Below are 72,089 nucleotides of genomic sequence, written 5' to 3'. Positions count from 1 at the left end.
TTGGGCAAAACGCTTTGGATCTTGGTACTTTTTCGAAAAGAATCCGTTCGAAATGTTTCGATATTGTGGCTTTTTGAAGGAAACCGTTTGAGATGGTTCGATCTAAGCACTTCTCCATGGAATCAGTCGAAACGTTTCGATTTGACTACTTTTTGACGAAAGTTGTTTGAAATGATTCGATCTGGATACTTTTTGTTTGAAACGCTTCGATTTGGATGTTTTTCTGAAGAAAATTATTCGAAGTGTTTTAAACTTGATGTTTTCTGAAAAACACCGTTTAAAACGTTTCAATCCAGATCTTTCGAAGGAAAGTTGTTTGAATCCTTTTAAACTTGATATTTTTTTGGGGAAAATCGAATCGAAATGTTTCGAACTACACCAAATCAAACGGATTCTTGCCTGATCCTTCACAAGTTCAAAACGTTTTGGATTTTGAGGCTTTCTTGGAATTGAAACCCTAATCTGATTCGTTTCTTATGCTAATGATGAGTTTACGCTCTGAATTAAAAAGTAAACGGTGTATCTTCATGATTTTTGTGTCCTAGGGTTTCAGTTTTTTCAATTCGTTCGAATCTTTCAAGTTTTTTCAATCGGATTCACCATTTATTTTTAATACGAAGCTTCAATGATGACTATGAGGAGATTTTTCGTATTTTTACCTGAATGTGCTTGGAGATTCGAACAAATGGATCCTTGAGAGCTTTGGACTTTTCTGGTAAGCTTCAAAACCGAAAATAAATCGGTCTTCAATCTTCTTCTTCTTCGAACTGGTTTGAACTGGCTTCAATTTCTCTTCTTCTCTCTCTCAAATCTTCTTGTGATCGTCTTTAGACTTGAATTGCAAGAATACGAAGGAAAATAGTTCGATGATGATGATTTTCGTGGAAAATCTCTGAGAACAATCCCAATTCAAAAGGATTTTATTGAATTGAATACTTCAGTTTTGATTCTCTCGAAATTCATGTTGGTTTTGAATGTTTGATGATGAATTTTGCGAAAATTGGTACGAATTTGTGTTTGTGTGGTGGTTTCTGAGTTTGTTGCGGTGGTTTCTGAGTTTGTTACGGTGGTGACCGAGTTTGTTACGGTGGTGACTTGGGGGAGAGAAAAAATTCTGTTAGACTTTTTGGTGATGTGTCACTGAGTGATTGATTCTTCTTCTAAAAATTTCTGAGTTGGCAATGCTTTATAGGCCAGCTTGTGACTTCTGATCCAATGAGCATTTGACACCTGTGCTGGACTGAAAAATGGCTCGGCCTTGGGCCAGTTTGGGCCTGAGGGCCTTCTTGCAAATTTTAAGACCTTGGGGGACCTTCCTGCAATATAAGAGAACTGGACCAATATGCAATTTAGGGAACTTAGAGGACTGGACTGTAATTTGACTTAAGAGGGACTCAAAACGAAAATTGACTTAAAGGACTTAAAGAAAGAAAAAAAAAGATAAAAACCTAAAAAGAAAATAAGATGGCATAAAAGGACCAAAGTGCAATTTCTAAAAGTTTAGGGACTAAAATGAAAATAACAATAAAAATTGGAATAAAATTGGTAAATTGGAAAAAACGTAAAGTGAGACGATTAAAATTGACAAAACGGACTAAAACGAACCAATGGCCTAAATGAGGTACTTTAAAGTACCTCTCTGCCGAAATTTCGTGTGAAATGACTGAAATGCCCCTGGGGCTGAAAACGACTAAAACGACTCAGATGCAATTAAAAAATGGATTTTTGACAGAAATTGAATCAAAGACTCACACAGGCAAAATTAAAAAGACTCAGGGGCATTTTTTAGGATTTAAACAGTGACTTGACACTTGAAACGACCAAAATGCCCCTAGGGGCAAAACTGACTCAAAATGACCTCAAATGCAACTTTTGGAATGGATTTTGACATAGAATGAAACAGAGGCTTATTCACACTATTTGAAAGGATTTAAACAAAATTTTGAAAGACTGGGAGAAATTTGACATAGGAAATGACTAAAATACCCTTGCATGTAACTTTTGCAAATAACATTGAAACAAAATGCAGAGAAAGACACAATTGATCAGAGATAGTTCAAATGACTTATAATGCAAGAAAAGAGGAATTGAGTTAGTATTTTTAGGTCCAAAATTAGGGTATAACAATGGTGATAATAAACAAGGCAAGAAGTATCATTATCTTCTGTCTTGGAGGTAAATTTTTTCGCAAATGTGAAAGGAAGAAAATCGTGGAAGAGATGTGGACGAAGTTAAAATGGTTGTGCATGACCAAGTCATTGCCACACGGGTTATGTTTGAAATAACAACTCTATTTGTTACGATGGTAGTGTCATAATCTTTAGTAGAGCAAATTGCATATAGGGTTAACAAACAACACTTTCAGATAATGTTAACAAGTCAAAATCGTTCCGATTGTGAATCAAATAGTTGTTCTCTCCTATAAATTTAGGCTACCTTTTTTTGGGTCAAACTATGTTAACAAACAACAATTTGATTTCTCTACTCTCTATCTTTGTTCTTCGTGTGATTGTTTGGATTTGCACTTGCATATAGGGTTTGGATTTATTTTTGGTTGAATCTTTATTTTGCTTGAACATTTAGTTTGGTTTTCATTGTTATTTATTTCATTTTCTTGTTCCTTTCAAAAAAAAATCATTTTCTTGTTGGATTCACAACATTAAGAAATTAGTTATAACAATTAAAGTATTTTTTATTAATATAATTATCAAAATAAATATGCATTGCGACAATGAGTTCATCTTAAAAAATAGGAAAATAAATAAGGGAGTATTTTTAGAACAATGATTGATATTAAATAAAGTTTTTCAGGGAATATTAAATAAAGTTAAATAGCATAACTTTTACTTTTTTTTTTTGAATAGGAGCATAACTTTTACTTATATATGAGTCTATCAAATAATAATTCTTTTTTGCTTATAAACAAGGTTGTAAGGAGTCGTTGGGAACACCCGATAAAATTGAAACGATGCAGAGAAATAAGATTGAAAGGAGAATTTACGTCTAACCATTTTCTTGTTTTTATTTTTATTATAAAAATCTATCTATTCTTTTGTGTCGACCTATTATTGGTTTTTAACTTTTTTTAACAAGAGACTCATACTTAATACTTTAGTGGTCAAATTTTGGGAGGAACAAAATCCAAAATGTATTGAAATTCATGCAACCTTATTTATAAACATGTATGTGAAACTTATTACATCAACATCTTTGTAGTTACATATAGTTTGATAATTGTAAATTTGTAAGAGTAAACAATATTTGTGGCCAATTTTTGTTTTTTTTCTTCTTTCATGTGGGGTTATTGTAGACTAAAAATTGACTGATTTAATTTGAATAGTTTGAGATTTAATTCAATAATTTATTTGTTGAATTTTGGTTTATGCATCATTGAGCTAGAAAGTTCGTGACAATTAATGTGTTTGTCTAACATGTGCAATATTGTACATGATAAAGAAAATATTTTGAACTTTTTAACATGTGTAAATTTGAATATGATAGAAAAACTCATAATTTAAAAGGCCACAAATTTAAAAGATTTGACTTTTAAATTATGTGATTTGAACTAATTAGTTGAACCAAAAATGTTTGTGAACGAACCAAGTCGAGTTCGATGTAAAGAAAAAAAATATTTGAATCAAACTCGATTCAAGTTTCATGTTGAACTAATTTTATCAAATCGAGTCAAGTTGGGGTGAGTCCTACTAACTCATTTTCATCCATATTTGTGTGGGACGATTTCTCTAAAAAAAAAAGGTTAATTAAGTTTTTTGTCCCTATAAATATATATGCAGTTTTGTTTTTAGTCCCTATAATAATAAATCACACTTTTTAGTCCCTACAAAATTTTCCGTTGTGTTTTTAGTCCCTATAAAATTTTCCGTCAGCATTTTTGGTCCCTATAAAAAATTTCCATCAACATTTTTGGTCCCTAAAATGCTTAAGGAAAATGTCACAGGGACTAAAAAGTGTGATTTTATTTTGTAGGGACTAAAAACAAAACTGTGAATATTTATAGGGACTAAAAACTTAATTAACCGAAAAAAAAAGAGCGCTATTTATGCTATTTCATTTTGTTTTCATTATTTAATCATTTCTTTCTAAAGCCTTTTTTGTAATATTTCCATAATATAATATTTTCTTGATTTCCTCTAAACTAATAATTAATGTCACATTGAACTTTAAAAAAAAAAAACAATTACATATAGAAACAATTTTTTTCTAGAAATGTGACAATTAAAAAAAAAAGGATATAGTTCAATTGATAGTGAGATTCCATGAATATTTGTACGTAATTATTTGAAGGTGCAATGTTTGAATCTCACATAAGGTAAAACTCACCATTCACCAAAGAGGGTGAGAAGACCGTTCTTTTAAGTAAGAGTTTGGTTCCTCCACTGAAACTTAGCCATGGAGAAAGTGGCGGAGCCAAAAAAAATTCTAGTTGTGCCACAAAATATTTGTTGTAATAAGCATTAAACACAAATGTAATCAACAAAAAATTAAACTACATATATAGTTTGCAATTACATATAGTTTGCTATATATAATTTCCTGCTACAACGTATAGTTTTCTGCTACTACCTTTTCTTTATTTTCCTGCTAGTACGTATAGTTGCAATTCATACATTCAAAAGGGTGCTTGCTTCATCTAAAACAGATTTCAAACAGTTCGAAATCTTTATTTTCTCTGAATTGGACGGGGGGATGGCTCATCTATGGCCATGCAGTCCTCCGCCATTGCATGGCGATGAGTTGACTAATGGTATGTTTGTTTCCACGTTGAAACAATTGCCAAATGTACGACTGGAAAGAAGCTGAGAATTCTAGAGTTATAAAATCACAGTGATATTGTTTGGGACGTGAGAAAAAAGAGAGAAACGTGAAAGAAAAAAAACACACTAAAATTATTACAGGATAATCTAAACACTTGGATAGGTTTATACGACTTATATGAGATTCAAACCTTATAGCTTAGGCTTTGTTTGGGAGTTTGGAGGGGAAGGGAGGGGACGGCTTTGGGGGGTTGGAAATATATAGAAAAATGGACAAAAAATTCTCATTTTTTGAAAGAACATTTTTTTAGAGAATGATAAACTAATACTTATGATTAATATACTTTTAATTTTAAGAATATTATAACAACATAGATTGAATTTGAAAAATTCATATAAACCCTCCATAACCCCCCAAAACCTCCCCCAATGCAATTTTTGAGTTCCCCCAAATGAGGGGGATTTTTTATTATGAGTAAAAGATTAACCTCCAAAGCCCTCTCCTCCCAATGTCTTCTATTTCTTCCACTTGCTCCTTCCTTTTTTCCAAAACCCTCCCCTCCCCTCCAAACTCCCAAACAAAGCCGTGGGATTGCAAAATTCATAGTATCCATCTAATTAATAGGCAGTGGGATTTAAAAACTCATCAAGAGAGTTAGGAATTCTGAGATTAAATTTGAACCAGCGGAGGAACAAAGCTGTTACATATGAGAATAGTTTGTAATAGTCATATATTTTGTTGGGAGGATCTTAATAGCCAAATCTTGTGCTTTGCTCTCTATTTTTCTTTCCATAAATTTTTTGTGTGCATCCTTTGAGGGTGTATACACCTTAAAACAATGGAAAAAGTGACGTGATAAATATGATAATTTAATGATGTGATAGAAGTAGAGTGGTAGAGATAAATGAGATGTTAAATGATTGTACGAAAATAAAGGATGTCTATTTATCATTGTTGGACTATAACACTTTGAGGAATATGTATGTTTAGTTAATCACACGTTCAGATTGTCATGACTTAAATATCAACTTTTTTTACACTTTTTTGTTTTTTTTACGGTCACAAAAAGATGATTTTGTTGGTGTGAGCCCTAAATACCAATAGTTTTATGTTAAACTTATATTTGTTATAAGATTAATGAAGTTCATAGAATAGATAGTTCAAGTAATGAAATATTAAGTGAGACTTAATGTTGAGATTACATTAAGTCTATACAAGCATAGTAGTCCATAGAATATCAAGTTTTAATATAAATTGGGATAGTAATAACGTGTATAGACTACTATGTATATATTAAGTCAATACATAGGTCTCCAGAAAAAAGTCTATACACAAATGTAAATATTATGAGTGATATTTATATTTGATCGACTCACCATGAGAATATTATATAATATGTTATGAAAGTGTCATGAGATATTCTCATAGAGTGTGTTTGGTTTAGAAGAGAAGTTGTGAAGAGATAAATAGGTGTGAGAGAGAGAGAGAGAGAGAGAGAGTGAGAAGAGAGAAACAAGTAAGAAATAGAGTAGATTTGATGTGTTGTTTGGTAGAAGAGAGAGATGAGAGAAATAGAAAAGAGAGAAGTGTTGATTATTTATAAAAGTACTAACATACCCCTACAATCAAAAAAGTATACATTAACATTATTTAATCTTTTATTCAAATTTATTTTAATTAATTAAATTATTTAATTAAACTTTATAACAATTAAATTAATTAGTTTTTTTTCGTGCTAAATTAAATTAATTAGTTTAATTGAATTAAGTTAAACTAATTATAGTTTTTATGTAATTTAATCAATTATTAAGAAAATTTAAAAACTTTACTTACTCACTGTATTTGTACTCCTTGGCTTGGCATATGTATATTAGGAAAAGAATGCTTTATCACCAATCACAGCCAATAGTCGTGTTTAGTCTGTCGCCATGTGCAAACTTGCAACAATTTCACAAGGGTATTTGTGGAATTACAATAAAAAAGGGGACTTCTACTCTCTTTCTTCGCTTCTTTGGAGCGACTAAAAACAGCAGTGGGTCCCATGTGTTTTTATCTCTCTTCCCTCTTTCTCGTTGCAACCAAACACAAGAAATTCTGAACTTCTCTCCTATTTCTCTGCATGCTCTTTCTCTCTTTTCTATTTCACCTCAACCAAACACAGTGATAGTGATAATGGTGAATATCACTCTTAGACTTGAAACCACTATGATCCCTGGATGTGGACTCAAGTGTTTTATTGTCATTCAAACGTAACATAATAACTATAAAGTTGATTATTGGGCAATTGATGAATTATGTTGAGACTTGACCCTCATGCATAACCGACAATATATCTTTAGGTCTATTAATGAAATATGACGGTTAAATTGCATGGGCTTGCCGAATTGAGTCAATATAAGATATTGGACTTATTCGTTGCTCGATATATTCTAGGATCAAGAAATACAAATATTGGACTATATAAGGGTGACACAATCTATGTCTTGTGTTCAATATAGATATAAGGAAAAATGAGTGAAAAGTTTCGTCAAATTACATGACATTCTCGTCATTTGGGTGACAACGACTTATTGCCAGAAGCTTATCGTTGTTTATCATATAAATATATAACTAAATACTATTACCAACGTGACGGGAACTTATAGGGTCACACATATATGATAGATAAATGAGAGAATATAAATAAATAAGTAAAAATTAAATTAAATTATAAAATGCAATACACTGTAAGGTACAATGTGTTTTAAGTAAAATGTAGTATACCATAGGTTATAGTGCGTACAGGTGAGTCTATGAATAGAACTCATTTTTGCATAATTCAGTTACCACTTTACAAAACCCTAAATTGCAAATCATAGTTCTCTCTGAAGCTATCCGATCACTTGGATAGCACCGAAAACCAAAGGAAATGTGTTCGTCTTGACGAGTAGAGGCACGATTGTGATAAAAATTATTTCTATATTTCAAGATGTAACAACACTTTCACTGACTCATGTTAAATTCATAATGATCAAAGAATGTAACACAAAATTTTAAATTTCACTGCCTATTCTGTATCATGGTTTCCTTCGGAGAAAAATGCATTAGCATTAGTACAATTCGTCCTACTGTTGATGCATATGGTTTCTTGTACCGTGTAAGTTTTTCCGATTATCTTGAGTTAGGCTATCTAAGTAAGCTTCATTGATTACCTTTTAAGATAGGCGTTTATTACATACATATTTCATTAAATTGCTTACCTAAATGCTTCTAAATATCCTTTTCATATAGGAAAATGTTATTTATCTAGAAAAATAGCATCAAGAATTTTTCAAGACACATGTGGCAAGTTTTAATTGCATGATTTATTTGTCCACTTCCTATTTTTCAGCCACACCTCCTTGAATTGTGGCAAATAGTGCATTGTGATTGGTTGCTTTTTATTCTTGAAGAATTCTTGATGTTTTTTTTCTAGAAATATAGCATTGCTCTTTCATATATGCAAATGCATTAAATTTTAGTTCTGGATCCTATACATGGGCCAAAACTATAATGAGGTTTTGTCAAGGAGAAAATCTTGTGTGGACCAAGACCAAAAATTTTGGTTTGGTCACACACAAAGAGAGAAGAGAGAGAAGAGAGAAGAGAGAAGAGAAGAGAGAGAAGGAGAAAATCTTGTGTGTGTGACCAAACCAAAATTCTTGGTCTTGGTCCACACAAGTGTTTCTCTTTGTCAAGTACCTAAGAGTTGTGAATCTTAGGAACTCAAATGTGAACAAATAATTTTATACTTACTAGGGATATACACCCTCCGGTCACTATTATAAGCAAAAAACTACATTTTAGATTCATTCATTAAATGATGTATGTGGTTCATAATAAAGACCATATACATAATTTAATGAATGAATCTAAAATGTAGTTTTTTTGCTTATAATAGTGACCGGAGGATGTATTGATTTGTGAGAGTTAGCCATTCACGATCGGTTGTAAGGTTGTTAAATGCACCTATTCCATTTTTTGTACAAATTACAAGTACCTATTTACGAAGATTTGACAAAATTTGAAAATAAAAAAAGAGAAATAATATATTCAAAGAAATAAAAAAAAAATGATTAAGTGATATATTACTGTCACGTGAGTACATGAGGACTGTAATGTGACAAATTATCTACCACATAATCACTTATAAGTTATAAGAAACTATATGACAACATGGACTAGGTGCTTGCTTTAGTTTAAAAGAACAAGAAACCAAAATAAAACAAAAAGTTTAACAATGAGGTTAGAACTAAAATTCGGAATTTGACCGATATATATGTCATATGCAATTAAATCTACATCAAACAACAGATGTCTCCGATTCATGACTAAATTGAAACTGTGAAGAAGGAAAGAATTAAGGGAAAATGATAATGAAGAACAATTATTGAAGGAGATAATGAAGAACAATTATCACAATTTTTGAAAACAAATTCATGTAATTTTTGGTTTATGCTCATTGAATCCAAATTACATGTCAAATCTAGAGAATTAAAATAGTGGACCCACGCAATTGACTTGTACAGAGGACCACGACACTGTTTGTTCCTTATTTCACATGGAACCTAGCCGAATTTCCATTTTTCCAGCTATTAAATGAAACATTGTTTTATTTTATTTTTTATACTAAGAACAAGAATGAGACTTTTTTAAATGTTTTTCTAGAAGACGTTGTCAAATGTTAATTCCCGGATTGTAAGCCATCGTGTAACAAGTTTCTTTATATTATAAGTTACAAATAAATAACTTAGACTTTTCCTTTTAGGATGTGTTTTGTTTGGAAGAAAGATTGGGAAGAGAGAAGCAGGTAAAAGAGAATGTGAGAATACATATGGAAAATATAGTTTTTTTTAAAGGCATATGAAAAATATAATAGATTTGATGTATAATTCTCTATAAATATATCAACTTTTCGTTTTAGTCCCTCTAAAAAATTTCTTCAACTTTTAGTCCTATAAAATTTTCAATCACCGCTTTTGGTCTCTATTTTTAAGTCAATTAATGAAATTATGCATAAATATGTAGAATAGTGTAAAAATCACTCCAAAATTTTTTTGGTATTTTTTAACAAAACATAAATTAAATATGAATTTTTAACCGCCAAAAATATAAAAATTTATATTTAATCTATGTTTTGTTAAAAAATTCTAAATTTTTTCGGGAGAGATTCTTATAATATTATAAATTTTTCTGTAAAATTTTATTCAAAAATATGAGTTCTACATGTTTTTTCGGGAGAGATTCTTATAATATTATAAATTTTTCTGTAAAATTTTATTCAAAAATATGAATTCTACATGTAAGTTACTTTAAAAGGGAAGCAAAAGTGAAGATGAAAAACTTTTGGAAGACTAAAAGTTGAAGAAAATTTTTAGACGGACTAAAACGAAAAGTTGACATATTTACATGGACAAAAAACATATTTAACACTATTTTTTAATAGATCTTGCTAACAAGTGCGGGCTTACATGGACAAAAAACATATTTAACACTATTTTTTAATATATCTTGCTAACAAGTGCGGGCACGTGTGAAGGATTCAAAAATGTAAATGATTTACAAATTTTATGTAGAAAAAATTACTTTTTAAACTTTCAATTTGTTAAATGCATCATTTTTAAAACAAAATTTCATTTTTAGACTTCTTAACTTTTTAAAAGCATTTGTTAGCATTTCCCTTTTTTAAGATAATATATCTTGTTGTTCAGATGACTTTAAGCCACAAGATCAATTACACCGTGAACATCCCTATCTTCATCTACAAAAAAAGACATAAATTTTTAAGTTTGGTTAATCGAGAGACATTTTTAGTAACTTACCTTTTAAATTGAATCATATACAACTTTATTGAATTCTCATAACTTTTTCACCCTTCATATTTTTTAGGAAACATATATATGAAGTATTTTTTAAGTATCTAATAAAATATTTTTAAAAAATTTAAAATTAAATCTAATACTACTTCGTGGATACATATCTGCAAGTATCCGAAACATATAAGTATCTTATGCGTATCCGACGTGGATATGTGTCCATATAGTTGGAGCATCTTGCCTTCTTGTTTGGTCTGCTCTTTCTCTTATGCATGTCTCTCCTCTATTTCTCTCCATGTTTGTTAGACACATCTAATTTGAAAGAGTCCAGAATTGATTTTGGCTATATTATTCAACTAGTAAGTTGCAACTCAACTCAAGCTGTTAGTTTGGGAAATTTGCAAATTTGAATTTGAAAAGCAGGCGCTGTTACTTTGTAAGTTGGGTTTGGTTTGGTTGGAGAAAAGTTTGTAACAATTCGCGTGATAACAACGACATCACTTGTTGTTTAGGTAAAAGTTCATAGACACAATAACCTACCCATTCATGACACGCACCGTTTTCCACTTTGTCACTTCATGGTTTGATTAAGACACACTCATGTCATGGGACCCGCCGCGAGCTTATTAATTAAATTCATTCATCTACAAATTGCACAATTTACCCTCCAACAACATTACTCTATTCTTAATTTTGAATACTTCTTCTATTCTATTCTAAAATGGAGGTGGTTAAGAAAAACCCAATATCTTTTTATTAATTGTTTAGCAAATACTAGGTAGAAAAAAGAGTGGAATTCTTAACTATAAAGTTTTCTTACATGTCACACAAACTCAAATTCAAATACTATCTGAAATAATTATTGGTTAATTTTAATTTATTTTTTAAGTGAATTCCATATTATTTGCGTCTCATTTTCTTAGAATTAGATAGTTAAAGCAAAGAAAACAAAACTCATTTGATTTGATTTGATGATGTTGATTTGGAGACATTAGAGTGTGCTCCTCTTTACGGTTTTAGGTTCAATTCTTATTAATGACAATTTAGATAGATTAGTTTGTTTTCATTAAAAAAAAAACAAAGAAAATCAAACTTTCTTACAACGTTCCAACAATCTTTTTAAAGGATAATTTTTACATGGTCATAAATACATCTTGGAATTAGAGGGTTAAGGCAAAGAAAATAAAGCTTTCTTGCAATGTTCTAACAATCTTTTAAAGGATAATTTTTATATGGTCACAACTCACACAAATACAAATTCAAATCATTTAAGGACATAGTTCAATGTTCTCAATAATTATAGTAAATTGATTTTTCTTCTCTCTTTGTATCTTTTACCAATTATGTGTGTCTAAACCATTTAAATTTATGATCTTGAGTAGAGAAGTGTTACTCCATTTTAAAAAGGAATTTCAAACGCATTCCTTTTTATAATAAAATTCCAAACTTATTATCTGTACAAGACTTTGTAAATTGGATTAACATGAAACATTGACTTTCCATTTTTGTAGAGAGCTAGGCAAATTCAATCAATAACATCATTACTACTTTACAATCTCTGCATGTGAAGTCTACATTGGAACATGTTTACGCGTTAACCTTTTGATTTAGAAAGCTAAAGTTCTCATTTGATAGCTAATTGTGATTATGATAATGTAATGTGAATTAAGCAACTAGGAAAGAAAACAAAAGACACAGCTAGATAAGCGAATACAACTAGTACAATATATGATTGTGGGGTTTTCTAAAAAGAAAAATAATAAATCATTAAGGCCTTTTTAAATTTAAAATTTTGGTAATGTAGCAAACATGCATCATCACATCACATGAATGATAGCAAACATGAGAATGGACAAAAACACAATGCCCCACGAAGTTGCTTGCTTAAAAACTAGCATCAATTGTTCCTTAAAAGAAAAAAAAAATCTAGCATCACTTTTAAATTGTGGTCCGCAACCGTAATTTTGATTACACCAGAAATATTTTTTTCACATTTTTCTGCAATATAAAGATTTGCAACGTAATCAAACTTCAACCGTAAGTACAATTTAGAATCATGACTAACAAGTTTTGTTTGCGAAAATTCAATATTTGATTTGAGGGCAAACTAATTTGGTGATCAATCATATTGTCTATTAACAGAGGTTCAATCATGTAATTACTTGTTCAATAGACGAGTCGCTAATACTCGGGGATTCGAGCATGTGACTTAGAGAGGAACATGTCTCAAACCTATACCAATAGAGCAGCTCTTGGGGTTTCTTTACTAAAAACTTAAGTACTTAACAACCATTTTGAAGAGCATGTCAGTTTGCATTCTATTTGTTGGTATAACATGCGCAAATTTGCAGCATATTAATCATAGCAACCAGCAATAATTTAAGAGCACAAATAATAGAGGTACATAAAATAACTAAAGAAACCAACTGCTTTATAAAACATTAAAAAATAGTAAAAACTAGCAAATGAGTCATTTAGAAAAATTAATCTAACATAAGGTAAAAAAAAGAAGATAAAAAAAAAAAATCAGAGGCCTAATTGTATAGATCTAATGCACCATAGATGAATTTTCAAGTGGTTTGAATGTTGTAGGAGAAGATGTCAAAGGAAGAACCTGAGATGAACTTGTAGTTGTAGCCTTTGTTACATTAAGTGAATTTTTAACATCAAATTTTGAAACAGAACCATGATTTTCCTCTAGTGCTTTTCTTCTTGATTCCTCCATCAATCTTCTATACAATTTCTCCTCAGCATCTCTTAAAAACTTGAACTTTGGTGGTGGAGAAGATCTAAACCTGTTGAATTCAGATTCTGCTGAGACTTCAAAGAGAGGATTGAACCCTTGATGCTTATAAGATTCAAGAGGGTCTAAAGAACACTTCATAGGAGAATCAATAAAATCACTTAAACTCTTTGTTCTAGACCCTTTTCTGCTTCTACCACACCTTGATCTACCATCTTCAGATTCCAAATCTTCTTTTGTTTCTTCTGTGATTGTGAACAAAAACCTTGGTGGGCCAGGGAGATTATGCAACCTCATCAATTCTACTTCCAAACTCTCTTCACCATTGGATTTCAAAAGCAAATCTTTTCCATCAACACCTAATTCCAAATCATGTTCTTGATTTGTATTTTCTTTCTCTCTAATCACACTTTGACTAGTGTCTCTTGCATGCAAAGAACATGGTGTTTTCTTCCAACACCCCCAATAAAACACCCCTTTTGCATAATTACTATGTTCCATTTCAATATCTATGTGTGTTCTTCTCTTTTTCCACCATAAGAAGTAGAAAATATGTGCAAACGCCATGAGAACAATGAACCCAAACACAAGGCTTAGAGTAATACATAAACTACGAGAATACATTGAACCTTTTTTTTTTTTTGTGAGAAATTTCACATCTTCATACTATCAAATATACTATATACTATCATAAAAATAAAACTAAATCAAATATCAAGCAAAATTGGAACCAAAATTAAAGGCTCAAATTTTTCGGTTGTAATTGAAAGCTATGAAAAAATTTCGGAGTTTTTAAGGAAGTAAAAGAACTAGTATCCGACAACAATATTGTTACCTAGTAATTTCCTAGGAGTTTGCTAAACTTTAAAGTTTAAACCACAAGAGGATGGACCATGCAGCTTCTTAGAATCAAAGGGTATCTATTCCTTCCAAATTTATTGAAACTAACGTTTCAATGATATTAGTACTATTTTTTTAGACCCCCACAAATATAAGCCTAATGTTTGTAAGAAGAAAGTCTTACCTTACAACTAGAAGCTTATGACTTATGAGTTGTGTGAATTGACAATTTATCATCAAAACGCGGAAACACAGAAGCTAGAGCCACAAAACTTATAACCATAATAATAAAGTAGTAAGTATCACTATCTAAGGAACCGAAATTAAATATATTTTGATGAAAAAGGATAGGTTAAAAAGAGAACACTTTTGAGGTGTTGTGTGATAATATTTTTGCAAAATTTGGATGGAATTGGAGAGCACGTCACATGGGTTGGTAAAGGCGTGTGTGTGTGTCACTATTGTCAACGAAGAGCCAGGATATATACTGAGAAAAAAAATCACTTATTCACTTATTTATTTATGTAAATAATTTATAAATATAAATATGATTGATTTTTATTTTGGTATGATTATGAATTGTGTGTATTAGAAATAAATGCTAATTAAGGATTGATTGGTATTGTTTCTAAGAAAAAAGGATTGATTGGTATTTTATTGATTATTCCACGTTGTTTTTATTGGGGTATTGTCTCAATAGGAGAAAAAAAAAATCACATTTTAAAGGATTTGATTAGGATTTTAAAGGATTGGATTCGATTTGTTTTTTTATAAAAAAAAGTCATACTTTTGTTTTTTTGAGGAAAGAGAACTGCCAGAAAATTGTGTTACTCAATTATAATTTTTTTATGAAATCTAAATAAATTTTGTAGTATTTCATAAGACAATCATATTTTATTTAAAATTGGATGTACAAATTGAATGCTAATTAATCAATTTTTTTTACCACTAACGAAAAAGATTGTACTATTATTTGAAAACATTCTTGACCAAAAAACAAAAATCAAATTTGAATGTGTTGAAATTGACTCAAAATTTGATGGATGAAGAATATTGTTGCTAAAAATATAAAAGATTTGTTTTAAATATATTTTGTGTTTCCAGAAGATTGTTGCTGAAAATATATTTATGGACAATAAATATATTTTTGTACCGTATGAAGGAAGATTTGATGCAAATATATTTTTAACAGGAATATTTGATGCAAATTTATTTTATGCTGAAGGAGGAAAAAAAGAAAACGTATCTTCAGCGTGATATCCATATCAGACGAAAACTTTGAGAGAGTAGAAAAACAAGGGTTGCCAACAACAAAACTAGAGTTTGTAGAGTTTTCTCTTGGCAACAAACACTAGGGTTGTGATTGAATCACCATTGATTCACCTTGGAAAAAAACCATTAGGATAGGGTCTCTTGGTCATTTGAATAAATTCGGAACTTTGGTAGAATTAGTGGTTTTAAGTTAAAGAAGAAAAAAATACAGTGGTTTTGTTTCTTCTTAAAATTAAAGAGTCGGGCATAAGGTCTATAATAAAAAATATGGGTGTTACATTATGACAGACACTACTCACACTTCAAAAAACCCAAGTTACACTCCGGAACGATCAATATACCCTTTAATTGAAATAAAAATTTTAAATTAATCCAAAACCCTTTCATCGCATCACTTAATCACTCAAACCCTAGAAACTTAATCCACGTATTCATCATTCAAACCCCATAAACTTAGTTCACGTATTCATCATCTCAAACACTCACACCATCGTTTTTGAAAGCCATCAATTTTTTCACCTATTCATCTCTCAAACTTGTGTACGGCATGAGTTGATCAACTATGTAAACTTAGGATAGAAAAATGTGAAATTGAGAGAAAGATAATAGTTTTTTAAACTATGTAAACTTAGTTTACGTGTGAGTATTAATAAACTACGCACGCGCACCAGGGGTGGACCTGGACTAGGCCCAGTGTGGCAAGTGCCACACCAGTCCAGGCCCAATTTTTTATTTTATTTTTTTATTTTAAATTTTTAGTTAAATGTTATATCATATAAATCAATCTTTGTAAATTAATCAAATGTGTATAGTGTGATTTAGTGGTAAAGGCGCGCCTCTTTAATGTGGGGAACTTGGGTCCAATTCTTGTGTCGCCTATTTTAGCTTTTTAACTATTATTTTAACAAAAAAAATACCATAAAAAATGCTTAATGCAAGTGTTGAAACAAAGTACATGAAGTAAAATCCATCAATATGTACCACTATACCTACAATTTTTTTATGAATAATATTGTGAGAAATAATATATATGCACTAATTACAAGCCCCCTCAAAAAATTACTCCTAGCTCCGCCGTTGATGCAGACCTACAAAAAATTGTGCCACACTGATTTTGTGAGGCCATATCCGCCCCTGACGCGCACTCTACATAAGTTGTACATCCGTAAACTTAATTTACACTAACCTCACATAGTGAGTAATTGTACAAACGTAAACTAAATTTACACTAACCTCCCATAGTGAGTAGTAATTGTACATACTTAATTTACACTAACCTCTCATATACATACGTAAACTCAATTTACACTAACCTAGCATAGTGAGTAATTGTACATACGTAAACTTAATTTACAGTAACCTCTCATATGCATGCGTAAACTGAATTTACACTAACCTCTCATATACATATGTAAACTCAATTTACACTAACCTAGTATAGTGAGTAATTCTACATACGTAAACTGAATTTACATTAACCTCTCATATACATACGTAAACACAATTAACACTAACGGTAGTGAGTAATTTTAGATACGTAAACTGAATTTACACTAACCTTTCATAATGAGTAATTGTACATACGTAAACTGAACTTACACTAACATCATACGTAAAGTGAATTTACACTAACCTCTCATAGTGAATAATAGTGGCTACGTAAAATCAAATTACAATAAACACAGGTAGATCTCATACAAAAACAAGAAAAACACAACTAACAATAAATAAATAGAAACTCTTAGAAAATGAAATTCACTAACCTTTATGAATAGAGTACAGATCAATAAAAAATATGTTGATTCGATCTATGATCTTAGTTGCACATCTATGGTAATTTATGGATGAAAGGGGGTGAGGGTTCAGAATAATCATGAAAAAGGGGTTTTTAAAAATTTACATGGAGAGAGCAATTTTGGTATTATTATAAAATTTTAAGTAAAATTGAGTGTAACTATAATTATGTGGGTCAGACTAGAAAGAATCTTACATTATCCCACCAGGACAATGGTCCTCAGACTAAAAAAAAAAAAATGCTAAATGTCGCGACACATTATTTCGGGAAAAAATGCGAATAAGGTTACAAAGGGAAAAAGCTAGAAAACTTGCATTTCGAAACGTGCCGAGTCTTCGAGTTTGACTCGGTTCAAGGATGAGATGAAGTTTACTTCCTCAGTTCCTCTTAATTTGCATTGCTTCAAAGATCAAACTTGAAAGCTACATCATTTAAATCAATTCTTCAATTTTGACAGAGATGTTTTATCATCTTCAACTTAACTTTGGATTTCATGTTGTTTTGAATTGGAGCTCGACCTCGAGTTGTTTTGTGCTGATGATGAATGTTGATTGTTTTGGTAGGTACAAGCAAAATAGAAGGATAAGGATGATGGATTGAAATCTTTTGTACATGAAGCGGCGCAAAAGTCAGAGAGAAAATATAAGAAAGCTTTTTAGATGGGACTCATTCATGAATTTTGCCAACCGCTCCTTTATTGTGCCATAGGGAAGATCTAATGGTGCAGATTTTTCGGGAAGGATTCGTGAAATTTGATGTCGCGATGTATAGCATCGCTCCTAAAAAATTAGGGCTGAATTTTCTCTTACTCAATAGAAGCCTAAACTTATTCAAGAAGCAAGAGAGATTGTTGCCTTATTTAGACAGGTATGCCACCTTAAATGCATTGATCAAGTAAAGCAAGAAACATATTGTTCCTTTCCTTATCTCACGCCCTCTCCCTCGAAAAATAAAATATCAACAATCAAAATATTTTATATTTTATTCCTTGTGATTATTGCAATTGATGTTGTATGACCTCTTATGTCTTAGAAATTATTTTATTAAAAAAAATGTCTTTTTTTTTTGTTGATAAAATTAAAAAAAAATGTCTTAGAAATTACGCGCTCATATATTAGTTTAATTTTATCATATCATGTTTTTGTTTAAGGATTTATGTCATTTCATTTTTTTTTGGTAATCTTTTTTTTTTGAAAAAAAATGCACATATTTTTTTGGCAATCATTTTTGGTAATCTATTTTTCATTTTATAAATACACGTATTTTTTTGACAAAAAATACACATATTTCTTTTATATTATAATTTCCTTTGAATGTTTCTCTCATGTCAAACTAGTAAATAATCTCTTATTTCCTCTGTATTTTCTTCATTAATTAAACAAAGTGTAAAGAGGATAGAAAACCAACTTGTTCTAGCTTATTTCTTTCAAGGACTAAAAATAACTTTTATTTTTTTATGTAATAAATTTAACCTTGCAAACTATCTTAGGACCAAGACTTCTCTAGGCAGAACTTCTTATGTGACTCCGTCTCTCAAAATCCAAAATTATATCGTTTATACCCATTTTTCAATTTTTCATATTCTTAGAAAAATCCAAAAAATTGCATTAGCTTTATTTCATTTTTAAATTTTTTGTGGTACTTTTTTTTATTTGACAGAGTTTATCATCTTTTTACCTTGTTTTTTGTTCTTTTTAAAAGCAAAATTTGCAATTGATGAAATGAGAGAAATTATGATTGATGTTTATATATAAGCATATTTTAGATCATAGAATCCTAAAATCTAAGAGCATTTTTTGAAGGGAAATATGGCACGTGAGAAGGTTATATGGTGAGAAGAGTAAATCGCTTCACAATGGCATGAATCTTCTAAACTCTTTAGAATTGTTAAAAAATCTCATATCGGATGAGAGAAGAACTGAACAAGTGTTTATAAGCGGCCGCAATCCTCACTAACACAAGTCAGTTTTGTGGGTTATGTTAAGTCCAACCACATTTTTTATATTACACAGAGCCTCCTTCAAAGCTCATTGGGTCACAAGCTATCAGATTTCCACTATCGGACCACCGATCATTTATATTCACTCTAAGATATTTGGTCCTTGGAGTGAAGGGGTGTGTAAAAGACGGCATGTGCATGTGTTTATAAGTAGAAACAATTCTCAACTCACAAACCAGCTTGTCGGGTTGTGTCAGGTTCAACCACAATTTCCAGTAAGAATAGTGATCACAATTTATTAGTTAACGGTCTATTAATCCCTAAATTGTTTTAGATTTGTACAATGTATGATGTCTATATTCTATTTATAATTATTAAGGAGCCAAAAAAATCTATAATTATTAATAAAGGTAATGCTCAAATTTTAGTGTGTCAAAACTTCTTTCATTTATAAGCCATCACAACAAAAAAAAAATCTATATTATTTTTGTCTTAACCTTCTAATTCTTAGAGAATGGAAACTCTGACAATTCAAAGTTTAAGCCTAGAGATCATTAAAGTTGGATAAATATTTTTTTTTTTACATAGTTTGATAAACAGCTGTGCAAATTAGAATTCAAACTTGAAAATATTAGAAAGAGAGTGTTGCACCATATCTTTTTAGAAAGGGAGAAGGGAATTTTAGAAAGAAGATTGGTCTAAGGTGTTGCACCATAAACTTCAAATACACTCATTTATAATATGATGGAGGAGTATTTTTTTTTTAAGAGCAACATCATGTCTCCAAAAAGGGAGCCTCCATAAACTTCAAATACACTCACTTATGATAGGAATTAGGATGGAGGGAGTAATTTTTTTAATAGCAACACCATATCTCCAAAAAGGGAGCCTTACAAACTCTTCACAAATAAAAATCAGTTCACCACGATGCACTACTTGACACAATACATGGAGGTGTGGCAGAAATTAAGGAGGTCAACAATAAATCATGCAATGAAAAAGTGCCTCGTGGTTGATAAATTTCGTTGGGCTTATCATTTGCTGAATTAGCATTTTCCTTTTTTTTTAATTATCAAATTATTTTTTTGAAGAGTAATTATCAAAATATTGATGCAAAAGAGCCCCGTTTTTATTTTTTATCAATATTTTGAATTTGAGATAAAATCAAATTATCAAAATCTTAATTCTACTAAGATTGAAAGATTAAATAGCATTTGGTAATAATATTATTTTGAAAAAATTTAAAATTGAAGACGCATACTCATGAATGTCGTGAAAGACCTCAAATAAACGCAACGGAAGAGAGGAAGTTTTACCTCATACCCCTACATTTATACCTTCACCCCAACATTTCATATGAACTGCCTATTTTTCCCTTATATATAAACTTAGAAACCTATTTTTTTTTCATTTGTCTCAAAAAATTCAAGTGTGAGTGCGTTTTCTTGTGCTTTCTCTGCCGGAAATCATCAAGAGTAAACCAATCTATTGTTGATTCAAATTTATTAACATGCCCAGTTTTTGAAATTTGAGTCTTCTGTCGTGGTTCTCGATTAATATATGTTGTTGGAAAATAGTAATTTTTGGAATTGGATGATTTTCGGTTTGTATTGTGCATTGAAAGTTTTTGATTTTTCTGGAAATCCAAAAAACGTTTTCAACCTCATGGATTATGGTTAACATGAATAATATGCAATTCATTAAAAAAAAGGCCATAATTGTATGAGATTCAATTGAATAAATAATGGTAAAAAATGGTTTGTATGAGATTCAATTTAATCAATTTTAAATTTGCAAAGAGGCACCATGAAAAGAGAGACGATGGCGAGCAATGGTTGAAAGGAAGTAACATGCTATGATTGTAGAAATTGAGAAGAAACGATGTGTTTTCTTCTTCTTCTTATTTTTTTTTATTGAAAAAGCATTCCATAATCATTAAAGTTTTTTTTTTACGTAGATGTAAGTTGAAGGTTTCTAAGAATTGCATAATATCAGGTAAGAATGTAGGGGTGAATCCATGGCTAATTAGGAAATGTTAAAAATTCTCTCAAAAAAAAAAAAGGAAATGTTAAAAATGAGTGAAAAAATAAATGGATTATAAAAAGGGCAAAATTGGAAATATAAGTATTTTGTAGGGGTAAAGGTACAAATGTATGGGTATAAGGTAAAATTTCCCGGAAGAGAAGCTCTGAAGTGAAAAGGAGAAGGAAGAAGATTTTTTTTTTGTTGGTAGGTGGGCCTTTTCAAAAATTCTGGATTGGGCTTCAGATATATAAATTAATTAGTATGGTATGTACATACAGGAGGTGCAAAATGTGAAACTTAAAAAATGAACTACGAGTGGATAACTATCGGAGGATTACCGCTAGCTTCCGCTTGGTTCGTCTCCGAACCACATCTTAATGTGAGAGGTCTTCTCTGATACCACTTGCAACATCCCTCAGTTGCACGCTTTTTGGGAAATTTTCCAAAAGGTCACCTATCTCAAAATTGTTCTTTGTCAAACACACTTAACTGTGGAGTTTTTTTTTTGGAATGGGCAACTAACAAGAAGATGCATCTTGTTGGTATAGGTAGTACAAGACATTTTTTATAAGCTTTGCTTCAACCATGCAATTTCATACATGTACGATCTCATGGTCCCTCTCATTCTGATGTGAATTCGGTTCGCCTAAAAGTTGTCAAGAATCGCTCATTGTCATGCCTTGTGCATCGGCAGCCACTTCCCGTCATCGTCAATCTCAGGCGTTACAAAACACTCTTAAAATACTATTAATAAACAAAAGAAAAATAAGATATATCTCTTGGACGGACTAGGCCAAAGCACAACCAAGGGTTCTCAACATTTATTTCATTAAAAATCTTATCAAAAAAATTTAATGGAATAAAACTTAAGGAAGGAAAAAAAGTGTAGAGCAAACGATAAAAGAATCAAGGAGAACCCTTGTTAAGAAACAATGATAAATGATTACAAAAATCCATGACTAACAAAATCTAAACATAGGACTACCAAGTCTATTTCTAAAAAAAAAAAAAGCAGCAGTGAAGCAATTAGGCATAAAATCTCACCAATGCAAATCATCATGGAAAGCAAGAGAAGCAATCTAATCTATACAAAGATTACCCTCATGATAAATGTGAGATTTTTTTTTGCATATTTGTGGTGATGTCTATGCAAATTAACCATTTGTTTCTAAATTCTAAGCTGATAAGAAACAATATCAAAAAAATTGAAAGCTTGAGAGTGGGTATCCAACCACAGAGAGTGATCAACTTTTTTTGAAAGCAGTTTCAATGGCCGTCATAGATCCAATTAACTCAACATTAAAGGAAGTATTATTACCAATGTTGACAGCAAAACAACCATAAACATTTGCATGGTGATCCCTAGCTAATGATACCCTCGCAAGCAGAAGGACCAGAAAAACCTCTTGTTGCCTTGTCAATGTTGCATTTTGTCCAAGAAATTATAGGAGGATGCCGATGAACCTTGTTTGATGTTGGGAGCCTTTGGAGAATGAATGTTAACCAAAAAAGACTTCAAAATCTGAAATTCTTGCATAGAATGAGAGAAGGTAGCCTTGAACATATTACTTGTCAAATAAACACTAGAAACAATCATAAAATGGCCGAATTCAATGAACAATCTTGTTCTAAAACATGTATTTAATTATTCCTGGAATGTCAAATAACATTGACTACATTATTCAAAAAACTTAAAATAATAACATTGACTACACTAATCACAGCAGCCATAATGGCCATTTTACATTGATTTGGCCAACTATCTTTTATTAAAGTGATTAAAATTTTACAGCTTTCATAAGAATCCTCTTCTTTTTCTTCTATGGCTATTTTTAGTCACTATTATCAAATATATAGCGACCATGTTCAACAATGTCGTTTGAACCTTATACTTATTTAAAACACCTCAACCATTTTCTTAAAAGGTTTAGCAATTTCGCCTATGTTTGTATTATCTTCAACAACCATTTTAATTTCCATTAGTGGCACGTGCAAGATGCTGGGAGAGCCTCACTAAGTTAAATCATCATATTGGAAGAATAAGAGCAACCACGCAAATGAAATTGACCTATATTTTAACTCCAAACCTTACAACTTTCAATTTATAGAATCTATCAGTTAAGTTATATGTTGTTCACTCAACTTTTTCATCCAATGTGAAACTTTAACTCATATTTATCATATTACAACATCTCTCAATCAAGTGTGAAACTCCCTTTGTTAATGGTCTATCACCATGAATCTCTTTTGCTCTCCTAACAAGTCGAATCAGACACTTATACTACTATTGAGTCATGAGGGAGAGTTTCACTAGGTTGGATCATCACATTGGTTAAGAGAAATCCCACAAGTGAGATGGACACCACATCATCACCTAAAACCCTAATATTTTTAAGGTTGTAGTTTTTCTCACTCATATGTTGTTCAACCTCAATTCTTTTCATATGATATGAGTTTTTAACTCACACTCGCGATACATCTATGTATTGCATCTCCAGCAGTGGTAAATTTATCTATCCACAGTGCATTGGAAAGAAGGGAAAAAAAACCTATTTCCTCTCGGGTGAGAACTACGTTACCCTCTCTTGTTTAGGGGGTAATTACCCTCTCATGATATCAACCAATCAAAATGTAATATGCATAGACAACATTAAATGTCAAATAAACGAATCAATTTTTTCTAAAAATAAAAAAGTTAATCTTAATCATAAGGTAACTTTTAATACTTTTAATTTTTATTTAGAGTAAATTACACTCCCCTCCCCTCTTATGTTAAAATATACACCCTCCCTTTAAAAATAAAATCTACACTCCTCTCCCTATAAGATGCTTGAATTACAACCCTCTCCTTTAATAACTAAATATGTACTACACTTTAATCTATTTTAACATAAATAAATATTTTTATGATATATGCTAATTTTGAACCACCATTTAAGAAAAATAAATTCATTTCTTTATAATTTAAATATCAATGGTAATTAAACTTAAATATTTTGCAATTAAGTTTATAATTTATAGTATAAAACTAATTTTTAAATAACCATATTTTACTGTATTTAGTAATTATTGTAATTTTACTTTTTGGTTGTTTCATATTTTATAATAGGGTTTAAAACTATATGTTAATGTAATTGTGAATAAAAAATAGCGAAAAATATGTATTCAAATTTTGATTATGTTAAAATAGACCCGCAATACTTTTTTTTAAGTGTGTTAGATTATTTTTTTTTTTGCTAGATTATTAAAAAAAAATATTGAGGAATTAAAGTGTAGATTTTAACATAAGAAGAGAGAGGAATGTAATTCAAGCTTCTCTTAAGGGAGGGGAATGAAATGTTTTCTAATATGTTTGGAATAAGGGGGGAGGGGAGTGTATATTTTAATTTAACATAAGCGAGGAGGGGAGTGTAATTCAAGAATCTTTGAGGGGAGAAGAGTGTAATTTACTTTTTTATTTAATTATATTAAGGTGTTCAATCTTAATTAATTTACACTATAAGACTTATAACAAATAAAATTTTTACATCAAATTTCTTTCATCTGGATGTCCTTAAATTCATCACTTACATTCATAAAATTTCTTTCATTCCACAACCCCGAACGTGAAACAAAAACATCTCCTTCATTCAAATTTCTTCTTTATTCTTCCCTATTGATCAATTCTTGTTTCTTTTTCGTTTTCTTCCCATTTTGATTGTTCAATTTTGTCGTTCCAAATTGCTGCAGTTTCAAATTATAGTGAGAATTGATGTTGTTTCTAGAACCGCGTCAGGTATCGTGACTTTTTTTTTATTTAAGCAGCCAACCTAATAAAATCTGCTAACACGCATAGACCTGCCTCACTATCAGCCAAAGCCATTAAGTCCAAAAAAAAGAACAAAAGCCTCATGACATAACTATTTCAGCAGCAACCGAAAAAAATGCTAGCAAACTCCCAAAACATCACAGCGGCAACACCTGCTGGCAATCCTTAAAGTATAACAGATGACTTACTCAATTGTTATAATTAACTACCTCACAACCAAGAAAAATCAAATCAAAAAGAAAAATCAACTCACCATACCTGACGTGGTTCTGGAAATAACGGTAATTCTCACGATATTTGGAATCAAACGAACGACGACGATTCTCACGAAAATTGAAAAATGCGGCAGTTTAGAACGACAAAATTGAACAATCAAAATGGGAAGAAGAAAATTTATGAATGTAACCGATAAATTTAAGGACATTCAGATGAACGAAATTTGATGTGAAATTTTAATTGTTCTAAGTCAGTCTTATAGTGTAAATTAATTAAGATTGAACACCTAAATATAATTAAGGCAAGATTACATTAGGGGTCCTTTATCTTATTTTTTTGTAACAATTTGGTCATTTATCTTTATTTTTTCTCGTTTAGGTCCTTTATCTCTCTTAAAAGCACATATACATCTTTTTTCTCATTTTTTATTAAAAAATACATAATTTTATTTTTAAAAATATATTTTTATTAAAAATGCAAAAAAAATTCAGAAATATGATGAAGATGTTCATCATCTTCATCTTCTTCCTTTGAATCTTCATCATCTTCTTTAAATAAAAAAAATTCTACTAAAATATATCTCCAAATATCGTGAATTAATGTTATATTCACCTCAAATCTTCTTTTAAACACAAAAATCAAAACCTTAATTTCACAATGTTGCAATGCGGATGATGGAGGCTTAGTCACTGGCGGAAGGGTTAGGCTTTACAAAAGTTAAGATTGTTCTGGAAACAACAAAATTGATGTGCAAAGCTGCTCTCAATTTCGGTGTTAATTTTAAGCCGGGTTTGAATATTGAGTTAGAAAATAATAATAATATACGGTGTGACAATTTATATAACTAATATTTTTTTTTTTGTGATGAAACTAAATCTATTTTCTATAGGGTTTTGATTTTCGTGTTTAAAAGAAGATTTGAGGTGAACATAACATTAATTCATGATATTTGGAGATATATTTGTGTAGAATTTTTTCTGATTCAATGAAGATGATGAAGATTCAAGATGGACATGATGAACATCTTCATCATATTTGTGGATTTTTTTTTCATTTTTAATAAAAATATATTTTAAAAAATAAAATTATGTATTTTTTTAATAAAAAAATGAGAAAAAGGATGTATATGTGCTTTTATGAGAGATAAAAGATCTAAACGGAAAAAAAATAAAGATAAAGGACCAAAGTGTTACAAATAAATAAGATAAAGGACCTATAATATAATCTTGTCTATAATTAAATAAAAATTAAAAGTATTAAAAGTTACCTAAAATTGATTTTTGTTATGAAACTATTAGAATAAGAACAAGAATAAAGACTATTAGAATAAGAACAAGAATAAAGAGAAGCAGAGAGAATAGAGAGAAGAAAGATGATTATATTATTCTCTTGTGATGTACAATTAGGTTACATATGAGCTCTATTTATAGGAATACAATGACTTGGGGAGCAAGCACCAATGACTTGGGGACCAAGCATAATATAGCCCAATAAACTAATAATATGACCCAATAACCCAATTGCTATATGGACATCCACTTGTAATATTCATAACACTCCCCCTTGGATGTCCATCAAGGATATGCCTCATTAAAACCTTACTAGAGAAAAACCCGGTGGAAAAAAATTCTAGTGAAGGAAAAAGAGTACAACATCGTTTTGTGTGATAATCTGCCTCGTTAAAAACCTTACCAGGAAAACCCAATCGGATAAAACCATGGTTAAGGGAAAAAGAGTGCAGAACACATTTATGTCTCCTCCTCATAAAGACAATCGTATATGAGACAAAGAAAGTCAATTCGTCTTCTATTGTAGTTACTCAAAAGCTTTACTTGGCGGTGACTTTGAAGAGAGATATGATTTATCTCCATACCCTTCTCCAAATGAGCAGTGCTTGAGATATTATCTTCATATTGAGTTTGAAAGAACATTCTCCAATTCCTTGATCATATTGTTTCTCTAAGGTACAAAATGTATGCTTGACTTTGTCTTGATATTTGTATTTACTAATATCGACAAAAAAAACAAAATACCACAATACATATAATTAACAAAATACATTAAAATGGACATATGATGTCATTTCTTCAAAATCTCACGAAAATTAACTCTTTCAGAGAGTTTCATATACTCATCACTATCATGTGAGTCATACACCTATAATGCAACACTTCTTCATATAAATTGAGCCTTTCATGTGATACTAAACTTAATCAAGCAAGAAAAAGTTCTTGAATTCACTTCAGGTGAATATGTCTCGTAAACGTAAATGATAGACATATATCATCTTACTTTCGGTGAACATATCAAACTCTTTACATATGTATTTTATCAATATAATTCTCTTTCGTGCGGAAAATTGTATATATCTAATTAACTTCACATCTTCAAGTGTGCGGACTACAAGTCCAAAAAGTTTAGCTTTACAAAGCGAGATTGATTTCAGAGGAATTGTCTCTTTCTATCTGCAGATATTTTCCTTTTATAGACTTTAATTCATGATCCTCATTATCACTTATCACATATAGTGCTATATTATATGCAAAAACATCGTCAACGTTGACTTATATTTTGGTTCCACCTCATTCCATTCATGACATAATTTATCGAGATCTCTTTCTTTTCTAAAAATTCTAGGTACCTGGTCAGTTCTTCTGGAACTAAAATATCAATTATGTCATATGACTCTTTTAGAGTTTACACATCCTCATTTGGGTTATATTTCCTTTTAGCTCCTTTTCTTGTTTGAGGATTTTATATGCGGAACTGATCTACCATGTTTCATGTACGGTTGTGACTCATTTGCAAAAATCCGACAGGGACATCTATTTCGTTTGGAGCATTAGCAGCTGCTATTTTATTTGTTTAACTTTGCAAACGAGTTATATTTTGAGGATCAAGATGAGACAATAATATTTCCTTTCAAATAATTCATTTGAACTTCAGGTTCACATTTTCAGCTGCTTATTCTCTCCCCCTAATATTGGGAAAACTAATCAATCTATTGATAATCAACCTACTGGGCTGTAAACAAGTTGGCTCAATACAATTTATAATAGATGAATATTCATATCAAATAGATTTTCCCAATATTCTATCAAATTCAATCTAAGTGCATTATATTGGAGCAATTGTGATAGACACAACACATCCAAAAATTTACTTAGATGAAAATATTAAGTTCTTAACCAAAATATAAATTATAAAATAAGGGGAGGACTTACATATGGTAACTTGTTGGCTTGATGCGAATCAATATTTCAACATACATGATTGGTTATTCCCAAAGTAGAGTTTTGAACGTATGGTCTCATAAGTATCAATCATACAATTAACTTTAGACGTCTAAAGAACGGATCTTCAAGTCCATTTTATGAGCATATGCTACAAGCTGTTTCAATTGATAATTGATACTTTTCAAATGCTTTATGAAAAAGCTCGTAAAACAAACTCTTGGTCAACTTAGTTGAGGAAACAATTACACAAACTTCTAGTTGTGAGTTGGCAACAAACATACATGTGATCATTTCGTTGAGGCATCAATTAAAGTCATAAAATATCGAAGTGATCCACATGATCGATGTATTGATTTACAATATCACCTTATGTAAGTTCTATCAAATTATCAACTTTCTTTGGGAACCAATGACACATGGGAACCAATAACACACAAATATTTTTGGTTTGAAGAATCTTTTGGTTCTTTAATAAATGTCCATAGAAATTGTTTACTATTTTCGCATCATAATAGATCCGGGATAACCCTACCGGTCTTGCCAACGAAAAACTTAATATAATAAAGAAGAATCTTTTGGTTCTTTAATAAATGTCCATAGAAATTGTTTACTATTTTCGCATCATAATAGATCCGGGATAACCCTACCGGTCTTGCCAACGAAAAACGTAATATAATAAAGAAAGAAGAAATAAGAAACAATCTTGCAAAATTCTAAAAAGGAAACAAACCATATGTTATGGAATAAAGAAAGAAAAAAATCAAAATCAAATATTCGGTTATAAAATAAGGAAACAATCTTATCTTGTAAGATTATAAAAGGAAACAAAACATAATTTAAAATTTTAAAATATTACCTCATCAATTCCTCAAAAAAAATATTAGCTCATGAAAAACATTCTTTGACAAATAATAAAATAAAATAAATGTTTGAAATACTAACCGAATTTTGTGACATTCACGTAAGACTTCCGTCCGTCCTTAATTGAGATTGAAAAGGGAGGGATCATCCACTTATAGAGGAGTATGAGTGATATGGTAGCCACAACATTGGTTATATAAAATAAATAGTATGATCTTTCAATTTTGCTACTTCAAGAGCATATTTGACTAGTTTCTTCTTTAAATTAATACGAAGGTCAAATAGATTTTATGTTTCTATCATGGTCTAAATGTGCAGTTCTTCAAGAACTCAACATCAAATCTTCATAATTTTTTCTAGACAAATACGAAGATCAATTGATCTTATAAATTGCTATCATATTTTAAACTTGTGGTTCTTCAGGAACTCCGTATCAAATCTTCATAAACAATGATCAATAAATATCACCCCTTATGCAATACTACCATAAATATAAATGGTGGAAGTATTACTTAGAGCAATACTACAAGAATGCTCGAGTATGATTATATAGCAAATGTTTAAAAGCATCGATCAATTCAAATTTATTCTTCAGGAATTCCTTTAATACTAAATATTTAGTTCGTCAAGAACTATGTCACATATGTTCTTTATAAACAATGAATGAGAAAAAAAAAACTTTATAGACTATAGTCTATCCTTCAATAATAGTTTATTATTTAAAATTTTAATATGAAGTAAACGATGACACAAATCATTCCATGTAATACATAAATATATTAATCACTTTTACAAATCAACAAAATATTTCGTTTCAAAAGCAAAATATCTTCTTTACAATATATGACTCGATAATAAATATTGACTTTTTAAATAAAATATATAATCAAATGCAATCAAATATAATTTGTGAATCGAATAATATATAATCGAATGCAATCAAATATATATTGCAACACACACCTAAATAAGAACAATATATATGTGTTGAAATAATATCATTATAAAAATTTACAATTTATAAAATTGGAATATAAAATGTTGAGTTCTTCAGGCACTATATAGAATGATTATTATTTGTGTCACTGTCGAATTCTTCAAGAATTCATGGAGGATGGAATTAAATTTTTAAGTTCTTCAAGAACTATACAACTCATTTAAATAATACAATCAATTCTCTTAGTAATCCTTTAAGGATTAATGCTTTTGAATTTCCAAGAGTATAATATCGAGTTCTTCAGGAACTACGTTTTTGAATTCGTCAGAAATTCATATAGAATAATATTGAGTTCTTCCGTAACTAAATACTAGATCTCTTTAATTTTATCATAAGAGATCAATCCTTATGCAATACTTCAGGAATGCATATATAAATAAAAACACAATAATATAATAGGGTTCATATAATAATTAATTAATTAATGTATCTATAAAGCACTAATTCCAATTGATGGAATTGTAACAGTATAGCCTATAATCATTGATACAAGAAATAAAACTTATTTTCATATAAATAGGTTAAAAAGAATTACATACCTCAGTTGGTTAGAGTCTCGTGCTGATAACGTGTTATGAAACTATTAGAATAAGAACAAGAATAAAGACTATTAGAATAAGAACAAGAATAAAGAGAAGCAGAGAGAATAGAGAGAGAAGAAAGATGATTATATTATTCTCTTGTGATGTACAATTAGGTTACATATGAACTCTATTTATAGGAATACAATGACTTGGGGAGCAAACACCAATGACTTGGGGACCAAACATAATATAGCCCAATAAACTAATAATATGACCCAATAACCCAATTGCTATATGGACATCCACTTGTAATATTCATAACAATTTTTTTTTTTATAGAAAAATTTTACTCATTTATTTGACATTTAATGTTGTCAATGTATATTACATTTTGATTGGTTGATATCATGAGGGGGTAAATACCCTCTAAACAAGAGAGGGTAATCTAGAAAAAACCATTTCCTCGCACTTCATCTTTTCTCAATTTCTATTTCTTCCGTAAGGATAGGCGTTGTGATTGGTTATTGAGGGGTAGTTTGTTTTTTTGTTCAATTTATTTATTTTGAAAGGAATTTATTATTTATCTTATTAGTAGCCAATTTCACGGGGAAGAAAAGAATTTTCAATTACAGTGTTATAATAATACAAATATAGTGACAGCATTGGAGATATATCAGGAGGCATGAAGGCAAGTTTCATGAGGAAGAAAATGATATATTTGTAATTTAGCAATTGAATAATAATTTAATTAATTGAGGGTTGATCCCATTCTACCATAATTTGAGGGGAATCAAATTAAAAATAAATAATGGAATGTGATGGGAATACATGCTATAAGTTCGATCTTCTATTCTACTATTTCAGAAGGATCTTTTAATTAGAAACGGAGGTAATGTTGTATTAACATCATTGATCTAGGTTCAATGGTTCATAATGTCCTCACCAGAAAACAAAATGGCCCATAACCTAGGTAGGCACTGAAATGGGTTAGCAAAGCAAAACAAGGATGGTCCCACTCCCACAGAAGAAACCCATTGGGGGTGGCAAGAAAGGTGAGATTTAGTATGGGAAAGGGAAGTTCTTTCCCATCATGGGAAAGTTGAAGGACAGCCATAGATTTAATACTTATTTATTTGGATGGCCCAGATTTATGACTTGGTAAGGGAAGTAACTTTTTGATGGGTATTGTGAACCAATAATTTCAACCCCACCAAAATCATTAAATAACAATTCATTAAATAACTACAGTTTCTCTCTCTCAGCCATTGTTTTTTGTCATTGCTTAGCACCGCCACCACTAACGGTGGGTCTTTTCTTCAATTGCTCTTGCTCAAGCATCTCTTGAATAACAATGTTTCTCAGCTAGTGTGCCAATATCCAATTTTATGCAGCATTTCTGATTTCAATTGCAATTTGCATACTCATCCTCTTCTAGGCAAACACTCATGGGTTTCTCCTAGATCCAATTCTTCAACAATTGTTTATTACCCAACACAATTTCCTGTTTTCCAGTTTTAGTTGTAACAGCTTGAATGAGTCTTCTAAGATTTTTTTTTCTTTATCATGATATAGGCTAAGAAAGAAATTCCTATTGACTCACTTGCAAATATTATCAAAGTGAAATTCATCAAGACAATACTTGATTGGTGCTTTAATCTTTTTATTAAGCATGTAAATTGTTCAATTTACAAATAAAATTTCATTCTTTAAATTTTGTGAAGAAAATATGACATGGATAGATACAAAAGAAGCTGAATGAAGGAACGAACGAAGCACACCACCCATCACCAATGACTTGGAATCAAAAGGAAAATATTGCATCAATTTAGCGTAACCTTTTAAAAAATAAAATAAAAATCTCCAACATTTTTTTTTTAGCAAGAGCAAGTGAAAGAAAGTTAGACTATGAGTAGCGGTGGTGATGGAAGGAAGATCACTGGAAGTATTGGCTGATACTAGTTAAGAGAGAGAAATAGTACTCCATTGGTTTTTTAATTGTTTTTAGATTACTTTAAAATAAACAGTGTTGTATTCACAACCTGCAGCAACTGCCACCTGCCTGGAAAAAGGGAACTTTCCCATGGTGGGAAAGAACTCCCCATTCCCAGGCTAAATGCCACCGGCAAGAAAAGCATAATTAGACAACTTACGTGGCATGATGTGGATGGACAAAGGAGCATCAGAAACTAAAGCAGTGTTGCAGAGAATCAGACCTCCTTCCTATTCGTATCCCCCGGACACGGATGTAAGCCCAACTGATAAGTGATAACACAGCTCATATTCAGTGGCACCTCAAACTCAGGACAAGAGTAGAGAACTTACTTCTCTTTGTATCTTACTTAAAAATGAGATTAATTTCTATTCACATAGTCAACATTGTATTTTAAATGATTTCATCAACCATTTTGTTGACAACTTATAAGATAAAATAATTTTTAAAGAAAAAATTGGTATTTACATAAAAACCAAAACTATAGAGAAATAAAATAAAAAATAATGTAAGTATGAGAAAGAAAGTTGCTAAAAAAGTTGTCACAAAATAGATATTCAAATATCATTTCTCTTTATAATATCCATGTTGTCTAACATTATTTAAATTTAACTTTCAATATTTTTTTTTACAAAAACAAAACGATATTCATTCATTCAAATTGATAGAATACATGAAAATCAACATCGCTAAAAACGTAAAAGGTAAATCTGCGAACAAACTCACAACACTCAAGTTAATAGCATACAACGGTAAAATACCTACAAACAATATGATAAAATCTAAATCACCATAATACTCATGCTTCCGGATATACAACATTTACGTCCAAATCATTGGTTGAATCTGTAATTGATTGAAGCTGATCTTTCAATATGAACCAAACGAACACCGCAACAAGATGCGAAATCAAACAATGTCGCACATAGCGACGAAAAACACAACGCCGCACTCAGATGACGAAATCACAAACAAACAAAAAACACAAGAAAATACTTGATATATGTGGCAATAAGAAAGGGGTAAAAATATGCAGATGGATGAACTTTCAATATCAGATTTATGCTTTATTCAAAATAAATAAATAAATTAATATCAAATTTAGACTTAATTACGCAAGTGGTCCTTGCAAACAAGGATCATTTGACTTTTAGTCCTTGTAATTTCAAATCATTTCAATTTGATATTACAATTCCATATCATTTTAAATCTAGTGCGTAAGTCCATTTTTTTGTGAAGTGGCACATTTTTGCACATGTGTCACTCCTGATTAGGTTTTACTTTTTAGTGTTGACGACTCATGTAACTTCACACTGGATGGACTAAATTGCTCTTATGTCACAAATAAACAACTCATTTAAATGACTGAAATGCACTTCTTCTCTAATTTAGGGTTATATACATAAGCAACACCTTGCTCTATGAAGAAGACAAGGTTACATGTGTTCCTAAAGTTGCAATTATGGAAGCAAACATCATTCTTGCTTCGTAAACTCCCTACTTTGTTTGAAAGTTTTGGTCAAATATGTGTTCATCCTTTTCTTTTAGAGTGTCATCCTTGTGTATTTTCATTCCCCTTCAATTCAGTTCGTGTTTTCTTTTATTAACCAGTCCAAATGTCACCAAGCATAGAAAACTCGTTCACAAGAATGAGTTTGTCAACAATCATACATCGAGGACCACTTGCAACATTTTGAGGAAAGCTTCCTCTATTTCAATGTGATTTACCCATATTAGTTTATATTGTTGACAAATTTGAAAGAAGGGGCAAAGATTTTGGAGATGTCCAAAATATGGAGAATGAGTTTTTTTTTTTTTTTTTTTTATCTTCATTTATTTTTGTTTTTACGTACTCCTTCCGTAATGTAATATAAACAAAATTGATGGTTGAAAAGTCACTATATATGGTTAAAAATTTAGTCGACATACATCAACTTTTTAATGATCTTTTTGCTTATATTTTATTTCAGAATGAATATAAACTCACTAATAAATGGAGAAGATCTTGACTCGTACTCCCTCCGATATATATTATAACTTTTTAGATTCATTCAATAAATGATGCCTCTATTTTCTAATATAGTTTAAATACTTTATTTATTAAATGAATCTAAGAAATGAACTTTATCTTATAATAGAGACAAGAGTAGTTATATATAAACTTTCAACTAAATATATACATATATTTTTTATAAAAAAAACTGAATATACATATAATTTTTTTGCATTAGTTAATTATGAAGTTGCATTTACACATTCTATTTTTTTTTTGAAGAATTTATACATTCTATTTGACGTCAATCCTCCAATTTTAAGAAAAAATAAAATAGATTATAATAATTCAGAGTTCATATAACCAAAATTATTTATTCAAGTTTGTAAAAAAATAAAAAATATTTATTCAAGAATTATTATGAACTCAAATTATTCTGAATAATTCGGTGTAGTTCATTAAACACTTGAGCTTAAATATTTGGTTGCATTTATATATATTCTATTCATGCTTAACCTGATCGACATGAATTAAATCGTATAATAATAGATTGATTGATACATACAAATAATCGAAGTGTGGGCTTTAGAACTTCTCTTTCTTTCTTTCTTGTTTGTTCATTCACAATCTCACAACAAGCAAGAAGAACTCTCCAAACTCACTCTTTCATGGCCTCCCAAGCAAGCCTCCTCCTTCAAAAACAGCTCAAAGGTAATCTATTCCCTTTTTTCATTTCATCGCTTATTTCAATTTCGCGTCAATTTTCCGCTATTTCTGATTAACCTTACTTTTTCTCACAGATCTTTGTAAACATCCCGTCGATGGCTTTTCCGCTGGTTTAGTCGACGAAACCAACATTTTTGAATGGAGTGTAACCATAATTGGGCCACCAGATACACTTTAGTAAGTTCTTTTTTTTTAATTAATACCCTTTTTTAATTTTTCATTAATTTATATGTTTTTCAATTGTTATTTTGTTTTTTATCTTATGTAATGATCATTTATTGGATTTTCTGTGATGGGGTTTTGGATTTTTCACTAAAAGATCGTTTTTTTAATTGGTGGGTTTTCAGAGTTTGGTTCAATTGGTTGGTTTTTGTGATTTTAATTTGCTTTTGAGTCTTTGTATTGATGATATTGTTTCATGAGGATTGAATTGAATATCAAGTAAAAGAAGTGATATTTGAAGGATTGATAAAAAGAATACAGATTATGGCCCTGTTTGGATAAACAACTTATAGCTCAAGTGCGTATCATGACAAGCGCTTGTGTGTAAGCTTACATAAGTTATTTCGATGCTTATAGCACAAAGCACAAGCACATATCATGATAAGCGCTTATGTGTAAGCTTACATAAGTTATAGAAAAATATAAAATTAAATTGTTTTTGTATAGTTTACGTGCAAAGTTTTGATAAGCTATCCTGGAGAAGTTATGAATATAAGCTGAAAAAAGCTTACGCGAAATGTCATAAGCTGTTTTTATAAGTTCTCCCGAATAGTCTCAAAAAACTTATACCAGTTTATAAGGTCAAATAAAACAGTTATGTTTATTTTATTTTCAATGCAGCTTCTCAGTTGCAAATTATTATGCTTTCCCGGTTTATTGATTATGATATTTATTCTAGGTTTTTTTGTTGGTTTCATTTATTTGCACTGGATTTTCATTAGCTGTAGGATTTGCTTTTTGTTCTTGTTTTACAATATATGCTCCTCATCATTAATTTACTTCCTATGATTGGATTGGTTTTGGACTTTAGTGCTTTAATAGTTTTTGTTTTGTTTACTTTCTGTGATCTTGATAACATCCGAGTTTGACCAACTACTCAGCTTATTTGTTTGCACTGGATTTTCCTTAGCTGTAGGATTTGCTTGTTGTTCTTGTTTTACAATATCTGCTCCTCATCATTAATTTACTTCATCCGATTGGATTGGTTTTGGAATTTAGTGCTTTAATAGTTTTTGTTTTGTTTACTTTCTGTGATCTTAATAACACCTGAGTTTGACTAACCACTCAGCTTATTTGTTTGTCAATGCTTTCAATTTCTTGTAGTGAAGGAGGATTTTTCAATGCCATCATGAGCTTTCCGTCGAACTATCCAAACAGTCCACCATCAGTGAAGTTCACTTCAGAGATATGGCATCCCAATGGTTGGTTTTCTCTCTGATGCACAGATACGTTAAATATTGAGTGTGTCATACTCGACACATCTGTATCTGATACCCGTATTGCAGTAACATCCTATGTTTTTTAAGGAACAACATATTGTCGTTCCCGATACGTTTTGCATCGGATGCTCGTAACTTGTCCGTGCATCATTGGATTTTCTCATTTGTGACATTTCTTTGATTAAAACAGGAAGTTGAATGATGTTGTTTGTTTGTATTTGCAGTATATCCTGATGGGCGGGTTTGCATATCTATTCTTCATCCTCCTGGGGATGACCCAAATGGTTATGAGCTTGCAAGTGAGCGCTGGACACCTGTTCATACAGTACGTGAAAACATAAAACCATAAATTCAATTCGTTTATTTCTGTAGTGTGATTTCTGCTTTTCATTATTCAATTGATATTGCTGGCTAAATCAATCAACTTAGTAATAGAAATGCAGATTAGCAGTGTCTAGTATTCGTCGAGCATGCTTGTATTTAATAGGGTGTGATTTTAAGCAACAATTTATTTACAAACTTCGATAGATGCAAAATACTTGTAAAGGAAGAGAAGTTGATCAGTTCTCATTAATGTATGACTAAAGTGACACTTGTGATCACAATTTACAGAAAGATATTCGTGATCATAACAAAAGTTGTGGGCTTTTCTTTGTTTACGAGGGAGAGAGTTTCTTTTCTTTTGATGCAGATGTATATGATTATGTCATGTTGTATCCGTGATGCATCTCCAACGTATCCGATGACCAATTTTTTTAAAATTAATAAGTTAAAAAGAAATTGGATACTTATGAGATATGCATCCAAGAGTATCCTAGGAGTATCAGTATCCGACCATCACTCATTTTAGAGTATCTGGACGCTAGAGTAGAAGCTTTCTCGGGCATGAGCCTGTAATGTTTACCTGCTATAGACTTGTTGTTTAAGACCTGGCTTGCCTTTTTAACATAACGATTTAATGCCTTACAGCTAATTTAAGTGTTAGTTGTTTCAAAGTTGTTTGACATTAATAAATTACAATAACTTTACTGAATGTCCTTGGGATATGGTATGCCACTTCTTGTCCACCATGAGTGTTTTGACATACTTGCTGCTTGTAAATCTTTTAGAACCTGTTTATTTGCTTATGAATAAATTCCACGTATGCTCTCTTGCAGGTAGAGAGTATAGTGTTGAGTATCATATCGATGCTTTCTGGTCCTAATGATGAATCTCCGGCAAATGTTGAAGCTGCAGTAAGTTTGACCTTTTTTCTTATTTACATGATTTTGTTATTGCCATCTTCACCACACTTCTCTTTTTATACTTATTTGCGTCCTAGAGAAGTAAAGGCAAACCGATATTGATCTAGATAATTGCGCAAAGGCTTTGTTTTACTAAGAATATGTTATGGACTTGGTTCCTTTATTTACTAGTAAAACACTATGTCCTTGGATTGCTTTAATGCTACATATATTCCAATTATTTATGTAGATATCTCTTTAAGATTGAGTATTTAATATAGTTCAGTTCTGATACGTTGATAATAACTACGGCGTGTCGAGAAAGAGACGTGGAATTATATATTATACAAGCATGTATAGTTTAATACTTCTCTAATAATGAGTAGATACGAAAGTGGGATAATTTCTTTGTTTACCAAGTTTGAGTTTTATGAGCGATTGAATACAATTGAAAAATTGATAATATCAATATAGTAGTTTAGGCATTACTCTTTAGGTTTAGACTTTAAACGAAACACAACTTTTGTAATTGAAGCACATAAGAAAATATGAGAATGCTTTTTCTCTTGGCATGTTGGCAGGCTTGGCAATGGGGCAGGTAGGGACGGGCTTTGCTCAACACAACCCTCCCACCCTTCAAAAAAACACTCGACACCCCTTCCTGCCACAAGTTCAGGGATGAAAATCCCAACTTAGTCCCACAAGAAAATATTAAAACCACACCCTGCTCACCCTAACCCACGTCTTGAATACTTTGAATAATTAGTTATAAAAATAATATTTAGATATATTTGTACAACAATAATCTTATAACTAATATATCATTTCAAGAAAAGTATAAGACATTTTAAAATGTGTTAAACTAGTAACTACTAGGCATGTCCATACTGATAATACGTGGAATGTCTTGTATGCAAAGGTCACTACTAGTAGTTATTATCAACGGACATCAGAACTTAGCGCCTAATATCTTTTGCCTGTTTTTTATAGCTTTCTTAAAATTGAATTTCTGTTGAGTGATTTTTCCTCTGTTTTAAGATTCCTTTCGGCCAGGCATGTCTATTGAGATCCCTACACTTGGCAAGGGATGTGTAGTATTAGGAATTTAGGAGCCCAATTGTCACTATTAGTGTTGTCAATTGTGGATCGCCGAAAAAAGCTGTTTGTTCAACAATTGTATGTGTCATTTTGAGTACTGAAGGATTTAATATATTATTCTGTTACTTTTTATTATGAAAATTCCTCTGTCCTAAAAGTACACATTGCTGTTGCTATTATCCTAATTGATACAGTGTATAGTACTTCAATCTTGACAGTTTGGAATATTGTTTTGGAACTTTTACTTAGACCTGTGTGATGTTTATATTGCAGAAGGAGTGGAGAGACAGGAGAGACGATTTCAAGAAAAAGGTTAGCCGATGTGTGCGGAAGTCACAGGAAATGTTGTGATTCACAGCCGGCCCCTCGTATCTTGCTATTGTGAAGTGAAGAACATACAACTTAATGTAAGGATTGGTTCACCTGTTACCGTTGATCTGTGTAGACTTGCTATTGGAAGTTGACAGCATATGCTTCTTTCTTCAGTTGCACGTTGTTGTATTCTTCTCTACATGGTCATTTGTTACAACTTTGAAAAGAAAAAAAAAAAATGTATTCTACGTGTTTTTGGCTAGTGTTTTGGGGGACTAGTAGTTTATTGGAAATTTAGTTCGTTCATTTGCATAACCTTTGCTAAAATTTGATATTAGGCGCCAAGTTTTGCCCTTTGCTTATACAATATTATGATATGGATGTTGCATTCTGATTTTATCATTTTGCCTTCTTTACTGGTATAATTGCCATTTTTGCTGGCATATTATTTGCGTTCTAATCATGTAGTTGTTAGTAGATATCCCTAACAAGTTGATATTTCTTTGGGGAGACATCACTTGATGTGCATATCTTTATCGAGTTCGATTAAATTGTAGTAAAATATTTTTGTAAATAGTAACAAAATGCATTAAATGGGAGGCTCGGTCTAGCGTGGGAGAGCTTGATAGGTCTCCCACCATGCACGAGTGAAAGAAATAAGTTTTAGTTGATGGATACTGGAATTTCTATGGCTTTTAGCATACACTGAAAAGTGAAAACACCAAATTCTTTTTTATTTTGATTCTCACTTTCCCAATTCTATCTTTTCTCGATTTGTGTCCTTTCTTTCTCACCAAGCAACCCAGATCTGCCATCCTTAATCATGTTGCGGTTTTTATGCCCATGAATACATAACGTTAATCTTGGTGGGACATAATTCCCACTTTTATTAGCCTAAGCTGTTTTCGTCATTGGTTTCAATAATCATGTTGTATGCTTTTAAATTTAAATTTGAAAAAGATATATGTTTCTTTTTTTGTTTTGAAATTTGAAAAAGATATATGTTGTTAGGGACAAATTTGTATAAAAAAATGTTCGACTAAAATCGACAATAGGGAAGAATTTCCAGGTGTTGCATAGATTGAGCAATAACTACTACATAATATGAATGATAATACATTTAACTTGCTAATTCAATGGTGAAAGTTTACCTTTGTAATATCAAGGTCTGGTTGGTGTATATGATAGGAATCCTAGGATAAAGACATGATATAATATCCCTAAAAAAAAAAAAGAAGACATGATATAATATAAAATAGAATAAAGATTGGATATGAGATAGACAAGATAAAAATTACCTCATGTGTTTGAAGCACACATGGTAACAAATCTGATAATATTATATATATAGACACACATACATATTTAAATAACAAATTTATCCCATTAAGTGAGGTTGATTGCATGAATCAAAGTTATGCCATAATATTCTATCATAAACCATATTTCCGTCCAATATATGAATTGTTAATAAAAAATTATTAACATATCTCCTTCAAAAAAAAAAAATTATTAACATATCATTGAAATTGAATTGAAATTATTTGAAAATTACAAAATAAAAAATATACGAAGTGAAGATTATAGAAAAATTTATTTTACATAATTAAAACCATAATGTTGTAGGATTATTTTAAATCAAGCTTTTATACTATTTAAAATGTGCATCAAACTTTCTTCAGAAGAAAAAAAAAGTGCATCAAACTGTTATATTAGATCCGTAAAAAATTAGATATAAAATTAATATCTAGAAAACTAAATAATTTTAACACAAATTAAAATTTAAATAATTGGAATATACAATTAAAATAAGTATTTTTTTATGGGAATATATTTAAAATAAGTATTATATTTATATTTAATGAGACACATATAGTTGTAAAATATATTCAGGATTTAGAGAATATGATTTGTGAGGAATTAAGGTAATGAGGTATTAATGTTTTATGCATCACACAACTAATGTTTTTTTTTAAAAGAATCACACAATTAATGTATAATGTAACTAACTTTTTTTTAATCTTTAAATAATTGAGAAATATAATTTCACCCTTTAAAATAATATTTTACGTATGATAGAAATATATTTTAAAAATATTTCCATCTAAATTTGTTCAACTATAAATTTAAGCATTGCTTACATTTTAATATATTGTAATTTAAACAATAAATTAACCTCATCAAAATGATTGGCAATCATTATTTATTTATTTATTTATTTTGGTACAAAACAATCATTATTTATTTTATTATAAATATTGCAACAAATGTAGAGTATATAATTAGATCTTTTAGCATAAATTATTTATTTTATTGGATTCTGATATACGTATAATCTTTTTATTTTTATGTATTTAAGTTTTAATCTTTATTATATATATTATCTTAAATTTTAGCATAAATTATTTATTTTATTAAATTCAGAAATACATATAATTTTTTATGTATTTAATTTCTAACCTTTCATTATATAATCTTAAATGTAATTCAAAAATTATTTTAGATTAAAATATAGATGAACTCGTGTGGGTAGACAAGATGCACTATTGTATATGGTAGAGAAGATGCACTACTTTCTTTTCTTACCTAAGATCCCACTGTATATATGTTTCCAAGAAAACCTTTTTAAATTCTAAATAAACTCGTCAGCGTCCCCCCCAAGAAAGATTGTTTGTGGGAGAGTACTTAGTGGGGGTCATTTTTCCCCATTATTTATGTTTTTGGTCCAATAAACAATAAGAAAAAAATATCATCCACACCTGCTTATAACTTTTTAACATTGCCAAATCAATTAAAGAATAAAATTTAGGTGCAATTTCTTAATTAAACACTTTTGTATGTTTTTGTTTGGAAGTCTGGACGAGCTTTAAGATTTTGGAAATATGAGTTAATGATCTTATATATTTAACAATATTAAACCAATTTATAGTCGACGTTGAATTAATCACTCATATTTGAACCCAACAATCTTTCTTTCAAAGAATCTTCTACATTATATACTTGATTTAAACATCAAGACAAAATTTATTGGGGTTTGGGGGAGCGTCTAGAGTAACAATAAATTTTAGTAACAATAAATTAAACGTATATGATCCTTAAGAGGCACTTACACGGTACACCATGTCTTTACCTATCTATGACTTTAAATTCACAATTTTCTCAAAGTTTATTATAATAAAAACAAAAAAAAATCAAGTTAAGAACCGTGTGAGAAAACATCTAATAATATGCACATAAATTTAAAACCATTTTTTTTACAACTATTATGACAACTTTCTCTTTCATACTCACATTATGTTTTTACTTTCTCTTTATTATTTTGGTTTTTGTACTAATACCTTATTTTCTTTGTAAATTTAGATTGTCCCAAAAATTATTATTAAAATGGTTGTTCAAATAACACAACTCTAAATTTGTTATGTAAACAAACTTTGATAAACATTTCATATATGTTTAAACATGCAATATCATTCTTCTCTGCATTTAATGGGCGTAAGTTTCGATCTAAACTTTTAAAAAAGAAAAGACACTTAAGTATTGTTGTTCTAAAAAAGACAATACGGATAGCCGTTCAGCTTTAACTAACTAATTATAAGACTATTTCACGGGTAGCACTTTGGTGCCATTAATGGCACCATACCATTAAATCTGGGCCACACAAACACATTGTCATTGCATCTGGGCCACACAACACATCTATCTTGGTGCCATTAATGGCCCAGATTTAATGGCATGGTGCCATTAATGGCACCAAAGTGCTGCCCCTATTTCACCATGATAAGTGCACTAATGTTCCCCCACTTGACCCTTCCTAGCTCTCAAGGGAAACATTTTAACAATGTAAAGGAAATTAAGCTAAGTGGAGATCTAGGTAGATCCCATTTCTAATCGTGCATGGCAAATTCCTTTTATTTAGTTCAATGTCTCTCTCTGAGTTCCATGTTGAATCCAATGCCACTAACAACCAGCACAAGCACAAACCAATTAAGACTTGTGATTTTTCATTTTAATAATGTTTTGAATATGACTTAGTTAGGTAAGAGTCTGAGGGATGTCTAATGATATATGAATATTGTCTTACATATTGCACATATATAATACTATGTTGAAGCTGAATGAATGACATCAACATCAATACGGTGAGGAAATAAAATTTGAAAATTACAGCTTTAAACTAGCAAGGTAAAAGTCTTTTTTGGTAAAAGTAGCTAAGAGATTTACTTATATAGCTAAATAGTTAAGTCACCAAAATTAATAATAATATATACAAGTTTAAAGCATATAAGTAGCACAATTCTTAATTTTATATCCATATTTTCTTCTGGCTACAAGTAATTAAAGCATCACCAACACATGTTGGAGAAAGAAAATATTTACCTATTATGGACACTAATCATTCCTCGACTTCAAAAGTTTTTTCTTCATTTGGCAATTCAACTGTATACGTTCAAAATGCTTTTGCAAAAAAAAGAAAAACTATGAATTTTAGTAATAATGCATTGAAGAGAGATGCTAATGTGTAAACAAATTCGTGTAAATCCCACCAATGTGTTACGTGTGGCATAGAGAGCTAGCCATACGATACTCAGGTTTCTGTCTTTTTTAATTTCCATTTTACCCAAACTTATCATTATATCTCCTACTGGCAAATGACCTCAACGATGGAGTCTTACATTCATATCTTTATTCAACGTTCCAATAATGCCGCGAGTCTGGCTTTGCTCCATTTATCAAAATTGATCTATTTACTGTTTATTTATGAGATACATAAATACATAGATATATTCGAGAAGGAGAAATTCTTGTGTAGAAACGAACCTAACATATCATTCTTACAAACAACAAATTAAAACATGACACATCATTGTTTTATTTTAAAATAATTTGGAAATAATTTAAGTAAATGAAAAATAACTGTTCCTCCTCTCTCTCTACCACTATTTGCAGTTAGTATTCTCCACCACCAATCATGGTTAAAAAAAAAAGTGACGTGTCATGTTTTAATTTGTTGTTTGTAAGAATGATAGTTAGGTTCGTTCCTACACAAGAATTTCTCTTCGAGAAGTTCATATTTTAATAAGTGAATTTCACTAATGAGTCTCATCATCACTTGTGTCGAACTTTTTTTTTATAAATGGACAATAAATAATAGAGCAAATCTAGTTATCTAGATTCACGTCAAGGCAAGTTAGTTTTTCAAATGAGAAATGATATTTGTACAATCACTTTTTGACAATTTTTGTGACAACTTTCACTCTCATACTCACATTATGTTTTTATTTTCTCTCTTGTGACGGGGATGTGCATCTTCTTTTGTTTTTCAGTTCAGTTCACGTTTTCTTTTTCTTCTTTAATTCTATTTAATTTAATTTAAGTCGGTTCTTGTTTTAAAGGGAGAACAAATGGATAAAAGTTTCATAAAAATGAGTAAATTATTCTTAAGGGAATTTGTATTTGAATTTCTATCCTTTCTTGTCATTTTTTCTTTGCTTTAACACACCTTAGGCACACGTTAGACATGTATAGATTTCAAATACATCTACTAGGGTTAAGGATTTTTTTTTAATGAATCCAGGAGGGTTAAAGACGTGCCGAAGTAATGATGAGTAATAAGACATTTTTATTAACTTATTAATGAAGGTTAGACTATCTATTTTTTAATATAATATTTTGAATGAAACAAACTACTTAATTTTGATGTACATTATATATTTTCATTCTCCATTTAGATATTTCATAGTTAATATTCGTATTTTATCTAATTAATCATAATAAATAAATGTATATAGGTATTAGTATTCTATAATTTTTACCTTAACAATGTAGACGTGCTCGTACTTCGGAAATAAATTCTCTTAAGTGTGATTTTAACATAAAAGGATAAAATTTGATCTTCCACTGTTTAAATTCATCCAATCTACAGTTTTCAGGTTTTTTTTTTTTTTTTTTTTGTGTGAAAGAATCTACAGTTTTCATGTGTTGCCCTCTTCATTTAAATGGTAAAAGATCAATTTATTTTTGGCTAAAGTGCAACTTTGGCCCCCTATCTTTCAAAAAGTGTCAATTTTGGCCCCTTAAGTTTGAAAACTACAATTTTGGTCCCCTATGTTTTAGCCCCTTTGCATATTTGGTCCTTTTGGTCAATTTTGACCGGTCAACGCCCATGTGGCATGCCACGTGGGTAATTATTAAATTAAAAATAAATAAATAATCATTTTTTAATTAAATAAATGAAAAATCTAATTAAAAACATTTAAAAAATCAGGAAAATTGAAAAAATATTAAAAAATTCTGGAAAAATGAAAAATTAATAAAAAAATTGAAAAAAATATAAAAAATTCTGGAAAATTGAAAATTAATAAAAATGAAAAAATACGGAAATTTTTTTAAAATTCTAGAAAAATAAAAAAAATCTGAAAAAATACGGAAAAAATTTAAAAATTCTCGAAAAATTAATAAAAATAAAAAATGATTAAAAAATAAAATAATCTAATAAAATGAAAAATAATGAAAAATTCTGAAAAAAATAAAAAAGATTAAAAAATTCTGGAAAAATGAAAAATTAATAAAAAATTATAAAAAAATATTAAAAAATTTCACAATTTTCTAAAAAATTAAAAAGATTAATCATGTGTATTTATAAACCGAGCTTAGGTTTTTTCAGTGTATTTATTTCCAAAAAATTTTCAGTGTATTTTTGTGTATTTATAAACCGAGAATAAGGGAAAAATATGTGTATTTATAAACCGAGCTTAGGTTTTTTGTGTATTTATTTCCAAAAAAATTTCAGTGTATTTTTGTGTATTTATAAACCGAGAATAAGGGAAAAAATATGTGTATTTATAAACCGAGCTTAGGTTTTTTGTGTATTTTTTGAAATTTCGAAATTTCCATTAGTATTTTTTCCTAGAACTTTTGAGTATTTATAAACCGGGAATTTTTGTGTATTTATACACTGAAAAAACCTAAGGTCGACATATATACTAATGAAAATTTCGAAATTTCGAAAAATACTAATGAAAATTTCGAATTTTTTTTAAATATTTTCCAGAATTTTTATTTTTTCATTAAAATTTTAATTAGAATTTTTCCAGAATTTTAATTTTTTTCAGAAAATTTCGAAATTTTAATTTTTCATAATTTTTATTTTTCAGAATTTTTCATTATTTTTCATTTTATTATATTATTTTATTTTTTTAATCATTTTTTATTTTTATTAAATTTTCCAGAATTTTTAAATTTTTCCCGTATTTTTTCAATTTTTTTCATTTTTATTAATTTTTCAATTTTCCATAAATTTTTTTTCAATTTTTTTATTAATTTTTTAATTTTCCTGTTTTTTTAAATGATTTTAATTAGATTTTTCATTTATTAAATTAAAAAATGATTTTTTATTTATTTTTAATTTAATAATTACCCACGTGGTATGCCACATGGGTGTTGACCGGTCAAAATTGGTCAAAATGACCAAATATGCAAAGGGGCTAAATCTTAGGGGACCAAAATTGTAGTTTTCATACTTAGGGAGCCAAAATCGCAACTTTTTGAAAGATAGGATGTCAAAGTTGCACTTTAGCCTTTATTTTTTTGGTCAGGGTAAAAGACCATATTTTACTCATATTTTTTATTTTTTTTTTAAAAGTTGTACTCTCGCATATGAAAACACACTTAAGTAGACCAGTTTTTCTGTGCTTTGATAGATTAAGACAAGAAAAATTAGGATTAGTTGACCGAAAAGAATCTAACATTTGTGTAGTATATATGGTCCTACGCATACATCACTTCCATTATCTATTTTTTTAATCAACAAAATATTATTCAGATACTTAGAGGAGAGTACCCAATGAAGTACTCAGACCTAATTAATACATCACATCACATCCATTATCACCTAAAAAATAAATAAATCCCAAATTGAAATTATTTACCACTTATCAAGTTATCACATGCTCTATTCCTCTTATATATCTCATTATATAAACCAAAGAGCATGCAAGAGTACTCAGCATCACAAACCAAAAAATATTAAAACCAAAATGGAGAGATCACCACTAAACCTTATGGTGAGTTTCTTCAACATTCCACCATTGTGGAGAGAGTGTCTCTCTTCAGCATTCAGAACCGCCTTAGCTTGCACCATAGTAGCTGGTGCAACACTTTATGGACCTACTTCAATTACAAGCCTAATAACATTCCCTGCATTTTCATACGTGGTTGTGATTCTCATTATCATAAATGATGCTACTTTAGGTGACTCTTTACGTGGTTGTTGGCTAGGGCTTTATGCTACAATTCAAAGTTTAGGTCCAGCTATGTTGAGTTTATGGGCTATAGGTCCAAATCATTTCTCTAAAGGAACAGCTTCTATTGCTGTGGCTTTGGCTGCATTTGTTGTGGTTTTACCTTCTCAATCAACACATTTGATAGCTAAGAGAATTTCATTGGGTCAGATTGTGTTGGTGTATGTATTGGCTTATTCTAATGGTGCTCATATTGATCCAATTATGCATCCTATTCATTTGGCAGCTAGTACTGCTTTAGGTGTACTTGCTTGTGTGGTTGCATTGCTTCTTCCTTACCCTCGTTTTGCTTGCTACCAGGTAATTTTATCATTTTCTTTCATGCTATGTTTAGAGACATTAAGTAGACTTTTTTTCATATGTAAAATGGAGTATATGTCCATGCTATGAAATAGTTTATATTATGTTAATGTTTGTATTCACCGTTAAAGCAACTAATTGTCACCTGTTTCTTGTATTATTCCTCTATAAATACACACACTATTATACTAATATATTAGAATAATTGAGACACCTTTGTTACTCTCGCGTCATTTTTGTTGTTGTTGTTGTTGTGACTTGTGTGTTCCATTACATCATAATGATTTTGGCTGTTTTAAGTGGCAAAAAAAAGCAGACCATATTTTGTTGTCTTGCACTGCATGTTATCATGTTCAAGTTCAGCATTGCTATATGTCGCAACGGAATTTCTCACGAACAGATCACGAATCAGTATTCTACAGTTTTTAATTCTAAAAAAACTACAAAAATCAATTGTTAAATGAATTAAAGTAAGTCTGACACACTATGAGACATATCTACTTTTGATCTTGTTCCATTGTGCCAGCACACGTGGTTACCTATCCTAAAGCTTTTCTCCACCAACCCTAACTTGGACAAACAAAATTCTTGATATTTAAAACCAATTTTTATTGTTACCAGACGTTTATCTCATTGTGATAGAATAGTTGGACCAATCATGTCATTAAAAGAGGGTATTAGTTTGGTGTCAAAGTAGTTACATGCATGTCGTGAACCTATCGTGAAATAAAATTTCGTTATATTAAGCATTACTCAAAGTGGATATGTCTCATAGTGTGGCAGACTTACTTTAATTCATTTGGCAATTGATTTTAGTAGTTTTTTTAGAAATTAAAAGTTGTAGAATACTGATTCGTGAGAAATTCCGTCGCGGCATATAGCACTGTTGATACAAAGAGTAATGCTTAATATAGCGAAATTTTATTTCACGGTAGGTTCACAACATGCATGTAACTACGTTTACACCAAACTAATACCCTCTTTTTAAGGACATGATGCAACAAAATGGTCCAACTACTCTATCACAATGGGATAAACGTCTGGTAACAATAAAAATTGGTTTTAAATATCAAGAATTTTGTTTGTCCAAGTCAGGGTAGGTGGAGAAAAGCTTTGTGATAGGTATCCGCGTGTGCTGGCACAATGGAACAAGATCAAAAGTGGATATGTCTCATAGTGTGGCAGACTTACTTTAATTCATTTGGCAATTGATTTTAGTAATTCTAAAAAAACTACTAAAATCAATTGCCAAATGAATTAAAGTACGTCGGTCACACTATGAGACATATCCACTTTGAGTAATGTATAATATAGCGAAATTTTATTTCACGATAGGTTCACAACATGCATGTAACTACTTTGACACCAAACTAATACCCTTATTTTAAGGACATGAAGCAACAAAATGGTCAAACTACTCTATCACAATGGGATAAATGTATGGTAACAATAAAAATTGGTTTTAAATATCAAGAATTTTGTTTGTCCAAGTCAGGGTAGGTGGAGAAAAGCTTTGGGAGGTATCCGCGTGTGCTGGCACAATGGAACAAGATCAAATGTGGATATGTCTCATAGTGTGGCAGTCTTCCTTTAATTCATTTGGCAATTGATTTTAGTAGTTTTTTTAGAATTTAAAGTTGTAGAATACTGATTCGTGATCTGTTTGTGAGAATTTTCGTCGCGACCTATAGCACTGTTGATCCACTTTTGATCTTGTTTAATTGTGCCAACACACGTGGTTACCTATCTCAAAGCTTTTCTCCACCTACCTTGACTTGGACAAACAAAATTCTTGATATTTAAAACCAATTTTTATTGTTACCAGACTTTTATCCCATTTTGATAGAATAGTTGGACCATTTTGTTGCATCATGTGATTAAAGAGAGGGTATTAGTTTGGTGTCAAAGTAGTTACATGCATGTCGTGAACCTATCGTGAAATAAAATTTCGCTATATTAAGCATTACTCTTTGTATCAACAGTGCTATATATATGTCGCGACGGAATTTCTCACGAACAGATCACGAATCAGTATTCTATAGCTTTTAATTCTAAAATAACTACTAAAATCAATTGCCAAATGAATTAAAGTAAGTCTGCCACACTATGAGACATATCCACTTTTGATCTTGTTCCATTGTGCCAGCACACGTGGTTACCTATCCCAAAGCTTTTCTCCACCTACCCTGACTTGGACAAACAAAATTCTTGATATTTAAAACCAATTTTTATTGTTACCAGACGTTTATCTCATTGTGATAGACGTTTATCTCATTGTGATAGAATAGTTGGACCATTTTGTTGCATCATGTGATTAAAAAGAGGGTATTAGTTTGGTGTCAAAGTAGTTACATGCATGTCGTGAACGTATCGTGAAATAAAATTTTGCTATATTAAGCATTACTCTTTGTATCAGCAGTGCTATATGTCGCGACGAAATTTCTCACGAACAGATCACGAATCAGTATTATACAACTTTTAATTCTAAAAAAACTACTAAAATCAATTGCCAAATGAATTATAGTAAGTCTGCCACATTATGAAACATATCCACTTTTGATCTTGTTCCATTGTGCCAACACGGTTGTCTATCCCTAGCAGTGCATTGGAAATCGAAATGTTTGACCTTTTTATAAAATAATTTCTTCTTTTGGCATCCTTAAAGAGTGCCCCGGGGGCACTCGTTAACAAGACCCTTAAAAAAATTATAGATATGAATTTGTTTATGACAAATAGATATATGAAATTTGAATACAGCAAAATCATATGAGAAGAGATAAAGTTACAATGCATTTTAAAATTTAATCTAATTATCAAATTAATAGTTCTTATTGAGTTTATCACCTCTACAAATTTTCATTAAATTTTAAACTACTTGATACCTCTTCAAATAAATTAAATAAATGTAAAATAATTTTTTTAAAAAATATACTAGGTTCCTTCAAAATAAAAATAAAATGTATACTAAGTCATAAATATCAATTGGCTTATTGCATAGCTACAAATGTGGACTCTATTTCAACTTTGGTGGCTTCGTCATTGAGATGATATAACTATAAGAAAAAAAATCTATTATTTCTTCTCATATGATTAGGGATATTTGTAAAAGTTTATTTAAATTGTATATTCAAATGCACTGAATTTTGTTCGGTTTTAAAAAAAAAAAATAGCTAGTATTGTACTAGAGTTATTGTGTGAACTGTGAAATCAGCTGTCTAGCTAGTTTTAAAGTTCTTGCCGTTGTTGTGTTAAACCTAGTCAAATCAATTTAAACAATATACTCCCTCCGTCCCGGTATAATTGACCTACTTTGGTTTTTCACACAGATTAAGAAAAGTGTATAAATGAAGAGGAAAGTGGAATATATTGTATTGAGAATGATAAAAGTAGTATTATTTAGTGTTATATTGTATTGGAAATGATGAAAGTTGTATTGAAAATTGAAATGGGTCAGTTATTTTGGGACACTTTTTTTTAGAAAATGGGTCAGTTATTCCGGGACGGAGGGAGTATATAACTTTGAATAAGTTAAACCTCATACAACTTTAAGGGTGCGTTTGGTTGCGAGAAGAAAATAAGAAGAGAGAAAGAGGTGAGAGAGAGTAAGGGAAGAGAGAAAGAGGTGAGAAATAGAGTAGATTTGATGTATTGTTTGGTACAAGTGAGAGAGAAGAGAAATAGAGAAGAGAGAAGTGTTGATTATTTTTGAAAGTACAAGAATGTCCTTAAAATAATCCTCTCATCAAATTATTTTATTTTTATTTTAATTTAATTAATTAATTGAAATGCCTCAATTATTAAACTGAGTTTATTTTATTTTTACTTAATTATAATTTAATCAATAAAATAATTAATGGTTTATTAATATTAATTAAATGAACCCAAGAAAAAAAGAAAGTCACATGATGATATAATAACAACAACATAGGCGTTCTTTCAAAAAAAAAAAAAACAACAACATAGGCGTGTTGCACTACATCACAAATTAAAGGGTGAAAAGGTAAAAATACTAAAATGAGCAACTTCTCTAGACTTTCTCTGCTGTTTTGGAGAGAAGAAAAAACATGTGGGCCCCATCTCAAATTTGTCTCTCTTCTCTCTTTCATGTGTGTGCCAAACAAGAGAAAATGCTAGTTTCTCCCCTATTTCTCTCTCTGATATCTCTCTCTTCAGCATTTCTCTTCTACCAAACAAAGTGTAAGTGCACTAGTGACACAAATATAAAAGTACAAGTTGTGAAATTTTCAATCCCTTTAACAACATATTGGACAAATATGTTGGTGCCATCCAGTACTAAAAAGCTATTCTAAGTAAATAATCATCCAAAGGTGGATTTTGTGGCAAAATGACAAAAACGAGTGTTGTTCAAAAGTTGAACTTGCAAACACTGAAAATTCGTACAGAAATATATACTCCCTCCGTCCCGGAATAACTGACCCATTTTCTAAAAAAAAGTGTCCCAAAATAACTGACTCATTTCAATTTTCAATACAACTTTCATCATTCCCAATACAATATAACACTAAATAATACTACTTTTATCATTTCCAATACAATATATTCCACTTTCCCCTTCATTTATACACTTTTCTTAATCTGTGTGAAAAACCAAAGTAGGTCAATTATACCGGGACGGAGGGAGTACTTATTATAGGAAAACATTTTTCTATAAATCTTTATGCCCCAAACATCTGACATTTAAGTGGAATCTTCACGTCACCCATCAATCGTGTGCTTCCTCTTAGTCTTTTCCTTGTCAAGTACACCAAAGCAGAAAATTCTATTTTCATTTCTACACAGTACACACACAAAAAAGTACTTGCATTTTATTTGAGAAGGAAAACGCTAGATATCAAGAATGGATTTTCTTGATGGATTCAAGAATGACATGGCAGAATAATCACATTTAGATTTTAATCTTTTTATTAACGTTTCATAATAAATAAATACATAATACCCACTACCCCATGATTTCCAGCCTGAGATTTTATTGGCTAACATTAATTTCGGGACAATTTCTTGATAAAATCTTTCTTGATATATAACATTGCTCATTTGAGAAACATATAATTCAAGGGAATGGATCATGACACGTAAATCATTAGGATTAATTGGGTGACGCTATGCTTCAATAGTTTGCAATTTGGAGTTTATATGGATTCATATGTTCAAAACCACTTTAGGAAAATAAAATAAAACAAAGCATTGAGTCGTACGGCATGCTCTCGAATCTGAATCTGATCTGGATTCTAATTCTATAGTGGTCCCTCTATATATTGTCTCGACATTTCTTAATTAATTTCATAGTAGTGCTAGTGTTAGTTATTATTAGTGGATTCTTCAATCATCATCATTTTGTCCCACATATCTATTGAGAAGCTAAGCTACCAAGTGTTAGGACTATTTTCAATATTTTATTTTACATGAATACGACATATACAAGTGTAACTAATAAAAATTCAAAATACTCATGTTAAAGTTATTTTAATAGTATCTTTAATTTTGAATTAGTGTCCAAGATCAAAGACAAAAACAAAAATTGAATTAGTGTTGCTTTTAGTAGACTAAATGTAAGATTTCTTTAATCTATAGACCTTAAAAAAAAAAAAAAACTGGAGAGTCTAAGTTTTGTTTCATGTTTATTGCAGGTGAACAAAAACTACAAGCTATTAACAAATAATGTGTTGAAGAGACTGAAGCTTCTTGTAAAGGTAATTAGTGAGGAGGAAAATACTTCTGCACTTGGATTAATCTCTCGTGTTAAGTCTTTGGCAGCCAAGCGAACCAAGCTTCTTTCCACCATCATGCGCTACCTTGTAAGTCCAACAAATTCATTTGATGAAATCAATATATACACCTCCATAATGTGTGAATTAGGATTCTCTATAAGTTATCAATTACACTCATTCACACTATCAGTACATTGATGGTTGTTAGATCAAAATATGGCGATCCATACCTTAATTTAAAATACTGAACTTGAAATTCACACATCCGATCTCGGCCGAATGCGTGCACTTGGTGACTGTAGGAAATTCAGATTCCATATTATGTATTAAGTGTTTCCTTTATTTTACCTGTGTATTAATTGTTTTCCTTTTTGAATAGGATGGCATGAGGTGGGAGAGGCTTCCAATTAATTTTTTCAAACCACATTACAATAAATTGGGAGAGAAACTTCAAGAGGTAGATACCAATCTAATAGGAATGGAATTGGCTTTAAGTTCCTACAAATCATTCCCAATCAACATTCTTGACCAAGACCTTAAACATGGTCTAAACACACTTGAGGAGCATGTCAGCCTAACCATTAAAAATGCTAAACACTCTTTCCTTGGTGGTGGTTCACTTACTGTTCCTGAATCCAATGCAAAAAACATAACACATTTTCTTCAATCCCTTCATACCATTCCAACAACTCACCAAGAATTACCCATCTTTTTCTTCCTATTTTGTGCCAAACTCCTTCACATGAAATCATCAACCGAAGGCCCAACAAATGTCCAAGCCCAGCCCATTCACAAAAAAGAAATTTCTCACGAAGGTAACGACGATAAATGGGCCAATTGGGCCACAAAATTGAAAAGCTCAAATCTTCTCCCGGCGATAAAATACTCTTTCGCATTGGGCCTATCAGTCTTCATGGGCTTATTGTATAGCAAAGAAAGTGGTTTCTGGTCTGGGCTTCCCGTGGCTGTAAGCTATGTTTCAGGTAGAGAAGCGACTTTTCGGGCCGCAAATGTTAAAGCCCAAGGAACGGTGATTGGAACTGTGTACGGTGTGTTGGGTTGTTTTGTGTTTAATAGATTACTGTCAGTTAGATTCTTGTCACTACTTCCATGGTTCATTTTCACAAGTTTCCTTCAACGAAGCCGTATGTATGGGCCTGCGGGTGGCATTTCGGCTGTGATTGGGGCCGTTTTAATATTGGGCCGAAAAAACATAGGCCCACCAAGCGAGTTCGCCATAGAAAGAATCATCGAAACTTTTATTGGGCTTTCATGTTCTATTTTTGTGGATCTTCTTTTCTGGCCCAAAAGGGCTTCAACATGTGCCAAATATGAACTCTCCCAATGTTTGTCCACACTTGTTGAATCAATTGGAACATTGAGCCTAGATAGCAAAACTGATTCACAATTGGGAGAAAATCAAAGAAAACTTAAGGCCCAAGTTAATGAGCTTAGAAAATTTGTGGTAGAGGCAGAAGCTGAACCTAATTTTTGGTTTTTACCATTTCATAGTGGTTGCTATAATAGGCTTTTAGGCTCATTATCAAAGTTAGTGGATGTTTTGCATTTTGGCGAACGTGCATTAAAATCACTTCAACAAGAGTTTCAACGAAGTGATAATTTTGTGAATGAAGAAGTGAATATGTTACAAAGTGAACTTCTACATGCTAAGGAAATCATGTGCTCTTCCATCAAAGGTCTTGAAGAAATTTCCAAGATGAAATCATTCAAGTTTGTTGAAAAAGAGATTGAAAAAAAGAACATGTCTAGTGATGTTGAAATGGGAAAGTCAAGAGAGGATGGCACATGGCTTTCGGGTTTGAGAGAAGATGGAATAAGAGAAATCATAGAGACTTTTCTTCAAAGGTCAAGAGATGTTGTTGAGAAGTTGTATAGTGATGAAGGTGAGAAGGAGGTGAAGAGTGAAGTTGTTTTGAGTTTGAGTGTTGTTGGGTTTTGTTTGAGTGTGTGCATGCATGAGACAATAGAGATTGAAAAGGCAATGAGGGAACTTGTTCAATGGGAGAATCCCTCTAGCAGTATTTAATTTGTGTGCGATGTCACGTAAACTGCATGCTCTCAACAAATGAAATTGATCTTGTCAAAAAAAGTGAAATTGATCTTGTCAAAAAGAAATGAAATTGAAAAGGTTGAATTTATATAGGTAGTATACTTCAATATTCTTAACAAAAAATAATGCACGATACTTACTACAATGTATTGTTAACATCTATATCAAAAAACAAAAAATAATGTACTATACATACCACAATGTATTGTTAACATCTATATCAAAAAAATTAAATTGTTAAAATCTCGTAAAATATTTGAACCTCTGCATATTTACCTGATCAATATCTTTGTGAGCTTTTTCAAAAAATATCTTTGTAAACTTTTTCAATGTCCATATATGGTGGAGGTTCACATGGGAAAGGAGAATCCTTTCCCACCATGGGAAAGCTTTTCTTAGCCATTAGATTGATGATTTTATCATGGTCACACCACACTATATTTTTTTCTCTTTCTCTTTCACCATTTTCTTCAACCTCCGCCGATGGAATTGCCATCAACAAGTGATACCCTTTTACCGCCGTTGCCAATCTCCGATGCCGTCCTCCGATGCACCACCGTCGGTTCTCTCCGGCACCTCCATCATCTCTCTCCGGCACCGTCCTCCGCTGCAGCTCCGTCGTCTCTCTCCGGCACCGTCGTCTCTCTTCGGCACCATCTCTCCCGGCAACATTTGGTTGAAGATTATAATAAGCTTTTCTTGTTCTAACGTTATGTGCCGCTGAATCTGTTGTTACAATAACCGGAATTTCAAAAGATCAAGCAGAGCTTCACCTGGAAATATTAAGAGTTGTCAAATAAGAGTGTTGATATATAATAGAGAATTGTCAAATAAGGATTAAAATTATACATTGTTTTGTGAGATTTGGTGTGATTTTGAATTGCAGTGGAAGAGAAATGAAGGTAAGTAATGATTTGGTTCATACACTTGAAGATGTTTCAATTATTGGTGGTGTTTTTGTGAAGGTGATTGTTAAGGTTGTTGCTGTTGTGGGAGGTGGGGAGCCTGGAGGAAGACGGGCCACAGAGGTGGGAGGAAGATGAGAAAAGTTTGGAAAGTGAAGTTATTAAAATCAGATGTGGGAGAACATGATAAGCTTTAATGGAAGTGTACAATCCAACCATTTATTTTGTGTGACTCATGGTGGGAAAGGTTTACACCTTCCCATGTGATCCTTCACCCATATAATAGGATGTGATGCAAAACCTGATCTTTCTTTGTCACATGATTAATAACATTCATTCATTAAGAGCTAAGACTGTGCCGACGTATTATTTATAATTCTTAGTTTACCCGGTGTGGATTGTGTCACGTTTGATGGGCAAGTTTGTCGCTTCACTTTTCATACTTGTCACTTGAGAGATTGTGAACTGTGACAGGTTTGTTGGTCGAGCAAGTGAATACATTCGCCTTACAAGAGAGATGTCACATACTCCCTCCGTCCCGGAATAACTGACCTATTTTCTAAAAAAAAGTGTCCCAAAATAACTGACTCATTTCAATTTTCAATACAACTTTCATCATTCCCAATACAATATAACACTAAATAATACTACTTTTATCATTTCCAATACAATATATTCCACTTTCCCCTTTATTTATACACTTTTCTTAATCTGTGTGAAAAACCAAAGTAGGTCAATTAAACCGGGACGGAGGGAGTATATTATAAGTCTCACGTATGAATAAGTAAAAATGTTATATATACAAATGTTTTAAAATTTTGGTTGGAGATAAAACATCTCCATCTCTTGTGGTCTTCGAAAACATTGACATGTTGTTTCTCTCGTCCCCAGACTCCCTCGAATCAAAAGTCCGGAGGATATCGAGGGAATGAATTCATGTAGAGGATCAACAAGCTATAAAATCATACAACACCTTAACCACGTGGATTCTCCGCTATCACTATAGAATCAAGTGAAATCATTGCTATATATATATATATATATATATATATATATATATATATATATATATATATATATATATATATATATATATATATATATATGAAGAATCAACTGCAAAGATTATTTGAGACTAATGTGTGCTAATTAGGTTTGGGGTGACTAAATTGTCCTAGGATCACAATTCTCGTGGGGTGTAACGGTTCGGTTTGGATTGGTTTTCAGTCATAAAAATGTTCGAACCGATGAAACCTTCATCGGTTTGGATTGGTTCGATTTTCAGTGTTTTTCAAAAAAGAAACCGAACCAAACTAATCGGTTTGGTTCGGTTTGGATTGGTTCGGTTGATCGGTTTGTTTAGAAATACAATTAAAAAAATTCATATTCTCACAAAATATTTCATAGAACTTTGTATAATCGTATTTCATATTTTGTTTTTTCATGTTCTCTATTTTTCAAATAACTTTTTATAACTAACCTTACTCAATATTTCATACATATGATCCAAGATTCATTTATCAATCATTCTACAAAAACAACTTCATCAAACTCAAATATTTCAATTATCCATGATCCATTAGGGCTGAGCATGGGAACCGAACCCGCCCAAAACCCGCATAAACCGCTGCTCATTTTAATTAAACGGGCCGGTCGGGTCGGTTGTCGGGTCCAGAAAATGAACAAAAGCGACTCCATACAGTTACCAACGGTCGGTTGCGGTTCCTGGTTTGAGAACCCATCGGTACCCACAACCGACCGAGCAATATCCTCTTTCCCCTGGTTATTGTCTTCTATCACATGTAAAGAATTCACTTTATGTCACTTGTCAACTAGTATTATATTATAGCCAGCTAAAATTCAACTACCAATGCTTCTTGAGACCACAAAAGCACACTAGCACACTGCCAAGTGCTGATGAATGGCTTTTACTAGTTACACACGTTTGAACTTTTGCTGCTACATTTTTCAAGTATTATTATTATTTATTACTACCAACTACTCCCTCCGTCCCATATTACTTGACGTAGTTGACTCTGTCACGTATGCCAATGCACAATTTTAAACTTAAATCTCTTTAATAATCTAGTAGAAAAAATTACGAAAATTTGATATTTTGAAAATATTAATCGAGACGAATCTAACAACATCTTATATGCTATATTTTGTTTTTATATATTAGTAGAAAAATAGAGTCAAAACATGTTACATGAATAGTGCAAATATTCTAAATAGGTCAAGTAATATGGGACGGAGGGAGTACTATTTATTTTATTCTTTTATATTCAATAAGTTAAAAATAGTTTATTGGTCTTCTTGTTCTTTGTAGTGAGACTATACCGTAGACACCCATTCCTTTCTATCCTTTTTTTCCTTCTCTTTCTTTTAAAAATTCCTGAAACAATCTTCTTTTAAAACCTTCTGCAACTATGAACTATGACTGAAGTGAAGGTGCCGTTTAATTTGGGAAAGCAAACTTTTTTCCCATCATAGGAAAGTAAGTTTTAACCATTAGATTCAATGAAGGTTACACTTTTATCATACTCCCTCAATACTAGATTTCTCACTTTCTCTCTCTACCTCCTCCTCTCTCCTTTCTCTCTCCGCACAAGACCATCATAACCATCATGTTTAACACACCTAGATCTCTCCTTTAGCTGGAACTGCAACAAACCCTTTTGTTGATTCTACTATTGGTGCTAGTTTCAATGCTCATGGTGATAATGGAAGGAAGTATCTTCTTCCTGCTTTGTATGATCCTTCTACATTATCTTGCTCAACCCTTGTTTGAAGAACATTGCAATTGAAATAGCTTAGTTACTCTTCCACTGTTGTTGTACAAATAAGAAATAACGTAGGATTAATTCATTTATTATTTTTATAATTTTTTGATTATGCGGATTTTGTAATGATAAACAAGCAAATGTACTTTTGTTTGATTTTTTTTTTGTTATAAATATATTGGTATTTTTAGTAGATTATAAACTTTGGTTTCAAATTTGATTTTAATTTCAATTTCAATCTATGTTTGTTTGTGGAAAAGACACAAAGGTAGGGGAAAAGGGTGGTGGTGGAAGATGATGTGGGAAAAATTTGATGTTGAGAGACCATGATAAAATTGTATACCCTATTTAATCTAATGGTTAAAAACTAACTTTTCCATGGTGGGGAAAAACTAGCCTTTCCCAAATTAAACGGCACCTGAAGTGAAATATAAAGAGAAAATAGTAGAGATTCCTAACTATGAAGCCTTCTTCATTGTTTTTCCATTTTGTGCTTATGTAAAAAAACCCATTCTTCATCCTTCTTTTCATGTTGTTCTCTTTGTTTTCATTTACACTTAAGATGCTCATAACCGCTCAAACCCGCCCGAACAACCCGCACAACCGTCGAACCGAGACCCGCCCAAACCGAGACAGTGAACGGTCGGGATTGGGCCTTAATTTAGTGTGATCGCTTTCATCTATTATTGATGTTTAGCCCCCGAACCCGACCGGTGCTCAGTCCTATGATCCTTACATGCATCATTCATCAACAAACACAAAAATTCCAAAAACAACATGGAAAACGTGTATAAATCAATGACATAGAAAATGAACATGGAAAACAATGAAATATAATGAGTATAAATCAATGGCATAAACATGATAAAACTAACCAAGAGATGAACGATCTCAGCGATGACCGGTAGCGATGAACAATGGGTTTGGTGTGGTTGACAGCTAGGGTTTATTTTTTTAGTAGAAATGAAAGAGTTGAGATGAGATGATGATGATGAGATAAAGTGAATGGATTAAAAAGTATTTTATGTTTGACTTTAATTTTGGGCCTAAACCATAAGTTTGTGTGAGGTAGGATAATATTAGTAAAATAAGGAGTGTGATTATCATCGGATTGGTTTATCGGTTTCACGGATCTCGAAATGAAAAACCATGAACCAAACCAAACTAGATCGGTTTCGATTGGTTCGGATCGGTTTCAAACCAAACCAAACAAGGTCGGATATTTTTTCGGTTTGGTTCGGTTTGGACTATCGATTTCGTTGGTTTTGTCCGAACCGCTTACACCCCTACTCGTGTGACCACAATCAATATCATAATGGCTTTGATACCTTTTAGCAGGACTGGACAAAAACCATCGGTCCGACCCAAACCGTCCGGTCCGAATGGCCCGTTGGCGTGCGGGTCGGTCTAAACGGGTAATACGGTTTAAACGGGCTTGCAGATTCGGTCTTATATGGATACGTACGGACGGTTTCGGATTGTAGAAATCCAACCACGATAACCCACTACCGTCCGAAATAATATACTACTGCACTGCATACTCTATTCTATATGTCTAATACCACATCCTGTTAAAATTGGACACATGATTTCCTTGAGACCCACAATGCTGACACATCACATGCTAATACTCTTTCTTTTCTCATTAATTATTATTTCTTTCATTGACAAGTCCACTCCACTTTCACGTTTCCAACACACTTCCCCATCTCTCTTTTCTCTCTTTCATGCTCCTTCATCCTTCTGGCTTCTTCTTCACCACACGAACAAAACACCTTCTCTCTGAATTTCAATAAAAAAAGAAATTCATTTTCCAAAATAAAGAAGAGAAGAAATGCAAAGGTTTCAGTTGCATCAAATTTGCTCAAGGTTTATAGATCTACACAAACTTCCACAGTTGATTCATATATCAACACACCTCGGCGTCACTTTTCTCAGTCTCTATTTTATTGTTCAACAAATTCCTCATCATTTAGAGTGTTCATCCCCCTTCTCATCTCAATATTTCTTTACTTTCTTGTTCAATAAATCCATCATCATTCAAGTGTTCTTCCATTATGTCTCCATGTCTTTTTTTTTTTATCTCAATCGGAACCCATATGAGTAGCTGAATATGAGTAGCTGAATCAACTACCCAGAAAAAAATTCATCTCTGTTTTGAGGGATCCGAAAAAACCGTCCTAATAAACCGTCATCCGACCAAACCGACACCGAAGTTAACCGTTAGTTGAAACAGACGGAGATGGATGGCATATTTCCACCCGCGGTTGCCTTTGGATTGGGGTTTTTCACCCGAAATCCGACCGTGGCCGACCGATGTCCAGCCCTACCTTTTAGACCCCACCTCGTCGGACACGCTATACACGAGGACGTGTTAATAGCCCCACAGCTCATAATGACGATATTATTTAAGAATATTCATGGATGGAAATCACTCTAACAATTATGTTTAGTCTAGTTCCATCAAAGGGTAGTATGAGACGAAGACGAAGGCAAGGAAATGGAAGGGGCAGGAGAGCCTAAATGACACACATCCTAGAGTTAGATTATTCTCTAAGAGGCGCATCTTAGCCCTGAAGAAGACTAGTACCTAGGGTTCACATATATGTGAACACTTGCAGTTGACTTCATAAATTTAAACTTCACTGCTAAAGTGTTCTCTTTCAAATCTTGAATACAAACAAATATTTGTGGGCCAAAATTTAAAATAATTTTTAGTTTCTACTACATTTACTTTATCTAAAATAATTTTTAGATTGGTGTAAACCCTTGGCACATTCAATCGATTTGATTAGTGTGGCAGAAAAAAAACAAATAAAGTGAGTCACTAAAATAAACTATGATATATAGGTTAAATATCTTTTTAGTCTCTATAAATATATAAATTTTTCGTTTTAATTCCTCTAAAATATATTTTTACTACATTTGTAAAATATGGAACTATTTTTTTATAGTACAACAGTTAATTAGGGGAATTTTCAATTGATAGGACAATATAAATGAGGTTTGAAACCTTTGCAAATTAGAATGTCAGTAAACCTCCACTAACCAGTTAAATATAAGCATTAAAAAAAATCATGCGTGTCACTTTTGAAACCGCCGAAAACTAAAATCGTTGAAAAATCTCGCAAAATGAACCTATGATTCTTAATTTTATTTTTATTTTTGGAGGTAGACCAATGCACAACTTTGTGCGGACTTGGATATGTCGAAAACTATAATCGTCGTAAAAATTATTTAAAGTCTCTTCCACCAGACGAAGGTTTAATTTTTAATTTTTCATGACACTTAATGCAATGCATCCAATTTAATGGTTAACTTCATGTCATTAATTTTTGGGTAAACAGTGCTTTTAGCCCCTGTAATATAGGGCACTTTTGGGTTTAGCCTCTGTAAATTTTTTTTTTTAGATTCCACCCTTATAAAATTTTTTTGTTTTGGTTTTGGCCCCTGACCCCTATGACTCAGCAGAATCTATGACGTGGCATTTTTTTTATTTTTCAATTTTTTTTGAATGCCACGTGTGTAAATGAATGTCCACGTGGCATTTCTGATTTTTTTAATTAAAAAAATTTTAAAAATATTTTTTTTTAAATTTTTTTTTTAAAAAAAATATTTTTTAAATTTTTTTAAAAAAAATAAAAAAAACGAAAAAAAATGAAAAAAATTCTGAAATTTTTTTAAAAAATTGGAAAAACTAATAAAAATGAAAACAAAAATATGGAAAATTTTAAAAATAAAAAATAAAATATGGTAAAATTAAAAAAATGAAAAAATTCTGGAAAAAATTAATAAATTTCGAAAAATTTATATTTCCAAATTTTTTTCAATACCAGAAAAATGAAAGAAATTCATATTTTTTTTCGGAAAGTACTTGTCATTCGAAAAATACTAATGAAAAATACACATGTTTATGAATACATCGGAATACACAAAAATTCTCGGAAAAAATACTAATGAAAATTTTGAAATTTCGAAAAATACACAAAAAACCTAAGCTCGGTTTGTAAATACACATATTTTTTCCCTTATTCTCGGTTTATAAATACACAAAAATTCCCAAAAAAAATTTTGGAAATAAATACACTGAAAAAACCTAAGCTCGACATATATACTAATGAAAATTTTGAAATTTCAAGAAATACTAATGAAGATTTCAAAAATTTAATTTTTTTTAAAAATGATTAATCTTCAAGAAAATTTCGAATTTTTTTTAAATATTTTCCAGAATTTTTTCAAAATTTTTATTTTTCATTAAAATTTTAATTAGCATTTTTCCAGAATTTTAATTAAAATTTCGAAAATTTTAATAAAGATTTTTCATTAAAATTTCGAAAATTTCATTTTTCCAGAATTTTAATTTTTTTCAGAAAATTTCGAAATTTTATTTTTTCCGAATTTTTCATTATTTTTCATTTTATTAGATTATTTTATTTTTTTTAATCATTTTTTATTTTTATTAATTTTTCCAGAATTTTTAAACTTTTTTCCGTATTTTTTAAATTTTTTTCATTTTGATTAATTTTTCAATTTTCCAGAATTTTTTAATATTTTTTTTCAATTTTTTTATTAATTTTTCATTTTTCCAGAATTTTTTTATTAATTTTCAGATTTTTTTTTTCAATTTTTTTATTATTTTAATTTTTCCAGAATTTTTAAATTTTTTTTGAAAAAAATAAAAAATGCCACGTGTACCCAAAAAAAAAATATAAAATAAAATTAATTATACAGTCAGCGTGACACGTCATCAAAAAAAGGTGACGCAACATGCCACATCAGCGCCACGTCAAAGATTCTGCTGACTCAAGGGGGTCAGGGGCCAAAACCAAAACAAAAATTTTTTATGAGGGTGGAATCTAAAAAAAAAAATTTACAGGGGCTAAACCCAAAAGTGATCTATATTACAGGGGCTAAAAACACTGTTTACCCTTAATTTTTTTAAGAAGGTTTACGTCAATTTTTAACATTTTTTTTTGTCGATAGACGAAATAATAACTCATAAACACATTGAAATTTACATACTACTGCGAGTCCGGTGCTCTTAAACTTTGACGAAGGAACATAACCAAACAATTTGTTTATCGAGTTGTGTTATTTGAATAATAATTTTTGGGACAATCATTTTAATGATAATTTTTGCAGCAATCATAAATTTGTAAAGAAAACGAGGTATTGACAAAAAAAACCAAAACAATAAAAAGAATAAAAACATAATATAAATATGAAAAAGAAAGTTATCACAAATTTTTTTTAAAATATTGTACAAATATCATTTCCTTTATTTATTGAGAGGAAAGACACGAAGACACGACATCACACTGCAATACCCAAACTGAGGAACACAACAATCTTTGCATTTTGCATCCTTCACATTCACATCTCAGTTCAGATCAGATCCACAAAATCTTCACACCCCATTACACTATAGGTAATCAACTATTATAATCAAGCTTCGATTTTGTTCCTTTTTAATCAATGTTTGGTGGGTTTTTTTTTCTGTTTTCATATGTTTGTTATGATTTCACTTTTTCGGTGGACCCATTATCATGCTGTTCAGTGTTCAATTTTACTTTCCGTGAGTTTCAAGGCTTCCACACTTTTAGTTTAATTTAATCAGTTTACGTTTTGTATCAAATTAGTGTTTGGTGGGAAAAAGTTTCATTTTTTAAGATGTTTTTTTCTTCTATAAAATGGTGCTTTGATCATAGATTATTTGTAACATAATTGGGATTAAGGGCTTTTTATTGGTTTTTTTGTAAAGTTTTATTTTCAGGTAATTGTTCTGTTTGCATAGATTTGAAACTGTGTGATTTTGTTTGTAACGTTTTGGTAACTGTTAGTGTATGTGTGTGAGAATTGACTGTTTTGTAAGTTGGTTCAGGAATTGAATTTTCGAGATTTTGACAATGGCTGCGAATTCGTCTAATGGAGATCAACATAATGGAGATCAACAGGCAACAACAAAGCAACCTCCCCTGCCATCTCCATTGCGATTTTCCAAATTCTTTCAGGTGAATTGCTGCATGGTTGCATTTATTTGTGCCGTTTTGTCATTTTGATTGTTTCTTGAATCATGTTTTGCCAAATTCGTGTCATTTTTATTGTGTTTGGTGCGTTGTTTTATTTTGACACTGATAATGTTGAATTTGATTCTGACATGTAAAGCATAAATTGTGCATCAGATGATTACTTAGTTGTGCCTGTGAGCTTCCTCTCTCGCCTTTAAGAATGGATCTTTAGTTTTTTTTTCCTGATCTGCCTATTGGTTTGTAATCATTGCATGCTATCATTTAGTAATTCAGGGAAGGGTATCAGATTTAACCCCAAAATGTGTTGGTGAAGTATGTACTTTAGTGAGAGGATCCATTCACATGCATAAGACATAACGTTGTATTATCTCACAATTGAAAAGTTTGTGATTACCAGAGCATTGTTGTGGCCGGGATCATTCACTGTATTATTTATTTCTTATTCGTGGATTCTTAGTCATGGTTTTTTCATTTCATTCTTGAACCAGTCCAATATGAGAATTTTGGTGACCGGAGGAGCTGGTTTTATTGGTTCTCACCTTGTTGACAGATTGATGGAAAATGAGAAAAACGAGGTTTGCATGGCTTATTTCTTTCTGTGTATTTAGTATTCAAGTTTACTAGCTTTGACAAAGTTTCGGTACAACATAACACTATGTTTGTCTGCTCAGGTAATTGTAGCTGATAATTACTTCACTGGATGTAAAGACAACCTTAAAAAATGGATTGGTCATCCGAGATTTGAGCTAATTCGTCATGGTATAATTTCTTCAGTTTTTCTATCACAATCATCTCCAGCCTGACTCTATTATTGCATATAAGATGAAATTTGAAATTGATGTTCAGATTTGTGTCATTTGGTTGTACGTTACTTCCTCTGGTCTCAAATATATGCAAAAATTGGTCAAAGAAAGTTGATGTATTTGGACCCAATACATCAACTTCTTTGACCAATTTTTTCTTGTAAGTATAAAGTATTTAGGGTGTTAAATATAGCTTGTTAGTGGTCTTAAAAACTATGAAGCATGCAACAGAAGCTTGTTGGTTATAAAATAAGATATTCAACTGACTACAAATCACTCACCATTGTAAATCAGCTGGCCCTTTGATATTGTACTTGTAGAACACTAATGATGATGCTTCTTCATGAGCACCAAAATTTGTGTTTCCCATTGTTTTTAATAAACTATGGACCTCAACATTCATTTCTGTTTTTTCCCCGAGTAGATGTGACAGAGACACTCTTGGTTGAGGTTGATCGGATCTACCATCTTGCCTGCCCTGCTTCTCCAATCTTCTACAAATACAATCCTGTAAAGGTAGGATATTTATAGTCTGTATACATGACCCTGTGAACTGTCTAAAAGGCTTTATTACCTCTGTAGCACTGACACATTTCCATGTCGGACGCCCCGACACGACAACGACACACGTGATTACGTTCAACTAATTCATTTTTCAAATTTTTACCCGTGTCAATGTGTCTGTGTCGGTGTTTCATAGCTTATTTATTGCTTGCTACCTATAACATTTACAAAAGTATCTTACAGAACCCTTTCTTTGTCTCCCCCCCTTAAATTTATGTACGAATTTTATCATTATTATTATATCCGGTAACTCGGATTATGTACATTTGTTGATTGATCTATCTGTCTAATGGACCTTTCAAATTATCTAACATTCAAAGGAATAACTTTACAGACAATAAAGACTAATGTAATTGGAACACTGAACATGCTTGGGCTTGCAAAGCGAGTTGGAGCAAGGTCGGCAATTGTTTCTTTTCTTCTCTATTTAAATATTTTGTCGATAATCAAACTGCTAGTGTCAGTTGGTTTTACCAAATCTTGATTTTCACAGGATTTTGCTTACATCTACTTCAGAAGTATATGGAGACCCTCTTATCCATCCACAACCAGAAACTTACTGGGGAAATGTCAATCCTATTGGTACATACTTATCCTCAATCCAAACGTGTTTTATGGCATGCAAACTGGATAGTCTAATTTAGTGGTTTATTTTTGGTTAACTGGTTAGGTGGATTTACATTATCATTTAGTTTTTATAATTTAAAGCAACGTGTCTTTTTTGTAAACATTTTTAATGGACAAACCATTTTTTCAGCTATGTACAATGCTAAACATTTGAATATACGTTCTCTTTGAATTATATTTTTAAAATAAGACCACCACATCCATATATTTCCAAACTGCAGTAAAGAGTGTTAATTTTTTTAGATATGTCATTTCTTTTGAAGTTTGTCTCTTGAATCTTGATGAGTGAGGCTTTTGCCACTTGCTTTGGGTTACTTTATATTAACAGTCCCCTCCAAACAAATGATTATGTTTTGCAACCCATGGCCTCAAAGATTTAGTGTAATTTAAGAATTTTTCACAACAGGAGTTCGGAGTTGCTATGATGAGGGCAAGCGTGTGGCAGAAACTTTGATGTTTGATTATCATAGGCAGCATGGATTAGGTAATGTTATGCCATGTTTTCTTCACCAAACAAGTAACTCCTCATTGATAGAGGATATTGCCAATTCATTTTTTTTCATCTTTTGTTAACTGAATAATATTTTCACAGAAATACGCATTGCTAGAATCTTCAATACATATGGACCACGCATGAATATCGATGATGGGCGTGTTGTCAGCAACTTTATTGCTCAAGCAATTCGGTAAGTCCTTAAATAATGTTTTGATCTGGTTGACTAAAATAATGTCTATGAGAAAACTACGTAACAGATGTACTGTTAACTCTTATGAAAAGAAAATATATACTGTAAAATTATGAGTCATTGATCTGAATACCTTGATTTAGTAGACTAGTCACAATTTCTTTTGCACTATTTTGAAACTGGATTCTTAACTGTTACTTGTTCTTGTGTGTTGCAGTGGTGAGCCCTTAACAGTCCAACTTCCAGGAACACAAACTCGCAGTTTCTGCTATGTCTCTGACATGGTATATATGAAGCGTTGCTCATCGTGTTTTGCTTTTATATTTGCACATCAATGCTGATCTATGGTTGTTATATTTTTAATATGTATTAGGTTGATGGCCTAATTCGCCTCATGGAAGGAGAAAACACTGGTCCAATCAACATTGGGAACCCAGGTTTCTTTACAATACCAGTGATACTTATGTGCAGTGTACGCTTTTTTATTCTTCTGTTGTACTTGTTTGAATTGATTATTCATATTATTCTTTCAGGCGAGTTTACTATGACTGAACTTGCTGAGAATGTGAAGGAGGTCAGTTACAAACCATTTTAGTTCTTTTGGAATGTCAAATACGTCTCTTTATCTTAGTATTGTTATATTCCTGATGCTATATTTAAGCTTAAACCTCTGAATAATGGAAAACGCAACTCTTGAATACCAATGTATAGGTCTTATATTTTATGATGAATTGTATATTATATGCATTTTACTAACTACGTGTAACGTAACTTTGTGATTTAATAATAGAGATTTATGTGAATTATTTGAAGTTAGTTAATTGTTTGTGGATGATTTTGTAGCTTATTAATCCAGCTGTGGAGATAAAGATGGTAGAGAACACCCCTGATGATCCTCGGCAAAGAAAACCAGACATAACAAAAGCAACAGAATTGCTTGGATGGGAACCAAAGGTCAAGTTGCGCGATGGCCTTCCTCTTATGGAAGAGGATTTCCGTCTAAGGCTTGGGGTTCCCAGAAAGAACTAAATAAAGTTGGTTTTGCACTTTCACTTCATATCATGATGGATATTTTGATAATACTTGAGATGAGTTTGTCGCTATTAGATATTTCACATTGAGCATTATGGTGAGGAAGGTTGGAGGTTGCTTAAAGTTTGCTGCATCGTTTTTCCTTTTGTTTTTTTTTACTATTGGTCATGTAATGGTGGGTTGCAATGGATAAAATATGTGTAGGACCAGGAAGGGTCACTTGGGCATGTTCTGTGATCGATACAATATGAGTGCTTTCTCTTCGTTTTTTTTCTATCCAATTTCTCATATTGGAAATACTGGAAATGTTAGTATTGAGTTGAAATTTCTTATTATAGGCGTGCTTTCGAGATCTCTTGTGTGCGTTCTTTGATTTTGCATATTGGGTCTAAATGAACTTACAAAACCGGTTTGTAAGGTGAGCCGGTTTCGCCCTTTATAAACCCCAGTCTGATCTTATCTTAAATTTATACCCTCACGCCCAGTAGCACTGCTGAGTTTGACGTGTGGTTATATACGGTGTGATTGATAGGCTCTGAAACCATGAGACTTGGTTTTTCCAATACATCTCTCACCCTCACGTCCAACACTAATGAGTTTGATGCGTGGATATAAATGATGGGTGACCCGCTGAACTGCGTGGATATAAATAATGGGTGGTTCAATCGATGTGCTCTTATACCATATCAGATTTTTATATTTGGTTCAACTCGTCCTTACAAAACTGGTTTTGTAAGATTGAGTTAAATCCAACCCAAATTATATGACGGTATCACAACCTATCCAAAATTCATTGAGGCCAACTATTATCAGGGTTTTATGCTACTGTGTCATGCTCCAGATGTCCAATTTTGGTCGTGAAGGGTGTGCGTCAATAGTTCCACATTAGATGAGGGATGACCTAAACATGTTTATAAGTGGGAGTAATTCTCATATTGTAAACCGATTTGTTAAGGATAAATTAGGTCCAATATAAAAATTTGATATGCATGTTTAAAAATTCGTATTTACCATTGTCGCGATCAATTAAAACTCCATGAGATATCTTCCTGCGGCAGTATTGTGCAGGGCCGTCTTAACAAATTCATAGGCCCGGTTTTAATTTTATAAGGGATGCAAAAAAAATTAAATTCTGGGCCCCAAAAAAACAAATAAGTCATTTAAAAAAATTAAATTTTTTTTTTATAGAAATCACACTTTGGTGGGTGTTGAACACCTGACCTCACACTCAACATCAACAAAAAGCGGCAGCGCCACTGAAGCAAGCTGTACACACTAAAATAATTCTCTTTCAATAGATATATAACCATTATTTTCGTGTCTTACATATAAAAAAAAATATTTTGGGCCCCAAAAAATTGGAGGCCCGGTGTCGTCGCCCAGCCTCGACGGGCTATGGGCCGGCCCTGGTATTGTGTGGGTCCATAGTAATGCTATTTCAAACATGCAAGTTATCTTTATTTGTAAAGTGAATAAGTATGATCCTCGCACAAAGAAATGGATGGATCATTGAGTTCACAACTTTGGATTGTTAGGTTCACTTCTAGACGAGAAGGTATGCGTGCTATAGAACGGAAGCTTCACATATTTAGCATGTTACCCCATATAAATACTTGTTGTATTCTACTAAAAGAAATGTCATAAACTCTCTAAGATAGCGTATACAAAAAAGGGTTAATTATGTTTTTGGTCCCTACAAAATTTCGATCTTGTAAGTTTAGTCCTTACTTAATTTTAATAGCATTTTTAATCCCACAAAAAAATTTTGCACTCAATATTAGTCCTTACTCAATCCAAATTTGTTTAATTTATGCTTAAACTCTTAAGTTTTTCAACAATTTTTTACAGGTGTGTTAAGAACGTTATTAAAAGGTCCTCCGAAAAAAATATCGCAAAAATTTGATTTCTACATCCATATTTTTGTTACTTATATCTTAAACGTTTGTCATTTTAAAAAATTCATATTTAATTTATTTCATGTTAAAAAATTATAGATTTTAGTAAATGAACCATTCATAGTGTTCTAAACTTGTATAAAAAGAATCGTTAAAAAATTTAAGAGTTTAAGGATAATTAAACAAAATTTATTTTAGCAGGGACTAATATTATAAGTAAATTTTTTTTTTTGTAGGGATTAAAAATGCTATTAAAATTAAGTAAGGACTAAACTTACAAGGTCGCAATTTTGTAGGGACCAAAAACATAATTAACCCTAAAAAAAATATAGCTTATACTAAAATAATTTTACTTTATTTCATTTTGGGTTATATCAATAGTTTATATTGTTAAGACTTTGTATTCTTTTAAAATCTAGCCTCTTCTATTCTTCCTCTCCTCTTTCGTTCTCTTATGATCCATGGATCCATATTTATTCACTTCTTATTATTATGAAACTAGAAAAACTGAATCTTGTTATTGAATAGATCAAAGAGTACAAGAGTATTTATACTAAAATGCAGTTACACCATAACATACAATGGTGTTGCAGTAGCGTATGATACAAGAAACTGGACTAACTAGCTTGCTTAGATCCTAAGGTATCCTTATTATTATTATTATCATGTAATAGCCCCCCACAAGTTAGAGGTTGGTATAAATCTAACAACCCTA

The 72,089-nt window shown here is 31.2% G+C and overlaps 4 protein-coding genes across 5 annotated transcripts; 3 read left to right on the top strand and 1 right to left on the bottom strand.

The window, feature by feature from the left end:
- Positions 1 to 12,902: 12,902 nt before the first annotated feature.
- Positions 12,903 to 14,438, bottom strand: LOC146950930 (uncharacterized). Its single transcript, XM_085746876.1, has one exon. It carries the CDS (start codon positions 13,975 to 13,977, stop codon positions 13,159 to 13,161), a length of 819 nt encoding a protein of 272 aa, XP_085603002.1. The 5' UTR covers positions 13,978 to 14,438; the 3' UTR covers positions 12,903 to 13,158.
- Positions 14,439 to 35,423: 20,985 nt separating this feature from the next.
- On the top strand, positions 35,424 to 40,049 carry LOC146950929 (ubiquitin-conjugating enzyme E2 7). Its single transcript, XM_085746875.1, has 6 exons — positions 35,424 to 35,560; positions 35,650 to 35,752; positions 36,902 to 36,999; positions 37,242 to 37,342; positions 38,175 to 38,252; positions 39,612 to 40,049. Exons 1-6 carry the CDS (start codon positions 35,518 to 35,520, stop codon positions 39,687 to 39,689), a joined length of 501 nt encoding a protein of 166 aa, XP_085603001.1. The 5' UTR covers positions 35,424 to 35,517; the 3' UTR covers positions 39,690 to 40,049.
- Positions 40,050 to 47,654: 7,605 nt separating this feature from the next.
- On the top strand, positions 47,655 to 56,149 carry LOC146950928 (P-hydroxybenzoic acid efflux pump subunit). The gene is made up of 3 exons (XM_085746874.1): positions 47,655 to 48,250; positions 53,899 to 54,066; positions 54,359 to 56,149. The coding sequence occupies exons 1-3, from the start codon at positions 47,687 to 47,689 to the stop codon at positions 56,024 to 56,026; spliced, it is 2,400 nt and encodes a 799-aa protein (XP_085603000.1). The 5' UTR covers positions 47,655 to 47,686; the 3' UTR covers positions 56,027 to 56,149.
- An 8,888-nt stretch (positions 56,150 to 65,037) lies between these two features.
- LOC146950927 (UDP-glucuronic acid decarboxylase 6) lies at positions 65,038 to 69,831 on the top strand. 2 transcript variants are annotated; one of them, XM_085746872.1, is made up of 13 exons: positions 65,038 to 65,166; positions 65,620 to 65,749; positions 66,256 to 66,342; positions 66,439 to 66,526; positions 66,995 to 67,086; positions 67,469 to 67,533; positions 67,628 to 67,716; positions 68,168 to 68,245; positions 68,354 to 68,447; positions 68,665 to 68,731; positions 68,821 to 68,884; positions 68,981 to 69,021; positions 69,291 to 69,831. In XM_085746872.1, exons 2-13 carry the CDS (start codon positions 65,645 to 65,647, stop codon positions 69,474 to 69,476), a joined length of 1,056 nt encoding a protein of 351 aa, XP_085602998.1. In that variant the 5' UTR covers positions 65,038 to 65,166; positions 65,620 to 65,644; the 3' UTR covers positions 69,477 to 69,831. The 2 variants fall into 2 exon arrangements, with proteins under 2 accessions (XP_085602998.1, XP_085602999.1); XM_085746873.1 differs by lacking the exon at positions 65,038 to 65,166 and adding an exon at positions 65,454 to 65,511.
- Positions 69,832 to 72,089: the final 2,258 nt, after the last annotated feature.

Source organism: Medicago sativa, chromosome 2 (genome assembly GCF_051527215.1).
Source record: "Medicago sativa cultivar Bolivia chromosome 2, Bolivia_mono, whole genome shotgun sequence".
Classification (NCBI taxonomy): domain Eukaryota; kingdom Viridiplantae; phylum Streptophyta; class Magnoliopsida; order Fabales; family Fabaceae; genus Medicago; species Medicago sativa.
The sequence above is the reverse complement of the archived record's forward strand: the minus strand, read 5'-3'. Positions and strand labels throughout refer to the sequence as shown.

Excerpts from the sequence above, each read along its gene's own strand:
- LOC146950930 (XM_085746876.1), bottom strand. The coding sequence starts at position 13,977 with ATGTATTCTCGTAGTTTATGTATTACTCTAAGCCTTGTGTTTGGGTTC.
- LOC146950929 (XM_085746875.1), top strand. The coding sequence starts at position 35,518 with ATGGCCTCCCAAGCAAGCCTCCTCCTTCAAAAACAGCTCAAAG. Across the intron at positions 35,561-35,649 it reads CCTTCAAAAACAGCTCAAAG|ATCTTTGTAAACATCCCGTC; the intron begins GTAATCTATTCC and ends TTTTTCTCACAG. Across the intron at positions 37,000-37,241 it reads AGAGATATGGCATCCCAATG|TATATCCTGATGGGCGGGTT; the intron begins GTTGGTTTTCTC and ends TTGTATTTGCAG.
- LOC146950928 (XM_085746874.1), top strand. The coding sequence starts at position 47,687 with ATGGAGAGATCACCACTAAACCTTATGGTGAGTTTCTTCAACATTCCA. Across the intron at positions 48,251-53,898 it reads CTCGTTTTGCTTGCTACCAG|GTGAACAAAAACTACAAGCT; the intron begins GTAATTTTATCA and ends TGTTTATTGCAG. Across the intron at positions 54,067-54,358 it reads CCACCATCATGCGCTACCTT|GATGGCATGAGGTGGGAGAG; the intron begins GTAAGTCCAACA and ends CTTTTTGAATAG.
- LOC146950927 (XM_085746872.1), top strand. The coding sequence starts at position 65,645 with ATGGCTGCGAATTCGTCTAATGGAGATCAACATAATGGAGATCAACAG. Across the intron at positions 68,246-68,353 it reads TCATAGGCAGCATGGATTAG|AAATACGCATTGCTAGAATC; the intron begins GTAATGTTATGC and ends ATATTTTCACAG. Across the intron at positions 68,448-68,664 it reads TTTATTGCTCAAGCAATTCG|TGGTGAGCCCTTAACAGTCC; the intron begins GTAAGTCCTTAA and ends TGTGTGTTGCAG.